The sequence below is a fragment of the Lissotriton vulgaris genome, chromosome 5 (assembly GCF_964263255.1).
Source record: "Lissotriton vulgaris chromosome 5, aLisVul1.2, whole genome shotgun sequence".
NCBI classification, from domain to species: domain Eukaryota; kingdom Metazoa; phylum Chordata; class Amphibia; order Caudata; family Salamandridae; genus Lissotriton; species Lissotriton vulgaris.
The window spans coordinates 1,316,191,026-1,316,263,114 of record NC_141693.1 but is presented as its reverse complement, the minus strand read 5'-3'; positions in this window follow the sequence as shown (position 1 = coordinate 1,316,263,114).

Here is a 72,089-nt window from a genome sequence, read left to right as displayed (position 1 = left end):
TTCGCGAACCGGGTAGCGAATCGGGACGCGAAACGGGAATTCGCCATTTTGTGTTTCGTTTTAATTAAATTACAAGATGGAGGAAAAACAATTTGAGAAATGGGTATAAGGGGGTACGGGAGACGTATCCTGACCCCCTATGTTTTCTGAGGGTGGCTGAGGATGCTCATATATGTTGATACTTGTCTTCCAGCGGCTGCGCGTGAGCGTTTTTTTTTTTTTTTGCTGCGTGACGTCTGTTAACTTTTTTCCAATGCCACACTTTTGTCGTGCACGGCAGCCATTTTAGATGCCTTGACCAGACCCACTCTCTGCACGACGCCGATCGTGACGTCTGTTAACGTTCGATTCTTAGGAAATCAGGAAGTGTTGACCGCCATTTTTACACTGCGAGTAAATATATTGTTACAAATTATTATTATGAATTAATCCGTATTGATAAACATTGTCTGCGCCATATTGCTTTTTTTCTAATGCCACACTTTTGTCGTGCACGGCAGCCATTTTAGATGCCTTGACCAGACCCCCTCTCTGCACGCCGCCGATCCTCAGCATGGCTCCCCACCCTCGCAAGCATCTCCCCCACGCACTGGTCACCCCCGCTCTCTCTCTTATGCATGGGCCATAAACCTCCCCCCATCTGTGCTGCTCTTCCCTGAGAATCACACCCTGTGCCCGCCCGACACCACCCTTCCACCCTATTCACTACCGCACCCTCTGACACTCCTCTTCCTCTGTGTCCGATTGTCCAGGCCGGTCCCAGGCTATCACCTAGCCCTGCGGATGTGGTTTATGGACTCAACTGTGAAGAATCACCACTCTTCAAAGGAGTTACAGTAGATCAAGGCCCCCCACCCCATGAGATCCGTCACACCACATGCGTTCCTACTATCTGATAACGATCCTGTATTGTGATTGGGGAGGGGATTCCCACTATGAGGGTGTGTGGGACCGAGCCTGAAAAGGAAGATTCCAGGGATGCCTTTTTGTACATCAAAGTCTTCACAATTATGTGTCACATTAAAAATATATAGCACTCCAACAAAGTAGTAGGATTATAACACTTTAATAACTTATAAATATATACAAAGCACAAAAAACAGTAAACACGTAAAAAAAAAAATTTAACACAGCAACAATGGTCAGTAGCGGTCTGTTGTGCGAATAGTCCGAAGGCAGCACAACGCGCCGAGATCTGGACGGCACCCCCTTGCCATTCAGCGGTTTTCAGCCCGCTTTTCCTGCACTGTTTTTTGTCAGTAGCGGTCTGTTGTGCGAATAGTCCCAAGGTAGCACAGCGCGCCGAGATCTGGACGGCACCCAGGTGATGTCCTTTACTTGCCCAACTGGTTTTGGCATCCTACAATGCTGCACCGAAAAACGGCGCGGGGTGCCCCGGGGGGGGGGGGGGGGGTATGGCGGGGGGGAGGCGGCGTGAACGGGCCTCCCCAGGTGGATGTTCGTCTCCTGTAGTGGGGCGCCCTTTTACCGTTTCAGTCACCAATCAGCAGTTTTTCGCCCGCTTTTGCTGCACTGTGCCTCATCCGCCATTTAGGTGTTTACCGCCCGCTCTTGCGGCTTCAGCGTCTCGCTCACCATGTAGTTGGATTGCATCCACTCTTGCGGTGCAGCGATAGGCGGCTGCCACAGGACTCTTAAAATGGCGGCCAGCTCTTCGGATTTGGGCCTGGTCCACTAAAATGGCCCTGGGACACCTTGGAACTCGGACGCTTGTCTGCTAGGGCTTGGGCTCCATTCTCGAAAGCGTCCCCTCAGCCTTGAAGATTCTTCAAAAGTCTTGGGGGCCCCCGACTCCCGCAGGCTTCCGGTGGGGAGCGGCTGCCATGATTGCTTGCGGAAGGGCCACGACGGAGCTACGAGATGGTGGTGCTCTCATGCTGACGCCAGCTTCAGTCTGAAACATCCAGAAACACTGTAGACTATCAATTCGATGACTTCCGGTGGAGTTTCAACGTGACCCGGTAGGGAAGAACTTGCCCTTCCCTCTTTTGACTGATGGTTCTTGTTGCCTGTCCCCTCTGTTGTCATCTAACGGAACCTTTTTGGATTGCCGAGTGAGAAAAAAAAAGGTGGGGCTTTCATCGTTTGGGAAAAAAAAATGTTTCAAGCCAATGAAAATTGTTATTTTTAGGTCATATGATCAAGCATTTCATCATTAGGAAACCAAAAGTAAAATTAACCAATGAAAAGTTTTATAAACAAGTCACATGACCTGTTATGCAGCTTTGGGCTATAAAAAGCCTACAAAATCCGTTGGCCTGTGAGGGGGCGTCAGTAGCGGACTGATGTGCAAATAGGCCGAAGGCAGCACAACGCGTCGAGATCCGGATGGCACCGAGGTGGTGTCCAGCAAGTTGCCGCACTGGTGTGGCCATCCTACAATGCTGCGCCGAAAGACGGCGTGTCCAGCTGAGTTGCGGTTACTTTTGCTGCTACAGTACGCCGAAGGCAGCACAACGCGCCGAGATCCGGATGGCACCGAGGTGGTGTCCAGCAAGTTGCCGCACTGGTGTGGCTATCCTACAATGCTGTGCCGAAATACGGCGTGGGGTGCCCAGGGAGGGGGGGGAGGCAGCGCAAACGGCCCTCTCCCGCCTCCCCAGGTGGAGGCACCTCATGTGCAGTGCGGCGCCCTTTGCCGTTTCACTCGCCGTTCAGCAGAGTTGCGGCCGCACTTCCGGTACAGTGACTCACCCGCCATCCAGCTGTTTTCCTCCCACTCTTGCGGTACAGCGACTCACCCGCCATCCAGCTGAGTTTCAGCCACTCTTGCGGTACAGTGACTCACCCGCCATCCAGCTGAGTTCCGCCCGCTCTTGCTGTACAGCGACTCACCCGCCATCCAGCTGTTTTCCTCCCACTCTTGCGGTACAGCGACTCGAACGCGCAGAGATCCGGATGGCACCGAGGTGGTGTCCAGCAAGTTGCCGCACTGGTGTGGCTATCCTACAATGCTGCGCCGAAAGACGGCGTGGGGTGCCCAGGGGGGGGGGGCCGCAAACGGCCCTCTCCGGCCTCCCCAGGTGGAGGTACCTCATCTGCAGTGGGGCGCCCCTTAGCATTTCACTCGCCTTCCAGCTGCATTGCGCCCGCTCTTGCGGCACAGTGCCTCACCCCCCATCCAGCTGAGTTGCGTTTACTTTTGCGGTGCAGCGAAAGGCGGCTGCAACAAGACTTTCAAAATGGCGGCCGGCCCTTTGGATTTGGGCCTGGTCCACTAAAATGGCCCTGGGACACCTTGGAACTCGGACGCTTGCCTGCTAGGGCATGGGCCCCATTCACAAAAGCGTCCCCTCTTTTGACTGATTGTTCTTGTTGCCTATCTCTTCTGTTGTCATTCAACGGAACCTTTTTGGACTGCCGAAAGGGGTTCTGGTCCGACCGCTGGTTGGTGGAGACATTTTGACTATATCCTGGACCTGCCCGGCCTCGCCCAAAATGGCGCCGGTATAAATGGGACTCGTAACTCCTTGTTGTGTACTGGTTGCCCAACCTTGATATCACGAGATACATATGCAGTTTTGAAGCACATGGCGGGCGGGGACGAGTACTGATTGAACATTTGGACATCCCTATTGATATTAAGTTCTGATGTGTTATTGATTACTGTACTATTGAAAGTTCGAATTAACGTCACCCATAGTACTTGCCCGCAAATGTATATCTAGATAATTTTATTGTAACTGGCCCTGTCGTACTTTAATTATAAAATGTACGTCCATCGATTCTGCAACTGTTTGACACCTTACTTCTTGCAACTTAATGGCCCGCCCGTTACGTTCTTCTACAGTGTAAATGTCCCCTCATCAGATACGATTCCAGTTTGCTCCGTGGCCGGCCCACGTGGTTATAGGCCCGTATTTGTATACTGACATTTTCACAATAAAGGTTTTTAAAACAAAACATGGTAGTAGTACCTTTTTTGGTAAAGTTTTGAATAATAGCCACTGTTTTCGAATCAATAAAAGGCAAGTAAAATAAAGCAGCCCGATTACATGACGGTTAAAAGGTATAATACGCAGGAACGCAGTAAAGATAAATGGTCAAGGGCTGTTGTGTTTTCCACTCCTGCAACATAAAGTGATCAATAAGAATCCGATATTCATGCCTATCAGCGACTAAGACAGCAGGCCGAGCCTCTTTTGCTCAACGGCTCCCTCATGGGACGAAGAAACGCCCTTTTTCTCGAAATAGGAATATTTTACTTGCAGGACAGTTGTAAATTTCCAAGGAAAATACATTAGCCTGGAACATTGTTAGTGATAAACTGTAAATGCATCTGGGTCCTTTGCTTTACAAGTCAGAGCGAGAAAAAAAAAGGTGGGGCTTTCATCATTTGGGAAAAAAAAATGTTCGAAAGCAATGAAAAGCGTTATTTTTAGGTCATATAATCAAGCCTTTCATCATTAGAATAACAAAAGTAAAATGAACCAATGAAAAGTTTTATTAACAAGTCACATGACCTGTTATGCTTACGTTACGCGCTACGCGCCGCGCTCTGGATCGTTTCCGGGAAGCTGCGCCTCGCGCACCGGAGCACTTCCGGGTGCGCTAACGCTGCGCGTCATATGACGCATTACGTAGTAACGCGATACGTTGCGATTACGCGACGCGTCACGATGTGGCTTTCTAACGCGGTACTTGCACTAACGGAACGTTTACCGGTTCGTGTACCAGCAGCAAAACAATAAAAAATAATTTTAATTATATTATAAATTAAATTAAAAAAATATAATACAAAAATATATAAAATATATTTTTGAATTAGAATAAGAATACATTTTACAGCTTTTGATATTCGCTATTAAAAACCATTGAAATTCACTGAAAAAACCATAGGTTATAGACCATACATAGTTAGGGATTAGCATTTACAAAACCTTGAAAATTCACTGAAAAAACCATAGGTTATAGACCATATATAGTTAGGGATTAGCATTTACAAAACCTTAATTTACTCGCACAAAACCATTGAAATTCGCATGTATAGTTAGTTGCACTAACTATATATCGCGCACCCGCAATCCACTGCTGATGATGTCACATATTACATCATTCATGACATGGTCAGTGACATCACTGATGACATCACTGATGACATTATCCAGTGACTGTATGTTTCTGTAAAGTTAAAATATGTCTTACATATTAAAGAATGAGTGGATGTAAAAGTGTCTGGATGAAGCATTTAGTAGGTGCATGACTGACTGTATGAGAGAGTGATTAAATGAGTCTCACTGAGTGCATGGGTTAGTGACTAAACTGTCTTAATTTGTGCATCATTATATCTGTTGTTCTGTAAACTGCTGCATGTGTTGATCAGTAGCTATATGAGTAACTATATGGGTTATTGATTGGTTGCCCAAGTATTTGTATGGGAGAGTGAGTGTGTGTGTGTGGGTGGCTGGGAGGTGTGTGACTCTGTGCATAGATGTGTCAACAGTTGATTCACTAGATGTATGGATTCAAAACTGCATGTGGAAACAACTGTGTGGGTTGTTGACTGTGTGCATGGGTGTATTGGTGAGTGAATGTATATCTCAGTGCTACATGTCAAAGTAAGTACATATGTAAAACTCAGTACATGTGAGAGTTGTCATATATAAATTACTGTGCATAAGAGCCAGTGAATGTGTGAGTGGCTGTAAGGATCATTGTAAAGTTGTATCAGGGATTGTATAAGAGAGTAAATATGTGTTAAAATATGTTTGAATAAGTAAGGTATGTATAACTGTATAGTTGAGGAAATGGAGGTGTGATTGATTCTTTGCATGACTGTCTAAGTGTATGAGTAACTCCATGGATGAGTGACAATCTGTGAGTGTCTGTTTACACTGAGTGTATCTAAGGTTATATTAGAGTCTGAAGAGGTTCATCGTATTATCACATGAATTATGTCATCTGTGAAGTTGTCAGTGATGTCATTTGAGTTGTCATCAGTGATGTCACTGACCATGTCATGAATGATGTAATATGTGACATCATCAGCAGTGGATTGCGGGTGCGCGATATATAGTTAGTGCAACTAACTATATATGCGAATTTCAATGGTTTTGTGCGAGTAAATGAAGGTTTTGTAAATGCTAATCCCTAACTATATATGGTCTATAACCTATGTTTTTTTCAGTGAATATATATATATATATATATATATATATATATATATATCTATATATATATATATATATATATATACAGATGTCTAAAGTAATCAAACAAAGTTCTAGCATTCCCCTACATGAAGGTATATCCAAAAGCCATTAGAACCGACACCGTTGCATTCAGGGCACGGTAATTGTTTAGACCCTGTGAGAGTACCAGCAGTACTGTGCAATGAAGAGCGTTACTGACGAGTAACCAATGTCAACAAAGTACTGTGGCAAACCATGGAGGAAAGCAGTCAATAACCAGGAACAGCCAGGGAAACTATCATGTGAGTGGCAAAGCCGTCAAGACCTCCTCTCCTCCGCACGAGCACAGTCCGTGCTCACCAACCAAAGATGGGGCAAGAGGACGAACAAAATAACTGAAGGAACCGCGGTGCAGAGCACTCTTACTGGACCTCTCTGGAATCATGAAACATGAACACACTCGTGCTGGCCGATGAGAATTTTGGACGCGTTGCCTGATTGTACTTCCGCCTTTATGGAAGTCTCGGCAACATGACCTACGCGCCAGGATTCTGAGTAATGTAGTTTTTGCGGACCGCTAGCGTTGAGCTGAGATTTAGGCATCCAGCTACAGCAGCACGCTCGAAGCAGGTGCATATAACAGAGCGAGAGTTGTGCATGCCCACAGCATGTGCAGAGGTTCTGCATCTATCAGTCTACATCTTGGGCACTTGGCATCTTGTTGATCTTGGCTGAGGTCATATACACTCTTTGGAGAATATAATATTGTAGTAAATGGAACAGGGCATTCCTTGGGATGCGCATGGGTCCTTCTAGGATAACCGTAACACTTGGTACACTACCTCTGCAGGTCTGCCTCCCATCGCTGCCTGAGCAAAATTAGTGGTTGTGTCGAGTGCATTCACATGGACTTAGCGAACCATTTAGTGAGATACCTGGCAGAGATACGTGGAGATATTGGATGGTGAGGTGTGTCATGGCTTCTTGAGTCATGTCTCCCGACAAGACTCGCAATGTCAGTAAGGCGTATAGGAGAAATTGGCCTTGCAGTAGGCCACTGTCTTCAGCTAACGTGTTGAATGGCACTAATTGCTGGTCCTGCTACAGGTCTTCCAGGGTCAGTAACCCTGCAGCCTCCCAGGCGGTGAGCCCTGCAGTGGAGACCACCTGGCGCAGTCCTGGCATGCCAAGTATGGGCAGGGAGGGAGCATATGGAGTAGTCCCTTTCGTGAGTTTTAGGAAGCGGCAACAGCACTTATGAGCAACCGACGCCAGGAGCTGAACCGAAGTTGCCCCCCTCCTACTGGGGTGAAACAGGACTGCGATTTGGGGTTGTGGGTAGCCGGTTCGCTGCTTGGCAGTGTCCACTAAATGTGCGTCACTTATCCAGCGTATCACCAATTGTAGCTGCGCAGCTAAAGAATAGTTTTCCATGTTGGGGGACTGCTAGTCCACCCCTGTTGATGGGCAGATAGAGTATAGCTAGCGCTACCCTGTTGCTTGTAATGCAAAATGAACTGCCTCAGGTACCGTTCAAGCGTGTAGAAAAACATGGGTCCAAAATATAGTGGTAGGTTTATGAAATGGTAGAGCAGCCGCAGAAGCACCACCATTTTCAGAAGTGCAATGTGGCCCATAGTTTCCAGCGGGAGGGTGCGTCAAAAAGTAATCTGTGTCTCACCACTGTCACGGCCGGCATGAGGTTGCCCTCTAAAAGATCTTCCGATTGGCTGTAAATGTGGATGCCCAGATAGCGAAATGCTGACCGCTGCCATGGCACTGGTATACCACCCAGCACTAATTCCGCATCAGGATTCGCCTCGGCGAACAGGTATAGGCACGACTTCCCCCAATTGACCCAGAGCCCTGAAAAGAAGGCAAACTCCAGCAGTGCTCTCTCGACCGCTGTACATGGCTGACGCACATCTCGGAGACGGCAAGAAAAAACAGCAGCGGCGAGAGCGGACACCCCTGTCTTGTGCCACGTTTGATTGGGATGGCCTTGGGAAACATAGGGACCCATCTTAATTTTGGCAGTGAGTAGTGTGCACAATAACTTAACCAGACCCAGGAACTTTTCACCCAGCCCGTATTTGTTAAGGGCGGTGAATAAAAAGTCCCACTCTAGAGTGTGGAACACTTTCTCCAAATCGAGAACTAGGCAACTTGAGTGTATCCAGCCCTCGCTAGAGCACTAGGCCACTCGGAAGAAACAACGTATGTTTAGCAATGTGCAGCGGGCAGGTACAAAGCCATTTTGATCTGTGTACACTAATTGTGGTACCAATGGATCTATTCTACACACAGATATCTTAGCCAACACTGTGTAATCAGTGTTTAACAGTGCCAATGGCCTGTAGGAGACTAACAGCTTCGGGTTCCTGTCTGGATTAGGGATTGACACCAGTAGGTAATCGCGGAGCGACTCCGGGAGGACAGAGAACTCTTGTGCGCTATGGCACACCGACAACAGGCGCAGGCCTGGATTGCTTGTTATGTTTTGTAGTACTCATCTGTAAAGCTTTCAGGGCCGGGCACCTGGCCAGTTGCCAGTACCTATATGGCTGCTTGTACCTCCGAAAGCGTGTTCGGCTCCTCTAGTTCGCCCTCTGTTCTGCTGACACTGTTGGCATCGGCAGCGGGAGCAGATACAATTCCAGGGCTTGGGGCTCCACCCAAAGAACTGAATTGTATACTTTAGCATTGTGAGATGTGAACTCTTGATGTATGTCATGTTGGCGAGTCAGCAGGTGCCCTGACGAGGATTGCAGCGAGAGAACCAGCTGAAGTGAGAGAACCAGCTGATGTGAGTGATCCTGTCTGATCAGTCTCGCTGGTAGAAATACCAGCTCTGTCTGCTACTGCATGAGTGGGCGCTGATTGCGCAGCATAGTTAGGCATCGTAGCCTTTCCATTACTTTAGCATGGTCGTGTTTTAGTTTGTCTAGAGCACGCTGGTTGCCAGTTGTATTTGCCACTGATGATTCTAGTTGAATGGGGGCATCCTCAATGCACGTTGCTTCTTGGTCTAATTGCCAGAGCACTCTCCAACTAAGTCCAAGACATTGACCCCAGACCACCGCCTTACTGGCATCCCACATGATGCCCGAGTCTAGGGCTAAGTCGGTGTTAATTTCATTGTAATTTTTTATAGTAGTGGATAGTGAGGCTCTGAAAGGGGGCTCCTCGAGAGCTGCAGGCTGCAGCCTCCACACACAGGTAATTTGTGCAGTGTGTTCGTCGTGCATCTGTATTATGTAAGGATTGTGGCCAGAATGAGTTTGGCCTAAATAGTCTGCGCGGTTGCATTCAGCATCGGGCTTCCTACGAATCATTCAATGCACACGTGCAGTGTTTGTGGGTGGGAGTAGTGCGGGTGTAGTGCCCTCCATATATCCAGATTAGGTCCCAGTTGCACATCCACTCCCTTAAGGCCTTGGTATTAGATGTGGCAGCGGTGAGCTGTAGTGGGGGGAAGGACCTGTCTAAGCTTGTGTCTAGCACTGCGTTAAAATCTCCCCCCAACATCCAGGGGATGTCACACCAGCGGGACAGTATGCCGGAAAGGGTGTGACAGAATGCTGCTTGATCCGTGTTTGGGCAGTAAATGGATCCTAGAATAATCTGCCTCCCATTCAGTCTGCCCCGTGATAGTATAAAGCAGCCATAAGCATCTATTTCAGTCTCTTCAGGCATGTATGGGACGCCTGGGCGGATCCAAATGAGGGCGCCTCTAGCATAGGAGGAATAGCCCCCGGCCAATATTTGACCTTTCCATCTATGTTGCAGTCTACGAATTTCCGGCTGCACTAAGTGTGTTTCCTGCAATAGTGCTGCATGTGTGTGGGCAGCACGATGCTTGATGTATGCGTATGTTTTGTATCTGCTCGCTGGCGTAGGCATACCTTTAACGTTCCAGGTAAGTATAGTGGTAGACGGTATTGAATGTTAATGTAGAGTGGAAGTGAGTGCGGGGAGCGCAGTGCATGGGGGGGGCAAAACCATTGATAGCGTATATGTATCTCGGGCAGGAGACGCATCTGTGGTGGTTTCTGGTGTACAGTAACAGTGTATGAGGCAATTAACAGGGGGTAAGCATTTCTGATTGTAACTTAAAACAAGCAGAGGGACAACGTGTGTCTGTCCAAACTGTGAACTGTGCAAAGTGGCAAGTGTCAGGTGTGTTCGCCGCTCTTCCTATCAGGGGCAGATTGAATCAGCCAGGGGAGGCAAGGCCTGCAGGTGTCTACACCCTGGCTCAATGTGTAAGTGTATCTGCTTCGTGGCATGCATCTTTCAGCATATTGCATATATTTGGAATGTGACCTAGACCCATGGTTGAAGCTCAGAAGGGGCAGAGGCATAGGTGGGTTCGCGTTGTGTGCCAGTTTATATGCATTTGCCTATGGTGTGCATGCTGATAAAACCAAACAGGGAATATTGCAAGAGCCACTGACAGTCATCACATTAAGTCATCAGCAGTTTGAGGGGTCACTATTGGGGGCTTCTGAGAGTCGTCACCTGGCGGCCAACTGCGGATGAGTTTCCCTCACTGAGGGAGCACTCTGATGAGGCATCCATGTCTCCGGCAGCCCTGTGGCACCGCATCGATGCCGCCGTCTGTAGGGCCACACGTCTGTCCTGTATCATTTGCTCCAGATCTGGAACTGGATTGCGCCTTGTGGGCAACCATTAGCCCTCCTGTGGTTCCATCTCTGGTTGCCTCGGGTGCTCTGAGTGGCCTTGCAGGTGACATAGCGCCTGCCTGGTGATGTGTGGCACCCTGCCATTTCCAGCCAGTTCCTGGCCACTTCAGATGTGTTAAAGAAATGGGTGGAATCTTCTGCAACCAGACGTAGGCGTGCAGGGTAGAGAAGGGAGTCTTAGATATCAAGGTCTCGCATTCATCTCTTCACTGCCAGAAACTCCATTTTGCATATCTCCCTGAGCACTATGTCTCAATCTTTAAAACTGAACAGGCGGAACAGGAAGGGCCGTGGTCCGGCGCTCGGTAGTGGGCGATCCCAGGGCACCCTATGGGCCCTTTCCACTGTAAAGAAAGCGGAGAACGTATCTGCCGGCATCAGGGATCTCAGTCTTTGCTCCGTTTACACCACTGCGTCGTGGCCCTCTGCTCCCTTCCGGTAGGCCTACTACACGGACATTTTTGCGACGAGAGCAGCCCTCAGCATCGTTCATTCTGCGCTCCAGAGTGCTCAGTTGCTCTGTGAGTTCTCGCACCTCGACAGATGTGTTTTAAGGGTTGGGAGGGCCTCCGCCAGTGCTACCTCCATTTGGGTAACCCTCCCTGCTAGCTTGCAGTGGTCTGCATGCAGTAACGTAAAGTCTGATGCGATTTTATATATTCGGCCCTCCAGGGATGTGCGGGTCTGTGACAACGAGGCTTCAACCTGTTCTACTGCCTTGAGTAAAGTGTCAATTTTAGATTCCAGTGTGGTAGACCCAACGGTCTCCATCCCCTCCCAATCATGGCCTGATTGCTTGTCTTCCATGGCTAGCTGCATATCTGTCGTGCCTGTTTCTATGAACTGTCTGCTCATCTTGCAGCTTGCCTGTGAGGTACTATCCTGCGAGAGCTGGGACCCGTTATGCCAATTTACTTGGAGTCAAGGGAGCGGTCCTATGACTCCGTTTACCACCCCTGTGGGGGCTCATGCAATAACTCCAGCTGTCGACACTGGTTGTGCTTGAGCTAAGTGGGACTGCGGCTTTAGAACACTGCGCCTGTTGAGTTTGTTCGTGTGGTGAGACATTATGGGTGTATACGCAGGGACCTCAGCGGTTTACTGGTTTCATGGGAGGCCCCAGGTCCCTCATAAGGTGCTATGCGAGTTTGTCATGCCTGCATCCTACTCAGGCAACGCTTCAAGCCATCCACCCACCGACAGTGCGCTCCTCCTTCATGCACGCCTAGACTCTGTTTAGTCCCCGGGCCGCCCCCCAGCATTAAGTACATACAGGATGTGCGATTCCCGACTTGGAACAGCTTAGACTGCAAGGCTAGAGTGTGCTGTGAGTCTTTAGAAGGCCCCTGCTCACCAGAAATGCCAGGTTGGGAGCACATACTGCCGCAGTGAAGTCCACAAGGTCTTGCGTCAGTGCCGTGAGATTTTTGGCCAGCCTCTCCTCTGCCTCACAGGTACCCACCACAGGATATCAGCCCACGCCAGCTCACGGGTCCCGTGCTCTTGAGGTGTAGCCCACGCACCCTACGCATTCAGGCCTAAGCTCGAGACAGCCCCAGTGGGTGTCCACTCACTGCAGCCAATTTGGGTGCGGGCCCGCATCCCCATGTCCACTCCTGGGGTACCCCTGTCTCTACGACATGCCCTTGGGGGCGATCAACTGTTGCGTGGGCTCAGGCCCTGAAAGCCTGTGTTGAGCGGCCATCTGCCGCTTCCCCTAAATATCAGCTAGGCCTCCAACTGGATGGCGCCGGTGCACACCAGGTCAGGCAGCGATGCGCCTCCGGACCTTCTGTCTCTGGGTACTCCAGTCACCCACTGGACATATCCCCTCTCTTGCCTGCTCGCGGTAGCACACTCTAGCTGGGAGCGCCTGAGCTCGACAAAGCCCACAAGGCCCGCTCGAGATGCTGTGGCCAGTATGCAATGTGAGCGCCGGAGGGAGCCGGTGTTGTGAGCTTCCCTCCCCACTCCTTGCGTCCTGGCCTTTGATTGATTTCAGCCGCACTCCAGTTTTGCTGCTCCACGCCTCCTCTGCATGCGCTTGTTGATGCTTCCCAACAACGCTGGGATTCAATCCAAGAACCACCATGTCGACGGATTACTAGGAGCAGGGGCATTAGCCTAACAAAAAAAAATGTTTTATTTCTGAAGAACTATATTTTCACATTTTGGATATTGAAATTATTTGGAAACTACAATCATTTACTTCATAAAGCTAAACTAGCCTTGAGAAAGCCCCGGCGCAAATCCCCAAGAGGGGGCGAAACACGTGTCGGCTGTCCTTGTCCTATGAACAATAATAAAGACATTTCACTGCAATTAAAAATAGTTCTGTCCTTTATACTACGATCTGGAAAGAATGGATACTAAACCTGAAAAACTGATGTGAATTTCTGTGGAGTACACACTTACCTTTTCTCAAAACTGTCTCTTTACTTGAAGCCCAAGAGGTCCAGAGCTTCGAGTGTGTCTCCGCTCACTCACCAACACAACTTATTCAAGCGTTGTTCAAGCCTTGAAATCCTTGGACCTTTTTGCTACCCCATTTACACTTTTAGATTAACACAGATATCCTGCATTATTATATATTGCATAGGAGAGCCACATGGTATTACTTGTAATCATTAGGTAATTCTGCATCCCAGAATTAGCAATCTTACTGCATCACAATTACTAATGCTGATGTAATGTGGGCTTAAATCTGATAAAATAAACGTATGTGATAGTCGTAATCGCACTCGGGTGTGTTGCTGATAAACTAGGTTCATGCTTGTGGGTGATGCTGTCGAAGTATAGCCCACTGTGCTCTGGGCTGGCTATAATCCCAAGAAGCGGCACTTCCCTCAGTAGTGACGTCCCTTCGAAGCACTCATATGAAACTGTTCATCTCATTTGTTCAATAAAGTTCATTCCACAATTGTAATCGATGCTTCAATTCTGTTTATTTCTAATGTTCTTTTGATGCGTGTTATTCATTCATAAAACGTTTCAAAAAGTTTCATTACGATTATGCCCAATGCATTTCGGGCATGTGCCCTTCATCAGGGGACTTAAGAGTCCTGTGAAATAATACAAGAGAACTATGGATGCATTTGACAAGCGTTGCATTAAGAATCAAAAAAGCGTATTCTTTTGTCATGCACGTGGTACTTTAAAAATAGCGTGAGGGGAGTCTGATGGAACTTTAAACACCCGAGTGCCTCGCTCCGTGCGAGGGACTCGTTGTGCAGACGTTTCTCCACTGTTGACGACTCCCCTGGGTGGCATTGCGACTCTTCGAAGCCGCTCCATCCTGTTGGTCACCCCTGTGATTGCCTTTATCTAGTGGCGGAGCGGCAATGACATCCCCCGTGCGGCGCTCCAGGGCCGTGTGCTGTGTCCACGACGGCGACCCGGATTGCGGTTACTTGATACCGCGCTTGCCCCCTTCTCCATGTACGCATCCCGGGGAGGACGCAATGGCGGCTGCCTGCCCCGAGATGGCGAGGACTATCCTGCGCTGCAACTATGCCACCCGGCCCAATGGCGAACTGGAGGCTACACTTAGTACACCATCCCCTGCTGTGGAGCTGGAGTACCTGCAATCGAAGCCGACGTACGGGACCGTTCTGGCCGCACTTGCTGAGCTCCGCCGTGACTGGCGTGCCTTCTTTGGTGAGATGGGTGAGCGACTCGACGATGTCCTTCTCTCGGGTCGGGGGAGACCGACCAACTATCAGGACTGTATTGGCTTGCCTCTGTCAGTCTCTGTGGGGGACACCAGGATGCAGAGTGCGTGCGGGGAGGTGTTGCCTTTCCCTATCTGCCGTGATGCTTTTAAACGGCAGTCCAACAGCTTCAGTGGCGCTACAATGTTTCCCCTTTTGTCGGGAACTGAAACTTTGTCTACGGAGAGGTTAGTGCTTCAAACTTTGCCTTTGCTGACATCGGTCCCCTTTGAACCTGCAGCCTCGCAGGAATTTTTTTCCAGGCGGTGGATTGGATATCGATTTCTGTGTTTTGGGGTGCTTCTCCTATTTCCCTGCAGCTCGGCAAGTGACTGGAGGCGCCCATTTTGTCTCTGCCTCCTTCTTCTTCACCAGTGGTGGCCATTTTGTCCTCCTGCTTTGTTTGGACCGGACCTCCCTCGGTGGCCATGTTTGAAGAGACGGTCAAGATCTGGCCAGGGCGGAGGGGATCTTTATCAGTTCTTTTTATACACTGGCTGGTGGGGACTCGACTCGGACTGTTTTTCTGCTACATCCATTGGAACTGCATGTGCCTGATGCGCCAAATTGCCTGAGTCGTACTGGTTCTCTCTCCTCTTGTTTATGTTCCCCTGAACTGCCTACTTTTGTGCTGACTTTCTCTACTTGGCTGGCGGAGACCTGAACTGGGACGCTTTCCTGGCGACTCTGTATGCGCTAATTGCAACGGTCCTTATCCATTTCAGGCTGCAATTTATGTGTCCGATTTTTTGGTCCTGTTTAACGGGGTGGATGTTTTTGCGGGCTGGGGGTCCGGGGGTAAGTGTTGCTGATGGTGGTCTCGGACTTTGTGCCTGATCGGCTGGCGGGGACGATGTATCTGATTTTTGTCCCTTCCTAACGAGGTGGATGTATTTGCGGGCTGGGGGTCCGGGGATAACAGTTACCGGTGGTGGTCTCGAATTTGTTTCTGTTCGGCTGGGGGGGACTCGGGTTGGGACACTATCTGGATATACGCAGGGGCTCTATTTGGGACCTCATTAGAGGCAATGACTTTTGTATTCGCTCTGACATAGTTGATGTGTTGTAGATCTTGTGCGGGTAGTGGAATCCGGGACTCGGAAATAATGGCCCTCCTCCGGGGTTAGGTATTTCGTGGGAGTTTTAGATTAGATTTCTCTTTTCTTGCTCCCTATATCTAAGGTGTCATTATATCTTTTTCTTTCTTCTTTCTCTTACTCCCTATTCTATATTTCGGGTTTATGGGGCGACAGACGCGCTGCTGGGGGGGGTAGGCCGTAGCCTTCGCATGCGTGTAGGGTGGGGGTTGAGGGATGGGTTTTCGTTTCTTTTCTGTTCCTATGGTGCCTTGTTTTTTCTTTTTAAGTTATTTCTTCCTTCTTCTATCTTGGGTCCGTGTCGATGTTACTGGCGGGCGGGTGGCGGTAAATAACTGTTAGGACCTTGGGTCTAATATCCTTGTTGCATACTTTCTGGCCGCCATGCCGCCTGGGGGGGGGTTTGTCATTTGAGTTGCTGGGCTGTGTATGCCTCTGTCGATATTGCTATCTCACGTCTACATGGACCCTGTTCTTTTCTTTTGTTTATATTTCTATTTTTTATTAAAACGAAATAGTTGGACTTTACTAGTTGCTATGAAAACTTTAAAATTAACCTTCATTACTCCTGAGGCGCGATAGCACGAGATCTACAGTGTAACTGCTGACTGCTTGCTAATTGATATTGCTGTGATGTTGCGTCACCGTATTGCATGCACCTGTGCTCAACAGTATTTGTGGCCGGCCTGAGGGTTGTAGGCCACTATTTGTACTTTTCGGATGCACTAATAAAGGTTTTCAAAAATTTCAACAAAAAAAATAAAATAGCGTGAGGAGGATTTGGAAAGACGGCATTATTAATGTTCTTAGTTTCGTTACCCGTTAGTTTTACTGACTATGATGAGATGGTGAACGAATAAGATGGTGCACAGATTAAAATGGGTTGTCTCGATTGTGAGGTCGTGATAAACGTAACCCGGATACAGTGGTTCTAAGTGCCGGTCATGTGCCGTGTATCGTATGTGAATTAACGATGTTGATAGGAAAGTGGCGTCGTGCAACATGCAAGGATTGCAGATTAATAGAATGGTTCTGACCTGTGACATGCGGGGTCTCCTTACGCGGTGTAATGCTGTACAGGGAAAAGGAGCGAGTATGAATAAAACGTTCTGCATTACAGGTTGGTGAGCTGTCTAGATGGTGACTGTCATTTACTCAAGGCTTACCGTTTGTGTCGGGAAGGCTAGCGTGTGTCCGGAACTCAATCGGAGTAGGAAGTGAAAACAGTGTATGAGTTCTTATGTATCAGTGATCGTGATTGGTGCCATAGGGGTCACGTGGTTACTAAGGGCCTTAACAGTGAACGTGATTGGTGTCGTGAGAGTCACGTGGTGAAAGTGTTGGCGGTGATAGGTGGTAACTTAGCAACGTCGATGCTATGTGTTTGTGCTATTGTCGATACCACGTTTATAAACGAAAGTTAATGTGTGCATATGCTGTGTAATAGTATATGTAACAACATGTGCTGAGAATTAAACCTGCAAAACATTCATGAATGGGTAAAAAATTCTGAAACAAAGAGCAAATTAGGTCCAATACTTTAAATAGTGCGATATGTTGTAATAAGATGATAAAACAGTCTCAAAATAATGTCATTTGACGTGTGATAGTCATTCTAAAGGTAACAACTGTATTCTAAACGTTCATTGAGTCCCTTTAGTTGTACCGTAGATAAATGGTCTATCCAGTGTAGTTCACGTCTAAGTAGATGTTGGGTATTGTCTCTGCCAGGTAATGAGGTCACTATCTCTAAGATGCAAAATCTGAGTTGACTGGGATTGTGGTTCTGTTCATTGAAGTGCGTAGCCACTGTTGATTTGATTGTTTTTGTGCGTATATTGCTTTTGTGCTCGGTGAGTCTGGCTTTAATTTTTCTTGACGTTTGACCCACGTAAGCAAGGCCGCAAGGACATTTCAACATATAAACGAGATTCGCACTGTCACATGTCCCATTCACTCTGAGTTTGATTTTTGTTTCTCTTGTTGGATGGTTGATTTCATTGCCTTTGATAATTGCGTTGCAATTTCCACAATTATGGCATGGTAGTGTGCCTTTGAATTCCTTTGTTGATGGTAATGTCTTTTATTTCAGCAGTTCTTTAATGTTTTTTGTCCTTTCATATGCAAAAATTGGTTGATTTGTAAAAAGATCCTTGAAATCCTCTTCCATGTCAAGTAAAAGCCAATGTTTTAAGATTACTCTTTTGATTTGGTGGCTTTTGGTGGAGTATTTTGAAATGAATACTGTCCTTCTTTTGTCCTCCTTGGCTATAGGTTTTAACAGTTGTTCTCTGTTTAAGGCCTGTACTCTGTCAGCCGCCTGTATCAATGTGTTCTCAGGGTATCCTCGATTTTTGAATCATCAAAGTGCAACCCAATTATCATTCCTGGATGTTTGGGTGATTAACGAACAAGGCAACATACAAACTACCGTATATCAGAAACCCACAGACAGAAACAATCTTCTTCATTTCCAAAGTTTCCATCAACCTTTCTTAAAAAGACATCTATCGTTCTCACAGTTGCTTCGAATCAAATGCATAGCATCATCAGAAACAACATATCATGAACAAAAAACTTTAACCTTGATCAAATTTAAAAATTGAGGATACCCTGAGAACACATTGATACAGGCGGCTGACAGAGTACAGAATACTTCACTTGACTCTCTTGTTGTGGCTACAGAGAAAAGATTTTGTGACAATAGTCTGGGCTTATTCTTGCCATTATTGATACTAAACATTGGAGTTACTCACTGAAGATTGTGTGGTCACAACTTTGATTACTGTCCACAAATTATCCCGTGAAAGAAAGTGGAAGACAGGACTGCTTTTTGATGAAAAAAAGAGTTTGTCAGACATCTTCACATATCTTCAGACTATCTAGCATTATTGTAAATGATATGATCAGTTACGTGATTCAATAAACCAATTCATGGAATCTATTTTTAAAGAATTGAGGATCTGAGATTATGAAGCTGGAAATGATAACCCATGACATCATCATTAGAGGTGCTGTCTTTCTTTCCACAACAGACTGTTGTCCTGGGCTGTACATGATTTGTACTTTCTCGCTTTGTCTTCCGTTGCTATTTGCCCTGGCATAACAAATGATATTAGACCTTCATTTCAATGGCTTTTTGGATTGTATGTAGATAAGCATATACTAAAAATCAGACCTAGAAGCTTGCAGGCACAGGCTTTCCTAACATCCATTACAAGGGCTATGGAAATTGTAAACAGATTTGTATACCCTTCTAGAAGGGGCATCTACAAGAGCGGTGGCAGCAGCAGCCAGCAATAGTCAACCTCTGCAAAGGAGTGCCTTCAAAGCAGTGACTCCATCATTCTCATTATGCTGACGATCACCCTGGTGGCAGACAGCATTTTATTTCTTGCTAACAACTAAGGATAAGCAGTTACTAGATATTGTTCAGAATATGTACAAAATCAGGTTTTTGAGTACCTCATATGAGATTCATCTGAAAGAGTTAAATCCTGCTATGTTGTAAGGGTGGAAAAAAGAGATCACGCTAGATGAATAAGTGATAGATCCAGTCCCAGAACATAGAAAGAGTTTATCCTTTGTTTCTGGTTAGTCCACAAAAATGTGAAACTGGAATATTGGCCCATTCTAGATCTCAAAAAAGAAATAAGTGGGTCAAAAGAGAAATATTCAGGATGCTGGTGTTACATCAGATTTTTCAAGATTTACAACAAGGTGACTGGTTGTGTTCCTTAGACCTCTATATAATAAGTATTTTCATGTTCCAACATGTGCTGAATATCATTTTGAAGTGGGAAAGAAACACTTGGAAATCATTTTGGCCTGAGGAAGGCTCCAAAGCTATTTCCTAAATGCATGGGTGTGGAGGCAGCTCTTCCAAATTATTTAGAAGATAGGTTTGTCAAGGCTTTCTTACCTCAACGACTGTTGCAAGATCTACTATTGTCAACTCAGTGTCAGAAAATGAACTCTGAATCCAACCCAATGTGTCCTATATTGATGTGGACACAGCAAATGAGAATGTGTCTCTTTTAAAGTAGAGGTTTATTTTCATTCAGTAGAAATGTCAGCTTCATTTGCACAAGTAGTTTCATTCAGTCAGACAAGTCTTTTCTCTTCTGGGTCCTAAGGCAAGACATATCACTCCTTTTCGGTACGCCAGGAGACACCTGATACCTCTTCAAGAGTGCCTAGAGGATCTAGTGCGTCTGAGCACAAGGAAATAGCACAGGATGATTTTGATATCTCCCAAAGCTGTAGAATCTCTTGAATGTGGTGTTAAAGAAATAACCTGCTCAAATTTATTTTCAAAATTCTTGGTTTAGGCAAAGATGTTTCTGTTGAAGGCTGGGGAAACCATATGGATGTATTCATAGTTCAGGGACTGTGGTGTCTGAAGGAAAGACACTTTTGCATCAATATGCTGGAATTGAGGGAAGGACACCTTGTCTTGACACTCTTGCTACTGGCAATCACACCAAGAAATGTTCTCTTACAAATGGAGAGCACAACTATCACTACACACACAAAGAAGTGTGAGACACAATATAATCTCCCAGGAAGTTCCTTCCTCAAGATCAGAGTTTGGTACTAGAAAGGGATGGTGTAACACTATTATGTCACCTCTAGAAAATTATGTGGTATTAGATTGACAAAAGGTAATTAATAATATTAAAAATAGGGGGGGGGAGGAGCCAAGATGGCGACAGGAGCAGACGTGTGAGCTCCCGGCTCCGCCAGCCCTTGGCCCTTTGTTCTAATCCTGTCTGCCATCCTGCTCATTTTACCGGCTGCTAGACCGGGGACTGCGCGCTGACTTCACCCATGTTCCTCCGACACCTCAGCCCGGTCGGACTGCGGAGATAGATCGTTGCCTGGCCCTACGCCATGACTCCGGTGTGCATCGCCGCCGGATGCCGGACTTAGACGGAGCGGAGACGGCCGGCCTGCCTGCAGGACACCCACAGTCTGTGCGGAGCTGCTTCTTCTCGATCGCGGCCCGCGTCACATTGCCTGTTGTGAACTGCTGGACGCTGAGACCACTTGGCTTGGAAGGCGGACAATACTACACGACCGGCTCCTTTGTTGCGGACTGGGTGAGGGCTGCCTAGGCTCCATTGCGGGATGTCCCCTGACTCGGTGGACCGCCCGTTTGCCCTGATTGCCTGTTCAGGCCGGCGGGGGCCCCTTGCTGGCGACGCTGGGCTACTACTGGTCGCAATGGAAGAAGGGGCAACTGCTGACTCCTGTTGCACCCCCCCACGTTCTGGCGACCGGCTTGGGGGAGCTTTGGATGTTCCCGTTGACCCACGGGATGGAGAGGACTGCCCACCCTCGCCCCGTGCCTGCGGCACCTTGGCCGGGCCAGGGTCTGCACTGACTACACCCACATCTGTCCCAGCCGCAGACGGACCGCAGCCTGCCCTGTCCTACGGCGTTCTCCTGTCTGCCCTTGGCGAACTGAGATCAGCGCTGCTTCACAACTCCCACAGGCTGAGCAAGAAACTTGACGGCGTAGCCTTGGATCTGGAGCTGATGCGGAGAGACTGCTCCCAGCAACAGTTGTACTTTCCCCTGTCGGTGCCTGAGGCTGCTACTGTGTTGCCGAGCGATTTCAGCGGTGGAGAGACCCGTGATGCCTGGACTGGTGCCTGTGGAAGACCCCTTACAGACTCTGCCAGTGTTACATTGTCTCCACACTCGGGGACTGATTCTTTGTATTCGTCTTCACTATTGACGATGAGGCTGCCATCTAGGCGGCTTCAGGCTCCCTTCAAGACTCTCTCGTTGAAGCCTCCGTTTTTTCCCCTGATGTCCTGGTGCTATCGTAGCAACTTGGAGACGCTTTTGGCTGTGCTTACTGCACTGTTGGGTATTTGGCACCGACCATTTTGTATTTACGAATCTCCTCTTCCTTCCTTGCGCCCATTTTGTTTCTCTGCTGTGGAGAGGGGTGGCATTCATCGAGGGCTGGGTTCGGGGGGGCGCCCGAGATCAGGACAGGGTTAGGCGGGTTCCTGTTTGTATTGCTTTCTTGCCTGGCGGGGATTGTGTTTAGAACGCTGTATGTAGTGGCTGCACGGATCACACGTATAGTGTAGATGGTTTTCCCCCGTCTGTCTCTGTTACTGCTAGTGATTGCTATGTTTACATTCAAGGCATCCTTCGTGATATTGCGACCTTTGTCAATGGCATAGTCGGCACCATACACTGGCTATCCTGATAAATTGTGAGCTATCGGCTCCGCCACATTCTCTTTGGTGCCTGTCTGCTTGTCTTGGAAGTTTATTGTGACAGGGGGACTATTTGTTTAGGGTAGCGTCCATTTTGCTCTCCTTTGTCTATGTGTTACTTAAGGTGGCCATCTTGTTCCTTTGTTCCGGCTGGGGCGGGCTTCTGTCGGGCATCATGGTGTAGTGGTCGCTTGCGACCTGATTAGAGCTGGAGGTCTCCGGGGGCTAACTCTTGTTGGACTGGCTGGTGCGATTTCGGATTGTGCTGCCTTTCTGGCGAATGTTGTAGTCGTAGCTCCCCACATTTGTTCTGCTACTGATGTTTATCCAGGTACTCTCGCACGAGGGGTGGAGTTGTGCATATCCTGCTGTTTACCCTTATAGACGGGGTGGTCATTCATGTACTGACTCGGGGACCTGGGTGCACCTGATTTAACTCCCCTTCTGGTATTGTGCTTCTCGATATTATTGTTTCGCTTGGTGTAGGGGCTGTACATGGCTGGGGGACCGAGAGTTCTGTTATTGTTAGGGCTCCTCCCCGTCTCCTTCTTCTTTTTGGGAGTGGTGGAATAGCTTGTTCTTTTCTTCCTCCCTATATTTCAAGAGTGAAAAATCTTTATTTTCTTATTGTTTCTTTCTCTTCTCTTCTATTCTTGGTCTGTATTTTGGGTTCTTTAATGGGCGACAGGCACTTTGCCGGGGGGGGGGTAGGCCGTAGCCTCCGGATTGATGTAGGGTGGGGGGGTAGATTTAGTTTTCCTTATTTAGTTTCTATGGGCCTTATTTTTCTAAATTTCTGCGCTTTCTTGTTCTGTTTTCTGTTCTGGGTCTGAGATAGGGGTTAGTAGGGAGTGGGTGGCGCTGTGGGTGGTACGTAAATGCGGACTGAAGCTCCTGTTGTTTTGCATTGTACTGCCATATTGACGGGGTGTTCATCACTACTGTTGTTCTTATTGATGCTGCCTGTTCATGTTGTGAAGCTAATGTATGGACTCAGTTCTCCTTGATTCTATTCTTCACTGATTTATATTTAGATCAAAAATTTAAAAATTTAACCTTCAATGCTCCTTCTCCTTGGCGACATGATTCCATTCAGTGTAACTGCTATTAATTGTTGCTATCTTGCCTGATGCCGCTAGGGAACCGCATTGCTTGCACCTGTGCTTAAAGTATCGTGGCCGGCCTGACGGTTGTAGGCCCGTATTTGTTCTCTTTTTCATGCACAATAAAGGTTTAAAAAAAATAAAATAATAATAATATTAAAAATAGGGCAAGCTGAGATGGATAAATACCCCCAAACTCTTTCCAATTTCACTGGCTTCACTGACTTATTGTTGGAGGGAGGTGTAGGAAAGTAGGATATGCTTTCATGGTTACCCCCACGTTTTGCTTGATGTAATGCTGATTATGACTAGTCTGTCTGGGCTCTTGCTAATCAGGACCCCAGTCTCTGTGCTTTCTCCCCTAAACTGGTTTGCTAGTACTTAGGTACATCTCAGATTGGACACTGGTGTACACTTAGCTGTCCCTAGTGTATGGTACCAAGGTACCCATGACATGGGTACACCAGGGGTTTCCCATGGGCTGAAGCCTGCATTATGCCACCCATGGGAGACCTCTCAATTTGTAACTACACACCTGCCATTGCAGCCTGTGTAAGCTGGTACTAGCACCACTTACTAAAGACATGGGTTTACCTCTATCTAGGGTCACTACACTTAAAACATAAAAGCCACCCCTAAGGCAGGCCTTACAATCCTGAAGGCTTGGTTCTAAGCAGGAGGGTGCCCCTGTTATGAGCAGAACACCCCTACAGCCCATGGCCCATGGAGCCATATTACATATAGAGGGGCACTGCATCATTACGCAGTGACCATCTTGAAACTGGCTGTAACAAATCCTATCATGTTTGGTAACAAACATGTTGGAATCATACCCACACACTATAAACAGTGTGAGGGTATGATTCCATGCATTGCAAAGCTCCTCAGTGAGGCCCTAATTGCTCCCGGTACCAGTCTTCCAGACCCACACAGCAAACTAGGGATGCTGCCGGCCAGAGACATGTTTCTGCCCTCCTGCCGCTGAGCCATGCTCGGGCAGGGGAAGGCAGAACAATACCACCTCCCAGACAGGATTTAGTATATTGGGGCAGGGCGGGAGCGCTTGCCAGCACCACACAGTCTGCGTGCAGGGCACACTTGGTGCCCTCCATGCATAGTCCAAGTCAAACCAGTTCAGGGAGCCGTTGACTCCTGCTCTGGCACAAACCTGGACAAAGGACAGGGGAGTATTCTCCCCCTTGTCCAGCCTCTCCTTAGGGAGGGACCCCTGTATGGTCTCAACCCTTTTCTTAGGGTACTTAAGGGTTTACCTAAGGGCGGGTCCCTAAATTTGTTGTGGGACAAGGTACAATTCCGACACCAATTCTTCTACTGTCTGGGCACTCTGAACTTCGCTCTGGGCATCAAGGCTGCAACTGGGAAGACTCCTGCTGCTCCTGATCTCTTTGCCCTGCTTGTCTGCTGCAGCGTCAATGCCTGTGCACCATGCAGGGAACTTCTAAGGTCTGCGGGCTTGCAAGACACCTGAAGGAATGCCCCTTGAAGTGAAGGAGTCACTTCCCTGTATCTGTGGGCACCGCAACTAAACTGACAGCTCTGCTGATCCTGAGCTGCCAGGGACTCCAAAAGGCTCAGCAACACAGGTAATGGGTCTTCACATCGCTTGAGGACTGCCCTGTCCTCTCACCAAGTTTGAGGCCAGTATCTCTTGTTGGAGCCGCAGGAACCAAACCCCTGTGCACCGCGTCAACTTGTAGTTGCAAAGGCTTGGCTTACTTCCATCAAGATCTTCGGGCTCCAAGTAGCCCCTACCTCAAGCATCTCCTGTGACCAAGATCTTCATCCTCACCGGCTCTTCTTGCTTCGTGGGCTTGCATCTTTGGTGAGCTGCTCGAGGTCCTCTTGCGACTTCAGTGCCTCTGGCCTGTGGGTCCTCTTGAGGGTCATCTTCATATTCTTTGGCTCCGCTGATTGCTCGGGCCTGTCCTGACTCCCCTGCTTGTGGTGAGTCACCTGGACCTTGCTTGTCCCGACGCTGCACCTTCTTTGCTTTTCCCATTGTTTACAGTTGTTTGTTGGTGCTCCCACCGGACACCGACCTCTCAACTCTCGACATCGGACGTGGGACAGCTCATGAATCTGGTCTTTCACAGCATCGCCTGGTCCTCACAGCTGCAGCTCCAAGGTTATCATCAACCTTTACTTGGCGCCTTCCCCCTAATGCCCTCCGGGACTCTGTTTTCTGTGCGGACATCCAGACCACGATCACTATTTATTTTGATCTCAATGCGGGCTCCATGGACTCTGCTTCCACTCTGCGCAAGGTCAGACTCTTCTACACCAGCCCCTCGGCACGTCTCCGCGTCAACGGCCAAGTCTCGGACCCTATCCCTATCACCCGAGGCACACGTCAGGGGTGTACCCTATCGCCTATGCTTTTTGCTATAGCAATGAAGCTCCTGGCCGCCAGATTGTGGCAGTACCACACTCAGAGGGGTATTGGTTTCTCGTCCCGTTCCCTGATAGTTTCAATGTATGAGGACGACGTCACGTTGTATGTCCGCCATCCCCAAGAGAACCTTAGCCCTCTGGTCAGGGAGATCATTCGCTTTGGCGGGCTATCGGGCATCCAGGTAAACTGGAGCAAGTCAGTTCTTTTCCCTTTGACTGATGCCACTGTGCCATTCTCACCTGATTTTCCTTTTGTGTGGGCCTCTGGCCCCACGCGCTATTTGGGCGTCTGGCTGAGTAGGGATCTGGATGAACTGTGGATGAACTGTGGATGAACTGTGGAGATCAAACTTTGGGTGGAGCCGGCTTCCGCTGTCCTTGGCGGGCCGCATCACAATCGCTAAAATGGTTGTACTTCCTAAATTTCTTTATTTGTTTTTAAATATCCCTATCCCCCTCACCTCTCATTTCTTTCGCAAACTACACTCCTGATCATTTTGCTAGTCTGGGTGGGTAAACAGCCAAGAGTAGCTTATGACATCCTTACCCTACCCATATCTGACGGCGGGATGGGCGCGCCTGACTTCAGGCTTTATGCCCTGTATGCTCAGGCCAGCTTCCTGCACTTCTGGATCCACTCCTCCCCTTATCAGCCTCATGTTGCAGAGGAAACAGATGTGGCGTCTCCCTGGCCCCTGTCCACAGCTTTGTTTGCACCCGTGGTGCGCCCTCGGGCCGAGATTGACACGGTCGAGGCGCTGTGATGGGCCTTGTCTGGCCTGCGCCGGTTGTCTGGCGTTCCCCTGCTCTCTGCCAACTCCGTGCCCATAGTGAACCACCCGGATTTTCCCTCACTTCAGGCCTCTAGTATGTCCAGGAGTGTGACGCACCTGGGCCTGATGACGGTCGCAGATCTCTACCCGGAGAACACCTTCTATACGCTCCCTGATGCCTCAGGGCCACTTAACACGCTTTTATTCTACCAGCTGCGTGCCACGTGCCGGACGCTGCACCCCACCTTCCCTCAGCACCCACCCACCATGCCAACTTTGGATTTCATATACACCTCCTCGACCCTCACAAATTAGTCACCAAATTATATGCTCTCACTCTAGTGTCTGCCCCCATCTCCTCTGATCATGCTCGGGAGGCATGAGGAGCTGATCTTGGTACCGGCATCTCGCCGGCAGACTGGTTTTTCTGTTGTATTCCGGCAAAGAGGTTGTTACCGAACTACCGCCTCTGGTTGATCCATTTCAAGTACTTGCATAGGCTGTACTGCACCCCGGTGCAGCTCCACAGGCTCAGGCTTACTCCTGGTGATAATTGTGTGCGTTGGGCTGCTCCTGCGGCAGATTTTGCTCATCTTGCTTGGCTTTGTCCTAGGGTCTCGGAGTTCTGGCAAGCGGTGTGTTACGCCATTTCTGACATTACCGGCGCAGCAGTGCGCCCGGATTCACATCTGTGCCTTCTCGGTTTCGTCAAATTCTGCCCTGATGTCTCTCGCCGTCTGATCGCGATGCTGCTGGTCCTTGCTAGGCATAGGGTGGCCATGTGTTGGGGTCGCCGCCCTTCTCCCAAGGTTGAGAGTTGGCTGGTGGACACCTCTCGGTGCCAGTTCTGGGATTTAAAGCCTGCTAGGTCCCGACCTGTTGACATCTGGGGCCCTCTGGTCACCTACCTTCTTTCCCGTTCCTGCTCCAATGGCGCTGCCTCTCCCGCGCTCCTCGCCGGTCCTGGGTCTGCGGCGGCCGGCGTCGCTGGTCAGTGACTGCCTCCCCTCTCCATGTGCGCTCCCAACCTCCTTTCCTTAGCCCCTCACTGCTGTTATTGTTCCGTGTTGTTTCCCCACGAGGAAGGGATCTCGGCGAGGTGGAGCTCTGATATTATCCTTGTGATTGCTTAAAAGTGCCGACAGTTGACACCTATTTGTAATTCAACGATTGAGCTGCTCTTTGTTTTTGTATATTTGCATTGCGATATTGCACGATGTACTGTGCCTGCCTTGATTTTTCTCAATAAAGGTATTTGAAAAAAAAAAGTGCAATGGTCTGCTGGAAAGCCTTATGCTGCACAAGAATCATATATAAATAAAAATACATTTGTTATGTTTTGAGAAAAAAAAGGTTGTCTAAGACCACTAAAATCACCATAAGGGTTGTCTGGATTGGTGCAGGGTACCCACTTACATAAGTGTTCATCATATACCAAGCCAGCTTCTCACAGGAGGGGACACAACCTGGGACATGGTGCCTCAATGATTCCCTCTTCCGAGCCACAGTGGTGGCGACCGTGATCCAGGAGATGATTACAGCTTAGCCAACTCTCTACAACACAGGGGAATAGACAAGTGTGCAGTATGGGATGCCCTCAAGGCAGTTATCAGAGACCACTTTATTCAGGAGGTGCCCTCCTCCTTATTGATATAATCAGGGAGAAAGAGAGGACAGATGTCCGCCTGTCATGAGACACTATGAAGTAGTTCAGCAGGATTTCCCCAGGGAAAACTGTTTGAATTCCTCAAGTGATTTTTCCAGGGTGACAAGATATGAGGGTGGATATCCACACTTTACTGCAACCCCGGGGCAAAGGTTAAGGTCAACGGTCAATACTCAGCCCTCGTCCATTTGTAGAGCCACCCAACTTATCTGCTCTCCTGTTTGACCTCTTAAAACTGCCCCTCTCTCAGAAAATTATAAATAAGTCGCAGATTAATGGTATCTCTATTTGGACACTTCTAAAATATCTGCTTTTGCTGACAATACCTTATTTACTCTCACAGCGCCTCATCACTCACCACACATGGATCCCCTTCCTTGAGGTGTTTCAAGCAGTTGCCAGCCTATGGATAATTGAGACCTAATAAGAAGGCCTAAACCTGGTAGGAGGAATCCAGTGGTGTACTCCTTAGCTGGGACAATGCCATTTCGATGGATAGCAAACTCTAAAAATCACTTGAGCATCCACTTGACACCCACCCTTTCCACCTGCACTAAACTCAACTTTGAAATCCTCCTAAATGAAGCTAAGTCCTTCGTGTCGCCCTGGAGAAATCACTCAGTCTTGTGGGAATTGTGCATTGAGGCCCTTAAAATTGCTTTTTCCCCCCAACTTTTTTTTAGAGTTTTACATAGCGCGAACTAGACCCGAGGCATCTGGTATCAGAGCGCTTTACATGAGCACCAGTGTCTTACAGATGAACACATTAATTTTTTTTTGTTAGGCTCAGCTTTACTTCTCCACATCTTGTACTTATTCCAGGCAATGCACCTACACATCCACACCGAGGATATTGCTCGCCTTCAAGACTTTCGTATGACCTATGTCTAGGAAGGAAAACGCTGAAGACTGCCTTACAAATTTGCACAAAACTCCCAAGAGAGAGAGAGTGGACTGTCATTTACTACATTACAATCAGGCACATCAACTGCGATACATGTTTAAATAGCTTAGGGGGTAAACTGATAAATAATGGTGCTTTATGTTCAAAATAATTTATTGAATTTTGTTTATAGACAACTAATAAAGACAATACATAAAATATTATTATTTAGCAAAAATACCTAAATAACAATTAATAAATTAACCAAAATGATTAAAAATTACAATAGGTAGTGAGATATTACATATTCAAAAGATACATAAAGGGGAGAAGGAAGGAGGGGGAGGGAGGGGATAAATATAACAACTAATGCATTAGATGTACTCAGAGCTACTATAGTTTATATTAAGAATAGTCTACAGGTAACCAAAAAGATTGATAAGAGAATGAATTGTGAGTAATCCCATTCATGGATAATTGAGCACCTCTTCTAGTAAAGAGAACCCACGACCACCGAGCATGAACAGATAATATAGAAACATCTTTCCAACAAAAAGAAGTGATGGATTTTAAAGCTGCTGAGATTAGGAAATTATAAAGTTTGCTTTCTAAATCATGTACGTTTTGTGATATAATAGCAGATTTACATAATATTAATTGATAGGTAACATCCATATGAATTTTTAAAATCTTTTTTATAATATCCCTAACTTCAGACCAAAATTTAAAAACCAAAGGACAATCAAAAAGCATATGTTGTAATGTACCTGGATGTACTTTACAATGCCAACAATCTGCAGAGGGAAGAAATTTAGCTTGGAAAACACATGATGGAGTCCATAAACAATTGTATAAGATATAAGAATTGGTTTGGTAGATTGAAACAGGTAGCCAACCAAATATACTACTAAGCCAACTTTCCTTCCACATGTCAATAGATAAAGAAAGTGAAAGTTCATTGTTCCAAAAAGTTGAAATCATCTCATAGTGCTACCTAGAGTATCTGATAATTTTTTATATAGAATGGAAACCCCATGAGACGGTTTAGAGACTGTTTGAATATAAATTGATAAATCAGCTGTAACAATAGAAGGAATAGTATTGGGGAAGGAATCTGAGATTGAATTGCACAAATATTGATCCTTAATAAGGTCAGATTTATTTCAACCAAATCTTGCTTGCAACTTTTCAAAAGAAAAACAGGTATTATTGGAATAAACATCTTTGAGATAAAAAATACCAGCCTTAATCCATGAAAAACAGAAACTAATATTTCTGTTCAATGTAATAACATTACTATACCATAGTGATAACTCATCAGTATTATTCATGGGAAAAAGAAAAATTAAGTCAAGACCAATAAATAACATTTTAGTAGCTTTAATAATAACCGACTTTTAAAAAAATGTAGCATTGTTATACATGGACTCCAAAGTAGGTAACGGAAATGGACTTACTATTGATTTCTCAATACAGAGCCATGCAGGAGGATTATTTTAAAAGGAGTGATTAAACCATAATGAACTTTGTTTTAAAATAAAAGCTTTATGATAAAGAAAAAAGTCTGGGATACCAAATCGAGCATTACGTTTAGGTACTTTTAATTTTTTATAACTAATACAAGGAGATTTGTTGTTCCATAAAAACTTTGATAAACATTTATCAATGTTCTTTATAGAACTTTAATGGAAATTGAGTAGGGATCATGGCAAGGGTATGAAAGATGTTGGGAGCTATAGTCATTTTGATAGAATCCCTTTTACCCCACCATGAAAGATGTAAGGTTGACCCTTTAGACGTTTTGTTTTTAATATAATTTAGAATGAAATCACAATTTAAATTTATTGTCGATTTTATGAATGAGGAAAATAAAATTCCAAGATATTTTAACTTATTTTTTTGCCAAATAATTTCATGCATGGGAAGCATATCAGGAGTGCAATAAACATTTAAGGGAAAAAATCAGTTTTGTTGGCATTTAAAGTGTATCCAGAAACTGTAGAGTAATTTGTTATATTATCCATTAATGAGGGGAACGAAGACATAGGGTCACTAACAAATAAAAGCACATCATCCTCATAAGCAAGAGTTTTAACAATAACATCCTTAATAATGATTCCTTTAATATTATCACAATTTCCTATAGAGGTAAGAAAAGGTTCAATGACAATTAAAAATAAGAGAAGAGAAAGAGGACATCCTTGTCTTGTACCTCTAAAACGCGAAAATTAAGTTGAGACTTGGCCATTAATAAATATACGAGCAGTAGTGGCTAAATATAGAGCTGAAATCATGCGTATAAAAGTGTCTCCAAAATTAAATGAGGATAACGTATGAAATAAAAATTGCCAATGGATTTTATCAAATGCCTTTTCAGCATCTAAGGCTAAAATTCCAGATGGCAACGTTTAAAGTAGGACTTTGTTCAATAATATGTAGCAAAGTTCCTGTGTTATTAGCAGAATATCTATTCTTCATAAAACCAGATTGGTCAGGGTGTATAATAGAACCTAATATGGGGCCCAATCTAGTAGCAAGTATTTTAGCATATAATTTACAATCTTGATTAATTAAGGATATGGGACGATAATTAGACACAGGAGTGGGAACTTTATCTGGTTTCAGAAGTACTATAATTAAAGCTTCTGTAAAAGAACCAGAGGTAGTTCCAGTGGATCCAAAAAACGTAAATAGTTGGTGTAAAAAAGGTAAAAGGTGTGACTGAAATTCTTGTAGAATTCCGCTGGAATCCCATCAGGACCAGGAGATTTTTTTTATAGCTGATAAGATTTCATCTTAGTAATAGGTGCATCAAGTCAATTTTATCTGTTTGTGAAATCTTGGGTAACTTACAGGAATTTAAAAAGGAATCGATCAAGGAAACATCCTGAAAATCGGGTTTATTATATAATGCAGAATTGAAATAAAAAAATTCATTAACAATTTCATTGTGAGAGAGAGCAATTTTACTATGTGAACCATGAATTGAATTGATTTGAGTTTTATTTTTTTTTATGCGTAAATAATTCGTTAATAGTCTACCTGATCTATTGGCATTAAAGCTAAATCTGGCTTTAGTATTAGAGTAATTGAATACCTGCTCTTTTACTAAGGATTGAATTAAATTCATAACACAATTTTTGTAGTTTAAATTTATATTGGGGATTGTTGGATGTAATAAAACGTTGTTCACATTTCGCAATCTGTTTTGTAGGTTTTTAGCATTTGCATGATAGGTTTTCTTTTTGTGGGCCATAATCGATATTGTTACACCCCTAATATAAGCTTTGAACACATCCCATCTGTTAATCATAGAAGTAGAACCTTCAGGATTGAGTATAAAATATTCTTGAATGGCGGTTAAAAGTTTAGGCTTGTTATACTCATTTGAAATTATACCAGTGTTCATTCGCCATCTAGATTGTTAAATAAAAATGTATTCCAAATTAAAAACCAAAGAAATCATAGCATGATCTGAGATGTCAATGTTACCAATAATAGGATTAGTTATTGAACTAATTAGTTGTCTGGAAACCAATAAACAATCAATTCTAGAATGGGAATTATGAGGATTTGAGAAGAATGTAAAACTGTTTTCTGTATGAAAATGTAATCTCCAAATATCAACTAACTTGGAGGCTTGAATAAATGATTTGAAAGCAAAATAAACTTTAGAAGGGTGAAACTTAGTAAGAGATAATCTATCTAATAAAGGGTCAAATATAACATTAAAATCACCTCCAACAATTAAAGGGCATTACCGACCTTTAGAACCTCTGTTGTAAGATTAGTCCAAAAAACTGGGTCATCTGCTATAGGACCATAAACATTTAATAAAAATAGAAATGAGTCATGAACTTTAATTTTAATGAGTATATATCTACCATCCTTATCAGAGGTGTTACTCAAAATTTGACAGTCTAATTTATTGGCAAAAAAAATAGCTACACCATTTTTTTTACTATTAGCAGGAGAAGAGACAATTGCATCTACCCATTTCTTCTTCATATAATCTAAATCTCTTGTAGAAAACAAACATCAGCTTTGCAACTACTTAGATAATCTAGATTTTTTGTACATTTAACTGGATGGCGCAATCCTTTAACCCCTTCAGTGCTGCAAACCTCCAACGGTCGTCGCGTGCACTACCTCCCCAGTGCTGCGCACGACCATTGGACGTCCATTCAGCACTAGTTCCAATGGACAGCGCAGCAGTGGGGAGGGATATTTGCGCCGCATCAGAGGGGTTAACATTTATTGAAACTACTTTAATATTATGTTTATTAGCCATAATAGAAGAAAGGAGAAAAGAGTTCAAGAAGAGGAAGATCAAGAGAATGAGAAAAAGGTAGCTCCAGATAAGGAAGAAGGAAAAGAAAAATGAAAAAACATGGAAAAAACGACAAACAAGACATAAATGTGAAATGTGAAACGCACACACGCTTTACAAGCATGACCGGAACCGCTGGAGCCCATTATAAAGAAATTTCAGTACTGTGTCAGAAAAGACATAACTGGCAAAAATCAAGTAGCAGAGTCATTGGTATCCATTGAGTACTGTGACTGATGATCCAAAACATTTCTCAAATCTTCGGGACCTTAAAAATATTTAGAGAAATTACCCTTCGAAATGCGTATCGTTGATGAGTCAAAGAGACCATATTTGTAGCCTAGACTTCGTAGTTGAGGACGAAGAGCAGTGAATTCTTTGCAAATTGAGACAGTTTCTTTGGGAAATCTTGATGAATAAATATTTTATTCCCATTTACCATCAATTAAGGTATTTCTCTCGCTGCTTTTCTGATTAAAACCAAAGGGTGGTGTCGAAGAACTTTAAAAATCATTTGTCGCGGTTTTGTGTGTTGAGGGTTCCTATGTGAGGGAATCCTATGAGCCTTATAAATTTCAAACTTTTCTGAAAATGTAATTTGTAAAAGACCAGGTAATAAATTCTCCATATATAATCTACAGTTATTTCCCTCAACATCTTAGGGCAAATTAAATATGCGTAATTATATTGTCTGTAACGATTTTCCATGTCCAATAATGTTGAGCACATTGGTGAAATTTTTGCTACAAGTGGTGTAAATGTGTCAATTTTGACCTTATTATCCTGTATTTTGATGGAATTCTCCGATATTTTCATTGACAGGCTGGCCATTTCTTTGCGCACATTTTTTACTTCAGATGCAATAGTGTCTGTATTGACACGAAGTGCCTGAATTTCCTCCAATATTAAAGATAGTGAGGGTTCATAAGACTCCGCCACTTTAGATTTAGCAGGAGGAGGAGAAACTTGCTGCCTGCTTTTATTATTAATAAAACTTTTATTTTCCATTTCCAAATAAAAAGAGACAGAATTATTATTGCAAAAGCAAAATAATGTATGAAAAAGTGAAAGCTGTGGAAATAGCTGTTAAACCTTAGGTCGCAGCATCAACACTATCAGCGCCATCTTGCCCTCTTTTCGAGCCCATTCATGCGCGTAAGCAGCAGCCATTTTGAGTACCATGGCCTCTCTGCCCATCGTTGATAGCCAGTGCGTCTCTCTCTCGCTCCCCTGACCTCGCAAAGCATCCCCCCCCCGCACGCTGACAGCCCCCGCTCTCACATGCCTTGGATCGTAAACCCCTCTCCCACGCAGCTCTGCCTCGGAACCTCATCCTGTTCCCAGCGCGACACCTCCCTCCATTCCTTTCATGATCCCGGATCCTTTGATAAAACCCCCATTCCTCTGTACCCGTTTGTCTTCCTCGTTCCCAGGCCGCCACCTGGCCCTGCGGATACTGTTATTGCCCCCCTCTCCTGTACAGTAGGAAGTTTCCCCCATCAAAGGATCCAAGAGTTGATCAAAGCCCCCACCCCATGAGATCCGATCAACCTCACACATTCCGTGAATCGGCGGAATGTCCAGCTGCGCGACAATCATCACCTGTTGTGACCGGGGTGGGGACTTCAACTGTAAATGTGTGTGGGAACGGGCCTGAAGCGGGGATTCCGAGGATGTCTTTCCTTACATCAAAGTAAATGACAGATGTGTTTAACGTAATAAAACAATAAACTTGTGTATAAGAGGCCAGGCCTCAGAGATGCGGTTAGAGCACCTCGAGAAGATACCCTGTTGTCTGATTTGATGTGTTCTGCTCCGTCGGAATAAAACTTCTGTTTCCTGCCTTCCAGTCTCCAGCGCCTGCCTCTTTGTTTGGTAACTTGAGTGGGTATAGAGGCGGCTAACGCCGGGCAACTTCGGAAAAGGTCTTCTGCCTGTACCTTTTTCTACAATTGGCGTCCCAAACGTGGGGCCCATCAGCGACCAGTGGATCCAGTGGGAGAGGTCCTGACGACAGAGTGAACGACTGCAACGATCGGAAGTGCACCTGTCCGATAGACCCTCGTCTGACAGCCGATCATCCGAACTTCACTGGTTCCGAACAGACCTCTCTCGAGTGATCTACGGTCCTGACTGGGAACCATCAGGAGTGCCACGAGGATCACGAAGAATAGAGGACGATCGGGCGCTGGATTCGGAAGACAAGAAACTGTCCATGCGGTCTGGGTAAGGTCGTGTAAACACGACGAATTGCGAAATGATTGTTTGATTGTTTAGAAAATACTAGTATTACTCTTTGTTGATTTGTTTGGAGATTCGCTGTCTGCAAACGGAGGAACAACAGGCTCTCTCTTTGCAAGCAGTGAAGGATAGGTAACGCAGACTTTTGTCCCCATTGTAATCCGTCGTGCCTATCTTTCTCCCCCACTGATTGATTGTTTGAACCCGAACTACTGTTCGTGGATTGTTCTCTGGAGATTGTTTTTCCCCCACTGATTAATTGTTTGAACCCGAACTACTGGTCGCGGATTGTTTTCTGGAGATTCTCTGTCTGCAAACAGGAAAGAACAGGTTCCCTCTCTGCAGATAGTGAAAGGGTAGGTAACGCAGACCTTTGCGTGCCTACTTATTCTCCCCACTGATTGTTTGATTGACCGAACATTGACTGTTCGATATTGGTTCTTGAGGTATTCACCGCCTGCAAACAACGTAGAATAGAAATATTCTGTCTAGTCTTTGCACGCAGTGATAAGATAGGTAGTGCTGACTTTTGTCCCCATTGTAATCCGTCATGCCTGTCTTCTCCCCACTGATTGGTAGCCTGTTTAGCCCGGACCGCTTATTAGAGATGAACCATCCGGCTCCACTGGAAGGCACCCCTAATAAGGACATGTTCATGAAGCATGGATTGATCGCTATAGCTTATAGCAAGCTGTGGCATAAATATACAAAAAAGGATCGAGAAAGTCAGTGGCCACTGATAGGATCCTTCGACGATGATAAAATGAGCGCGCTAGAAACAGCCCTTGGGAAACATAAGACAACGCCCACTATGCTTGATAGTTTCGGCATGTGGCGCAAAGAAACCGAACAGCGTAAGAAGAGAAACGAGAGTAGGTTGGGAAAAGAGCTGCGAAAGGCAGCCCACCTAGCTGCTAAGAAATTAGAAGAAGAGATTAAGGAAAGAGAGGAAGCTAACCAGAAACCAGAGATAGAAACATCAAACCAGCGTCCGGTTAGAACGCCCCCTACGCTCTATCCTGAATGGCCCTCGAAGCAACGAGCTAACGATGATCTTTTGTTAGGACCTCCGATCATCTATATGCCCCCTCCATACGCCCCTTCCCAACCCTTAGCACAGCACCCACCATCCCCAGGCACAAACGAGAGTAGCGCCACAGCTTCGGCCCCCATGGCCTCTGTACCGGCCGAACTCCTTGTATTAGATCCTACACAAACGACAACGTTAGGCGACCCTGAGACCCGAAGGGCTGGTTCTGCAAGAACAAACAGATTAAGCAAAGATGAGCGAGCAGGGATTGACAAGATAGCAAGGACACTGGTAGGAAGAAAGGAAGATGAAGAGTATATCACAGATATGTTTAACTCGTATACAGGAAGTCACAGACGACATTTTACCGTTCGACTGTGCTACCATGTCTTAAACGCATACGAGGACCGATATCGAGACAAAGGTCCCGAGAGCCTAACGACTCTGTACCGGAAGGTCGATATCGGGGATGAGGGCGAGTGTGATGTGACGGACCTCCTTATGCATACGCTTGAGGTTTTCCGCCACCTCACTGAACAAGAATCGGGAACTAAAACCACGACATCCATAGTGACCGAACCACAAACTGAGCAATCTAACGCCATGATGCCGATACGAGAGGCTGCCCCTTACTGGGTTCCTCCACGAGGTGAAGGGACTAACGATGATGCAAACCACAAAGATGCAAAAGGAAGGGTAGTGTACAACTGGGTCTACCAGCTGTGGGACCGGCAAGAGATTCTGACATTCCGGAAATCTCTGCCTGATCTACGTAAAAACCCTACTGCCTTCTATACTGAGTTAGCTACAGCCCTAGGTTCAACGATTATGACCCTGGCTGACATCGACTTGTTCTTTGGGTTATGTCTACCAGCTGATGTGTGGAAGCAAATCCGGAAAGTCGACCACCTTGAGCTGTTTGGACATACCTGGTCACAACTCGATGGCATTGATAAACAACGAGAACCTGGACAAAAGCCTTTGAAATCCATTTTAGACCTCCCAGATAAAATCGTACAGAAATTAAAAACCCTGATTCCAGAAAAGAAAGTGGACTGGTCGATAGTAACGGCCTGTCGCCAGAAACCCCAGGAGGATGTATCGGACTACTTCTCCCGGTTCGAAACGGTGTTCTCCGATTACAGCGGCCAGGACATGACCACTGCAACCGGACACCATCTGTTTGTCCAGAATTATGTTAAGGGTTTGTCACCAGAGGTCTCCCAGAAACTGCAGGCCAGCGAGAGCAGTTGGGCAGCCTCCAAACCTGCGGCTATCCTCCAAATGGCCCAATATTACGAACATCAGAAAAATGAAAACGATAGAGCAACAGAGAAAAAGAAGAAAGACTTGAAAGAGAGGGTGATGATTGCACAACTGCAAGGGGTGACTATAGGACGTGACCAATATAGGGGAAACTATCAGACGAACGTCCCTAAGACTGCACCTCCCAAGGACCGCACTTCGACTCCCCACATTGGACGTACAGACATTAGAGAGGACCAGTGTGCTTTCTGTAAAGGAACTGGCCATTGGAAATCCCAGTGCCCGGTTCTTTTGGAAATGATCAGAAATAAAGACCCCAAGGACATAGCAAGTGGCCCGAGAAATAGAGGACAGCTGCGAGGGCCCACAAATGACACGACTAACGATAGATTAAGCAAACCAAATACATTCGATCGACCCAGACAGAACCAGTGCCAGCAATCTGACTACGACGACGCCCACGACTTTGCATAGGACTGCCAAGGGCAAGGGAGGGATCCAGTCGAGCTCTATGTTGACCAGCAAGGCCCTTATGTCACTGCTAAGGTTTTGGGTACAAAGTCTCCATTTCTGGTAGACACTGGCGCAACACGTAGTGCGTTATCTAAACGACTGATTCCAAGGGCACCCTTGTCTGGCTCACTCATAACATCGACAGGTTTCGATGGAACGCCCTCCACTAACCCTTTGTCCGCTCCGATCCTCTTCGACTTAGAAAACAACACCACTGACACCACGTTTTTGCTTTCCTCCAATAGCCCTGATGCCATTATGGGACTCGACTTATTGAAACACTTCCGAGCGACAATCAGATGTTCTCAAGACGGAGTTCGAGTTTTCCTTTACGACAACCCCGTTCTGCTTAGACATTGCCCTCCCCGACGCATGTTTTCCATCACTGACGTCGACACATCCCTGCTTGACACTCTGCCTCCGTATCTGTGGGCCAAGACAGATTCGGACGTAGGGCGCATGATGATTGATCCAGTACACATTACTGTCCGACCGGACGCGATACTCCCAAAACTTCCACAGTATCGGATATCGCCCGAGGGCGAGAAGGCATTGGTAAAGATCATTCAGTCTCTGATAGACGCAGGAGTGGTAGAGGAAGTGGTTAGCAACGTTTGCAACAGTCCTATCTTGCCCATCATCAAGAAACAAGGAGAGGGAGATGAGAAAGCATACCGCTTTATCATTGACCTTCGTGAGATCAACAAAGTGGTTGTACCCCAGTACCCCGTGGTCTCAGACATCACCACCATCCTGACTTTGATTCCTTCTACTGCCACCACCTTCACTGTCATTGACCTCAAAAATGCATTTTTCTCTATCCCCATCCACCCGGACAGCCGATATCTCTTCGGCTTCACCCTAAAAGCCCGCTCATATAGGTTCTGCCGAGCACCCCAGGGCTACACAGAAAGCCCTAGCATCTATAGCCAGGCCCTCAAGAGACAGCTGGATCAAGTCCAGTTACCTGATGGAGTGGTGTTAGTGCAATACGTCGATGACATCCTTTTGGCAGCCGACACCACTCCATTTGCGGTCACAGCAACCATTCAACTTCTGCACTTCCTTGCGGAAAATGGCCACAAGGTCTCCAAGAAGAAGTTGCAATTCTGCCAACCCCAGGTCACTTACTTAGGGCACCTTTTGTCCAAAGACGGAAGGAAACTCACTCCCAACCGGATCCAAACCATTCTCGAAACTCCTGTCCCTAAGACTCAGAAACAGGTTTGCTCCCTACTAGGCCTCACCTCCTTCTGTCGACAGTGGTTGCCAAACTTCAGTCTCATTGTAAAACCACTGCTTTCTCTGTTAGCCAAAGATGTCCCTTCCCCCCTTTCTTGGATTGCCGAATGCCAATCCTCCTTCACGGAATTGCGAGATGCCCTTTGTTCGGCCCCTGTCCTAGGCACCCCTGATTACACAAAGCCCTTCTCCCTTTACACTCACGAAAGGGAGGGGTGCGCTTTATCTGTCCTGACCCAGTCCATTGGCCCAAAGCAACGACCATGCGCTTACTTCTCTGCCACTCTTGACCATGTAGCCAGAGCCTTACCTGCCTGCCTTCGAGCTGTAGCTGCCGCTGCTATCTCTATCCGACAGAGTGAGGGGATCGTACTCTCGAATTCCCTCACGGTACTAGTACCCCATGCAGTTGACACCCTTCTGAACCAGACCAAGACCCAACACCTGACGAGCGCACGACTGACCGGATACGAGTTGACTCTGCTTGCCCCCCATATCACCCTGAAACGATGCACCACCCTGAACCCAGCAACTCTGTTACCCCTACCAGAGAACGACCCCGATGCTTCCCCTGTGCATGACTGTGTAACCCTTACGGACAAACAGACTAGAAGTAGAATTGACCTCAGAGACACAGCTTTTCCTGACCCCGGCGGAGAGCTGTGGGTGGACGGCTCGTGCATCAAACTCCCCGATGGCACCACTTCAGCTGCTTATGCAGTCACCACGGCTCAAACTGTAGTCGAGACAGCCCGTATCACGCAACGATCTGCCCAGGCAGCGGAACTGATTGCCCTGACACGAGCCTGCATTCTAGCAGCAGGAACCACAGCGAACATTTACACCGACAGCCAGTACGCCTTCGGGGTGGTTCACCATTTTGGGCTCCTTTGGAGGGAAAGGGGATTCTTGACCTCACACGGCACCCCCATCTTGCATGGAGATCTAGTCTCCGCCTTGATCGAAGCTGTCCTTCTCCCCAAGAGGCTTGCGGTCATCAAATGCCAGGCACACAAGAAAGTGACAGACATCATTGGACAGGGAAATGCACTAGCCAACATCACTGCTCGAACGACAGCTGAAAATAGGACGACAACACGTATGTACGTGACCAGGTCACAAGCAGAAAAATGGACCGACGCTAGGGACACTATTAGAGACATTCAAATGGCTAGCACACAACACGAATTGACTGAATGGACACGGGTGGGATTAAAGGACGATGAAGGCTGCTGGCGGACAAAAGACACAAACAAATGGTTGCTACCTGACTCATACCCGATTCCCATACTGACTATGGCACACTCCCCTGCCCACATAGGATCAACCCCCATGATTGAACTTGTCTCCAGAGTTTGGCACAATGATAAAATCACAGACTCCGCCAAACGTCTGGTCCAACAATGCTTGATATGCCAGCAACACAACCCCGGGAAAGGAACTGTAGTACCCCGGGGAAGGTTTGGGGTCCCAAATCACCCGTTTGAAGTCCTGCAGATGGACTACATCCAGCTAGACAGATGCCAAGGCCTGAAATATGTACTTGTAGTGGTATGCGCATTTAGCAAGTGGGTGGAAGCATACCCAACCCGTGACAACACTGCTATGGCCACTGCAAAAGTACTGTTAAAGGAATTTTTCCCTCGCTACGGCCTTTGTCGAATTTTATGGAGCGACAATGGCCCCCACTTCATAGCCGAAGTCATCCAGCTCATCATAAAGGGGCTGGGCATCAAGCAGAAGTTCCACGCAGTTTTCCACCCCCAGTCTGCGGGACTTGTTGAGCGACACAATGCCACCCTAAAGCTTAAACTGGCCAAGATAGTGGCTACCACGGGTCGGAAATGGCCAGACGCCCTCCCACTGGCATTGCTATCGATGCGTTCCACCCCCACCAAACATCACTTGACACCTTACGAGGTTGTTTTCGGTCGACCCATGAGTGTCTGGTCTGCACCGAAACCAACTTCCATTCATGACGTCCCGGACGTTCTAATGTCTGATTATCTGTATAAATTGACTGAAACTCTGTCTGTCATTCATCAGCAGGTGCAGCAGGCCATCCCCGATGCTTCCAGGGGTCCGGGTCACGCCATCCAACCTGGAGATTTCGTGCTGATCCGAAATTTTCAGCGAGCGAAAAGTCTGGAACCCCGGTGGACGGGCCCCTGGCAAGTACTGCTCACCACCCGGACGGCTCTTCGTGTGGAGGGGAAACGGCACTGGCTGCACGCACACCACTGCAAGAAGGTCTCCTCGACCTTGACCACAACAGAAAGCATCGACAACCAAGAAGAGCTCCTGAACAAGGACCGACCGTCACTAGCCTGCTATCCTGATACCGAAGCCCTTGAACTTGCAAAATTCTCTGATCCTACTGTGCCATCCAGAGAAGGGTATTTCCTGCGACGAAAGGAGGGAGCTTCGGCTAAGTAGACCACGGACTAAGTTAAATCTCAGAACGGTGACCTAAACACCACCAATGGTCACCCGGAGAGAAGCTAAACGAAGTCTGTGGTTCTGCCCGCTACCGAGCACCTTGAAGATGATGGAAGCGCCAGATAAGAAGATGATGGAAGCGCCAGATAAGAAGATGATGGAAGCGCCAAATAAGAAGATGATGGAAGCAACAGGAAATACCCACTACAGAAACCCAAGAACAGACAGACTCCACAGCTCAAAGACAATTGCACTTTTCATCACGATCCTTTTCTGCTTTCTCCTCATGACCACGCTCTGGATTGTGGAAGAAAATGCACCTGCTCAGCCTACCACCATGAAGGAACATTATCTGATTTCGCTCTCTCCTCAACTCAGAGAGAGGCGAAAGGAATTTTGGAATAACTCCTTTGTACAGTTGCTGCACCAGCACAATCTTGCCACCAACGCCACCAACTGTTGGATCTGTGGGTTGCTACCCCACGCCACTGGACATTCAATACCTTTCATCCCTTCACCCTTCTCAATTCACGGCTCCTGCCTTGCTTGGCTGATCCTCCTGCAAGAAAGCTATAAGGACAATGCCACCTCCAGCAAAACCATCACGCATTTCTTCCACGAGGTCTGGCGAAACAAAACCAAGACTCACTTCTGTCCGCAGACCTCCAACGACTCTATCCACATGGACATCCCTGCTAAAGAACGAATTGAAATGCAGGTGTTCAACAATCCAACCAGACCCACCTTCTCCTACCTGCGGAAACGAACGGCTGCCACTCTGACTGTGGCCCTGTCAGTCATCAACGTCACAGGCCACATGTGTATAGAAGGGCTCGGGACACAGCTGGTAGGCCGCAGTGCTTGCCGTTTTACCAGAACTTTGGACTCCTCTGATCCACCTTCCTTTGTGTCGTCCCCAAACATGTACTTCGTCTGCGGCACAAAGGCTTACACCTGGCTCCCCAAAGGCTGGGGGGGCACTTGTTTCATCTCCTTCATCCTTCCTCCGACTTATGTGGCTCCAGCGAATCATCATAGACAAAAACGAGCCAAGGACATTGAACAAGCCGACTCAACAGGAGCACAGTTCCTCGATGCTATGAAGGGACTTGTTCCGCTCTGGGGCCCGATGGCAAACAGCCGTGCCATCCGACATCTGACTCAGGCAGTTGAGACAACAATGAACATCACAGCTGGTATCCTTGCTAACAACACCGCCGAACTTCAAGCGGTCCGCTTGGTGGCACTCCAGAACCGCCTTGTCCTAGATGTGGTTCTTGCGGACCGTGGTGGAGCATGCCGAATTATTGGGTCCAGCTGCTGTACATTCATACCGGACAATTCACTCTCAGTGTACAAAGCCATCGAACATCTCCACAGACTCTCTTCAGAAGTCCACCAGGAACAGGAAGAATGGTCGCTTGGTGGATGGTTCTGGAGTACTGTTAAGAACTGGGGCTGGAGACTGTTTACCATTATCCTGATTCCTGTAGTTGTGATATGTGGTCTATGCTTAGGAATTCAATGTCTGCCACCTCTGTGTTCACTATGCACAAATTGTATTTGCCCTAAGACTGTGGACTTTAGAAATGAACGCATGGGAGCATTGTATGATGCCGAGGTCAGGGATTTAATGAAGATCGATATCGAGTAGGCAAGCTGGCTAGATATGTTGAAAAGGGAGGACTGTTAAACCTTGGTCGCAGCATCAACATTATCGGCGCCATCTTGCCGCCTTTTCGAGCCCATTCATGCGCGTAAGCGGCATCCATTTTGAGTACCATGGCCTCTCTGCCCATCGTTGATAGCCAGCGCGTCTCTCTCTCTCCCCTGACCTTGCAAAGCATCCCCCCCGCACGCTGACAGCCCCCGCTCTCACATGCCTTGGATCGTAAACCCCTCTCCCACGCAGCTCTGCCTCGGAACCTCATCCTGTTCCCAGCGCGACACCTCCCACCATTCCTTTCATGATCCCGGATCCTTTGATAAAACCCCCTTTCCTCTGTACCCGTTTGTCTTCCTCGTTCCCAGGCCGCCACCTGGCCCTGCGGATGCTGTTATTGCCCCCCTCTCCTGTACAGTAGGAAGTTTCCCCCATCAAAGGATCCAAGAGTTGATCAAAGCCCCCACCCCATGAGATCCGATCAACCTCACACATTCCGTGAATCGGCGGAATGTCCAGCTGCGCGACAATCATCACCTGTTGTGACAGGGGTGGGGACTTCAACTGTAAATGTGTGTGGGAACGGGCCTGAAGCGGGGATTCCGAGGATGTCTTTCCTTACATCAAAGTAAATGACAGAGATGTGTTTAACGTAATAAAACAATAAACTTGTGTATAAGAGGCCAGGCCTCAGAGATGCGGTTAGAGCACCTCGAGAAGATACCCTGTTGTCTGATTTGATGTGTTCTGCTCCGTCGGAATAAAACTTCTGTTTCCTGCCTTCCAGTCTCCAGCGCCTGCCTCTTTGTTTGGTAACTTGAGTGGGTATAGAGGCGGCTAACGCCGGGCAACTTCGGAAAAGGTCTTCTGCCTGTACCTTTTTCTACATAGCCCAAAAAATTACTGGTGGAGCAGCTACAAATGGGCTGGGGGAGTGGCTAGGCCCAAGCCAGGCCCTTTCCTAAAAGTTCACTCCGCCCCTTGACAGAAAGCCTGGCTGTACCTGAATGCTGTGCAGGGAGCAGGAACCAGGAGGTGAAAAAACCCACTTCCGCTGTGCAGAATCCACTGAAATTGTTCCACAACAAAGGTAAGTCCTTTATAGATGCAGCAACCTCCTCCAGGGTAATTTCCTGACAAAGTTAATAGTTTTTAATCGAGAAGCGGGCGTAAAACGTGCAAAGACGCTCACACGGCGGCCATCTTGAATTGCGCCCTCACACATCTAAATAATGGTGCTTTAATGACCAGAACCTTGCAGCCAGACCACTGAGGGAGGCCCCGAGGGTCCCCAGGACTATGAGAGGCAGACTTATGTATGTTTCCCCAGTTACTAGAGCCACTCTAGCAGATTGGGGCTCTGTTTCCGCTAAACATGGTCTCACCTTTTTCTCTCCCCTCTTACACCCATCATGGATAACACTGGGTTCATTGGCGGCCTGGAGACACAGGCCTTTCAGATCTGAGGAAAGAGAGATTGTTTCCGCATTCGCCACTTCTACACGGATGGCCAGGTGAAACCTTTAAGGAGGTCAAACATGGTCTGCTCACAAGTTGTGGTCAACCAATCTGTAGACATTGATTTCGCAGTCTCTTCCTTAAGTTCTGACCTCAAGGTCCTTCTTGATGACATAATACCTTTAAAAGAGAATAAGAGTAGATGGACTTTTACTTCTGATCCTTGATATTCTTCTACGTTTAAAGCAGAAAAATTGAAGTGCAAAACAGAGAGGAAATGACAACACAATTTTCAGAAAGAAGATGAATTCAGGCATAAACTTGCCCTCAAACAGTTGAGGAAAAATATATTTTTTAAAGCCAAAGCCTGTCCTTACTAAATAAATTAACAAGAAAAGCACCTCAAACATTTTTTTAGATTGTTAACTCTCTGTTAAACCAGTCTCTACAAAATCAATCTACGCGTTGCCATCACAAGAGTTTGCCGATAGCCTATCAGAATTTTTCCATAACAAAGTGCTCAACATTTACTCCAAATTCACAAATACTAAAGAAACTTTGTCGGTGACACACCTACCTGTTACCCAAATGTGGAATTCCCGACTCTCTTCCTTCTAGAAGCTCTCTATGAAGGATTCAGAAAGTTTGACCTTAAGAGCCCACTCAGACTCTGCTTTGGACCTATGCCCACCACATATCTTCAAAAGGGCATCTCAGTCCTTGAACCCACATTTCAACGCCCTCTTTAACCTTCCCCTTGAATATGGCTCAGTGCCACGATGTTGGTCCTTCCTCTTTTTAAAAACAAAACCCAACCTGGGCTCCAAGTTTCCATACAACTATAGACCCATCTCTCTTCTCCCTCTTTATGAAAAGATGCTGGAATCCCTGGTTAATCAACAGCTTACAAATTTAATTGGGGAGACTAACATTTTCCATTCTTTGCAATCCTGCGTATGGGCAGATTTCAGTACAGAGAAAGAACTTTTGAAGTGACAGATTTTATAAAAACCTGTCTCAACGGGGACAAATACCATTGTGATTCTGCTTGACATATCAGCCACTTTTGACAGGTGTCCCATGACATTCTACTGAAATGGCTGGGGAATGCAGGAATTGTCACCACTGTGTGGAAATGGTTAAAATCCTTCCTTTCCAACCAAAAAGAAGCAGTTCATCTCCCTCTCCTCAAACACTTGGTCTCTAGCATTTACAGGCCCCTCAATACACAGACATCAAGAATCATCTTTACAGCCACCCAGGGAGAAAGATCTTAACATTAACCTGGATACCAAGCAGTGGCAAGAGGTGTTCCCCCACACCCATAACTTTGCCTGTAATGCTCAGGGCAGAGAGATGCTCCTTAAAATATTTTGTTGGTACCTTCCCTCACATTGCCTCTGTGTTATCAATCCCATCGACTCTGAGGCCTGCTGGCGAGGATGCAGCCATGCTGGCACCCTCATGCATATCTCATGGTCATGTCCCCATCTGGGAGCCTCCTGGGGTCCTGGTGTCCCAGTGATCTCCCAGATCCAGGGCCAAGACCTTGACCAGCTCCCTGAATTTGCTCTCCTAGACACTAGACCCTCTGAAGTATTCCATCCACTCCCCTCTGCAGCAGGCAAAAGAATATCCCATATCTTCCTTGCCGCTAAACACACTATTCTCTCCCTGTGGGGTGAGCCACTACCCCTACATTTGAACCTTAGTTCCACAAGCTTTGGATTTGGTGGGAGGTGAACAAATTGCGAACAGCCTAGTGGACATCCCAGCTCTTTCACAAACGATGGAGCCCTGTTCTTTCATACCTGGTCTTGGAATTCTGGGGTGAGATACGGCGCAGGCGCTGCGTAAGTCGGGCCTGCCTGGCCCTGCATGTGGCCTCACTGTGGACCCAGTACGGCTCTTGGTACCGACGAGTAAAGCATGAGGAGCAGAGCAATTACTGATTTTCAGGAGGTGAACCTTTGTCGAGAGTTGCACAGCAAGCGAGAAATGATGGGTTGGATAGGTACCCAGAGCGACTGCAAGCGATTTAACCTATTTGTACGTCCCCCTTCCTGCGCCACTTTTTGGCGGTTTGATGCCAGAGCACTGGTGCCACTGACTGCACCATGCTCGCAGGCACCAACTTTGGAGCCAACTCCTACCTCTAAAACGCAGTTTATTTTGGTTTACGCAAGGGGAAATAAAGTGAGAGCCTCTTCAGGGGACAGTCCTTGTGCGAACATGTGCTGCATGCTGAATAGTTGCCCATGTTGGACGCCATCTTCGGCTCAGAGTCTGATACCTGGAGTTGGCCGAATGGCTAGGGCGCTCGACCTCGGACCTGGGTATCTTGGTTCGAGTCTCGGTAACGACGCCAAAACATCCTGTGATTCTGGGCAAATCACTTAATCTCCCCGTGCCTAAAATGAATGTGTGTCCTCATGTAACGTAACTGGTGCTATGTAAAGTGCTCTGATACCCGATTTGGTTCGGGTCTAGTTCGCGCTACATAAAACTCTGCAAAAAAATATATATACCTTCCAAGTGTGTCTCATAACGGACTGCAGTAGTGAAACGTGTGGTCTACTTCCCCCTCCAGAGAATATTGCTTCTAAGAGGACTTTCAAAATGTTAGTGGGCTTTAGCCCCCCGTGCTTGTCAGAGTTGCCCTTCCAGCACTTCTGTGGAGCAGACTTCTTTGAAAGTCTGCTCCTAAAAAATAAAACTATAATAAAACAAATTTAAAATATCGTTTTCTTTGAGGGTCGTGGCAAGGGGTGCAGTGCTCCTCCACCCAAACGGAGGGGCCGCCGCTGATTGTAGTTTGCATTAATGGTGCACGTTATTTTCTATCCAGTTACATGAATGTGAAAGGTAAATAAAATAGTTACAGTAAATGTAGGTCTTTTTAGCCATGTATTTGATACAGCCCCACCCTCACAGACCACGCCCTCATTCCACGGAGGATCACAGTTCCCATACTTTTTTTATGCACTTCCGCCACTGACCATGTTCTATTGTGGATGTGAGGTGCTTTTGTTGAGCTCTTCAAAAACTTTATATTGCCTATATGTTTACTTGACTCTGAATAAAAGGCAAAATACCGGCGAAGCCGTATTTGGAAAGTCTCTAACAATATAGAGCCAGACCTGGATTCCTTGCACTACCTGCGGAAATGTTTTTTTGCCCACACATTTAAATAAAAACAAAAAAATTCAAGCATTTGCAATGCAATAGGTCTCGCATTACTTATAGTTTGAGGTATTGGCATTGAAAATAATAATGCAACACCAATAGCTCATATTTTCAGTATTGCGAGACCCAGTGCATTACAAACGCGTGCGTTATGAACCAGGAACTCTAATTGTATTTCTCAGTGCAGTCCCGCAAGATGTTCCAAGAGATCCCTAGTGAGCTAGGCACTAGCACTGCATGTCTAGGTGCAGTACCACAAGCTGATCTTAGATGTTCGTAGTGAGCAAGGCACCAGCCCTGCTTGTCTAGGTGAAGTACCGCAAGCTGCTCCTAGCGGTCTCTAGTGAGCAAGGCACAAGCACTGCATGTCTAGTTGCTGTATTGAAAGTTGCTCCTAGGGGTCCCTAGTGAGCAAGGCACCAGCACTGCTTATCTAGGTGAAGTACTGCAAGCTGCTCCTAGAGGTCCCTAGTGAGCAAGGCACCAGCACTGCATGTCTAGGTGCAGTACAGCAAGCTGCTCCTAGAGGTCCCTAGTGAGCAAGTCACCAGCACAGCTTGTCTAGGTGCAGTACTGCAAGCTGCTCCTAGAGGTCCCTAGTGAGCATCATTAACTTTTGGTCACATATAGGACTTCACCCTGCAGAAGATATCGTAAATCCACCCTACCCATAATGCATTGCATGTAATACAGTACGACAAGTACATTTAAATAACTATGTCCATATATACAATTAGTAGCTTTGAAATGCGACAAAAGAATTATTATATTCATTTCGGATTAGGTTGTACTCCATGTTGAGCTGATGAAGGGAAATTTATAGAAGGTCTAATCTAAAGGTGAGATGTGCTAGCGAGTAAAGTAACCACTGTCAACCTAGTTTAGGACCAAACCAGTGTCCTGTCTGAAGGCCTTTAAGAAAATAGTGCCTTGAGACTGTAATTAAAACCTAGCATGTAACAACACATGTAACAGGGCGTGTCCTCATGGGAGGATACAAGAAGAGACAAGGCAGAAGTAAGGTGGGACTAGTAAGACTAATGACCAATGAAAAGCCACCATTTACAAAGGACAGGGACAAGAGCCAATTAAAGAGATGGTCGGAAAGTAGGCAGAGCTTTATGCACATATCCCACCATCACTCACTCCGAGAATAAGACGGATGCGGCGATTCATGCAGCACCACAAGCATGGCTGACTAACGCGGCTGGCTAGAACGCTGAGGTGCCTTTAAACAACTTCTTCCAACTCGGCTGCGCTACAGGCACGTTCCATACAGTGTGAAACCCACAGCGAGCCTCATCTGGCTCATTCCAGCGACCTGATCCCCGGTGATCTCCTGGTTTTTCAAGTTACACCCATCCGTATACAAGTACTCCAATTGACAAGGATTACTTAAGCACTATTCAATTCAGACAACCAGTCCTGATGATGATCCGAAATGGTCCGGATCGAAACGCCGTTGACCCAACAGCCTAATTAATAGGCGCACTTCTTCTTAGTGGCTCTAAATCTATTTAATTAATTGTGCCCACTGTGATATCCCTATGTCACATGCGCCGTCTTTAGCCACTCACTGTAGATAACTTGCACTCTACACACAGTGCGCCGACCACGCTGTTCTCACTCCTTTCACTTGCGTCGCCACTTGCACTATTTATCCACGTTTGTTGCACCAAGTTTCGTGTGGTTGTCAATATATTTTATGCAGTGCTGTTCTTAACTGTGTACTTCCAACCATGAAATGAATGCTATAACATAAAAATGAATAACTATTTTTTGATTCTAAAAAATAAGTAATCTCCTTCTTATCCATTGCAGCAATGCTATGTGCATGCTACTTATAACTGTCTACTGACTTTTACCTTGTAGGACATTGTGTGATAATTATACCTTCCTACCCAGTCCTGACCTGGTCTATGGGTTATACTCCTGCCTTAATTACAACATATCCTTAATACAGCATGTCTCGAAGAGACAGCGCAATCGTTGCCTAGGCAAAATCTAAAAAATAGAGTGTGCTCTTCAGGAAACTACGGCCTGGCTTCCTCATTCCACTAGAAAATTCAATCCAGAGTTGTGGTGGCAGAGGAGGTCTGGGTATAAACAGTTTATCAAATAGACCACGACTAACATATCGGCACCAGGTAGGTAGGAAAGAGAAACTTTGCGCACAGAAGCACTCATAATGTGCTGAATATGGAGACAGTGGCCAGCCTGCATTAGAATAAAATAAAATGGGGAAGCACCTGGACTTGGCACTTTGAGCATTGCACTTCTCGGCCTATTTCGCGGTAATTATACAATTCGAAAAAACGTGATATGGTGACATGTCTGGAATAGAGACAAACCTATTAAGCTAAATCCAGGAGGGGGAATGCTAGAGGGTTGTCCTTCAAATGAATAGAAAAGGTAGTGATTGTCCGAAGAGGGAGGAGAGATTTGACACTGGCCCTGTGGCTTGATATGCCCACATAAAACCTGATGTGCATACTTTGAAGGTGTTATGGATAGGCGCAGATAGACATTACAAAGCAGGAACACATTACACTGTATAAATGTACAGACAACTAAATCTCTCAGAATCCTCTAGTGAGGAGACAGGCCATGTGACCTGTCTACATAAGCCCCTCCTACACTATGCTCGCTGCTTATCACTCGAGTTTTCCTGAAGGAAAGAAGAGAGAGCGCTGCAGTTACAGGCTTGCTATGCCCTTCTGAAAATTAAGACTTGGATCCTTTTTTGTCACTGCCATCGGTTCCGTGGAGGAAGCAGGAATTCGAAGCACCCGATGTGAGATATCAACCGCGATGGGCGGTAATTGACCTTGATCCCTGGCAGGTTTCTAATAGCTGGGTAATTGTTTACTGATAGCGTTATAAGTACCTCAACTATATACAAAAGCAAGACTAATATTTATATTCTTTTTGTTTATTTATGATTCTATTTTTGTGACATTTTACGTTGAGTGATGTGCAGTTGCATGTTATGTAAGTACTACCACACATAGGGGTACTTGTGGTGGGGTTGTTGAGAATAATTCTTCTTATGTGTGTATTGTGTCTCACTTACAGGGCCAGTGGGGTGGATTGTAGGAGAGTGAGGTACATCATCACTGAAGACATCCCTTATCTGAACCTAGCAGCTGCAACTTTATTGTTTCTTTGTCCCTTTTTTCCCTTTCCCCGGTATTGGTGTTATCCGTGTAGTGATACATATATACTCATGGGTAGTACCATGTAGGGGAAGGGATTAATTAGCATCTCATCGTTCCCGCTGTATCCGGATACAAGGTTATTGATAACCATCCTCTGTGCATGACAGAACCCCTTAGTGTGTCTGCCATTATTGGCAAGATGCATCTGCTGTGCTGCACAGAATCACGAGGTCCAGTAGACCCCTGCGACAGGCAAAGCTTTCAGCCTGCTGAATTCCTACAAGGGACATCCAAATGAAGTATTGCAAGAGACCAGGATTGATAGACAATGCATTTTCTGTTCCTGTACTGAATCACAGAGTGACTGGCCTAGGTGCAATAGAGGGGTGCGGAGGAACTTAAATTTAATCTAAGCCCACTGTTAGTCTGACAACTTGGTGACACAGGCTTCTTGATCCAAGAGAACCCCAACACACGCCCTTCTTCTCCTCAAAACGCCTTTATGCTCTAGGTAAAATATCTTCTCTTCAAGGAGCCTGTTCTTGTGGTCCACCAGTGCCATGTGCTTACTTCCAGTATAAGAATTGGCTTGGTAGTTTGGTCTGCCCTGTTCCCATGATGCACTGGGCCAGGGTCAGACTAATTTGCATATAGCCAAGTTCTGAGCTGGGATGGTGCAGTGAGCTAAAAAAACGGTGATTGATCAAGCCCTGATCTTTGGACCTGGTAAGAGTGGTCTGCTTAATTCAGACACTCTGTTCATCACCACCCCCTTTTCTGAATCATGTGCTTGCTGGTGCATTACTATCACAGACTCTAGATGTTACCAACTAAACCATTTTCAATTCTCCTCAACTATATGTGTGATTCCTCCTCAAAGTTGGCCAAATGTGGCCTTGATGCGGCCAGGCATATTTTGAGATCTCCTCTCAATATGGCCAACTCTGTGGCTAGATCTATGCCATGAAAGGGCATGACTGGGCGCATTCAACAGACTTCTCCAGTGATGTTCATGATAATGGCCCCATGCTTTTTAGTGAGACAACTGATTAATTGCTGGAGTGCTTCAAAAATAGATGCCATAGCATGTTTGCTAGGCTTAGCCTCTCTGGCATGCCAATATCACATACTGTATAGGACATTCTGAGGGATGTGGGAGGTCAGCTCTTTCATCAAGGGCAGCGTGCGCAACCTGTTCAGCAACTACAGCAGTTTCTTTGCAGTCTCATTAGCCACAGTGGTGCCAGCTTTAAGCACCATCAGCAACAGCATTCATCTTCTTTCTCCCGCGCCGAGGCCTCAACCCTTTTTAATTCTTCATCTGGCAAATAAGCAGGCTAATATGTCAGACTCCTGGGTCCTCTTGATTGTGTAGGATATTATGCCCTCATGTATTTGCTGAAGCACCTTTTCGCATTACCTTGGTTTTCTCTGCCACAGTTGTATGAATGAACCACAAATGCCATTACCATGCATGCCTTAACAATGCAGTAGTTGGACAGGTCATCCTTAGAGTGGTCTTCTCCAAACTTTTTGCCTGTATCTTTTAGTTGGCCTTAAGACTCTGATCACTTTACCACTGCTTTCCAGTGCTAAAGTGCATGTGCTTTTCCCCTAAACATGTTGGGATTGGTGTGTACCCTATTGGAATATTTAGTTACCTGTAAGTCCATTATAAAGTGGTATACCAAGTACCCAGGACCTATAATGTAAATGCTACCACATCCACACAAGGAAGAGGACATCAGTATGTAATGAAAGACTATCAGAGTGGGTTTGTGGGCCTTCAGCGCTGGTTGTGCCACCCACACAATTAGCCTTCCTAACCTGTCTCAGGCCTGCCATTGCAGGGCCTTTGTGTGCAGTCTGTTTAAAACCACTTGCCAAGCCTTAAACTTCCCTTTTATTACACATAAGTCACCCCTAAGGTAGGAAATAAGTGACCATGTGGGCAGGGAGGTGTGTAACTAAAAGGCCGAACATGTACTTTTAAGTTTTACTTGTCCTGGCAGTGACAAACAGCTACATTTGTTTTTCACTGCTGTGAGGCATACTCCTTCAATAGGCTAGTATTGGGGATTCCTTCAAAATATTTTATGTTGTAATTACTGATTGGAAAAGAGTAGCTGGTGGTGATAAATCCTCTTTAATGGTAACACTGTAGTTGACATTACCATTGTAGAAGTTTCCCTTTAAGAAAGTTCTAACTTTACTCTGTGTGCCTACATCCTGTCTCCAATACACGTCTCGGCTGGGTGGCAGCTACACTTGGTGCTTTCCCTCCAGACAGCCACAACCCAGGAAAGACTAGATGTGACCGGATATTCTTCTGCAAACTGATAGCCTTACGGGTTGAGAGAGGGGTGGTGGCTAACACACATGAATATGTTGTTTCCTGCCCTCACACAAAGGGCTAATTTACCCCCTATTGGTAGTCCTGAGCCAGGGCTGGGCTGAAAGGGATTCTTGGGCACTTCAGAGAGTTCCTTTGAAGACACCCCCTACATCAAAGGCACTTTTGGGTATAGGAACAAGGGCTCTGGCAATACCAAATCAGTACACTACTGGGCCTGGGAAGTATTCTGCTGGAGTAAAGGCTGCTGTGCTGAAGGATGGCCACACTGCTGTGACTGGCTGTCCGGAGGAACTGCTTCTCTGCTTTGCTGAGCTGCCCTGTGGATCTCTGTCCTGCTGAAGCCAATAACAGAACCTAGAGTGACTCCAAGGGCTTGCTAGCTTGCCTCCTGTTTTCTGAAGTCTCAGGGGAGCAAAACAATTCCTACATTTCTGCTGGAGCTGCTGGACTCTGTCTTCTTTGAGTTCAACCCTTGCTTGAGGTGCCCCCTCCAAGCTTTGGGCCTCTGAAGTGGGTTATGTAGCTGCTTTTATCATCTACAGCTCCTGGGCCCTTTAAATCAAGTTTTTGGGCTTTTCGCGACCAGGGTTGCTCGCTCTGGAACCGTGTCGCTAGCTCAAAAGATCAGCGTGAGCAGGCACACGCCTGTCACTTCGCACAGCAGCATCACCGCTCAGGTCTGTGAGACCCCAGCCTTTCTGACCGAGAGGCCCGGCATCCCTTTACGCCCCACGGACCACAGCCAGCGATGCTCACCATTCTCCTGGCAAACTCTTTCCCCACGTTTGGGACTCTCAGCTCAACTTGAGAAGGTAAACTTCAGGGAGCCTATTTGAACTGTATCCGACCCAAGCTGCATCGCGGTCGGCTTGACTGTTCAGATTTCCCTCGGTCTAGCGCGATCTCAAGAAACCTTTAGCGCTATTGACTTCTCAGCTTTGTTTTGGCATTTATTCTTCAAAAATTCATATCCTAATTTCTACTGATTTTTGTCGTTTTGGTCTTGTTTTTCTCAGATAAATATTCTCTATTTTTCTAAACATGTGTGGAGTCTTTTTGTGCTGTTTCCTTTGAGTGGTTGTATCTTAACTGTGGCACAAATACTTTACACATTGCCTCTTAAGTAAAGCTTGACTGCTCTGTGTCCAGGTATCAGAGGGTGAACACAGGTTAATTTAGGGTGTGTATCTGGTCTACTATGATTAGGACGGTGTTCCCTACTTAGAGAGGGTTCAACCTCTGCCAACTAGAGACCCCATTTCTAACAGCAGTCTTTACAATGAACAATTTTACCATGCATATGCTTTACCACTTATGCCTTTACAGCGCAAATGTAAGTATTTTGCAGGTAAGTATAAAGCCTATATATGTACATATTTATATACACGTGTATAAATTGTTTTCCACATATATGGAAAAAATACATATAGATATGTATCCCCTTATCATTCCCTGAACCCTAACCACACTAAACCCTAAAATACCCTTGCCACCCAAAATCCCTTACCAACACTAAACCCTGAAAATATCCTTGCCACCCAAATACCCCTACTCACCCTAAACATATGCTTGCCACCCAAATATTCTTACCCACTGTAAACCTTAAAAATGCCCTTGCCACCCAAATTCCCCTACCCACCACGAACTCTAAAAATACTCTTTCCACCCAAATACCCTTACTCTCCTTTAACCCTAATAAAAAAACCTTTGCCACCCAAATACGCCTACCTACCCTGAACCCTAAGATACCCTGACCACCCAAATCCCCCTACCCACCCTAAACCCAAGAAATACCATTGCCACTCAAAATCCCTTATCCACCCACCCTAAAAATACCACCCTAAACCCGGAAAATTCACTTGCCACCCAAATACCCCTACACACCCTAAAAATACACTCGCCATCCAAATACTCTTACCCACTTTAAACCCTAACAATCTCCTTGCCACCCAAATACCTCAACCCCTCCTATACCCTTAAAATATATTTACCTCTCGAATACACCTACCCACCCTAAACCCTAAAAATACCCTTGCCACCCATATACCCTCACCCTCCCTAAACTTACTCTAGCCACCCAATACCCTCACCGACCCCTATACCCTAAAAAGAAGTATACAATTAACTGCAAAATACTTGCATTTTTCATTGTAAAGGCATGTGTGGTAAAATGTGTGTGTTAAAGACATATGCGTTGTAATGGATTCATGGTAAAAGTAATGTGTGGAAATGACTGTGTTGTAAATGCGGTTTCCCCTCTGCCACATCAACGATCATGTTCCAATGCTTCTGCAGGATAGAACATTCATCCTGGGCAGTGAGCTGGTTTCTGTAGTGGATATGGGCTGAGGATGTTATTCTTGCTACATCAGCCCACTGTATTTCAACCAATAGACCTGAACCTCCCTTCTCTGCATGGAGAGTTGATGGTCTATCCTTCTGAGGTCCTGCTGGCCTTTCAGTCTAAGGATTGTATGGCGTCAGTTGATCTGCAGGATACATATTCTTTTATAAATGTCCTGCAGGCCCACATGAGATATCTGTGGTTTGTGAAGAGTTCCACTCCCTACCAGTTGTCTTCAGCCTTACATTAGCCCCTCATCTGTTTATGGAGGTCTCCTCGGTGGTTGTGACTCATCTATGTAGGCTCTGTAATTACATCATTTCTCAAGTGAACAGCCCCAAAGATCTTACCCTTGAGGAAAATGCAAAGTCTGTTAGACCTTGTACACATACTCCAGCAATGGCTTTCATTTCCCATCGAATTTCAGAGACCACCAGTACCATTGCTAAGTAAGCGTTCTATAGCTAAAATTTCCCAGAGCTTCTGGTGCCATTGAGTCAACACAAGCAGTTCTTCCTTTTTTCAAGAAAATGTGATCACTAATTTTGGTGCCCCCAGACTTTGCCAAACCAATTAACAGTCTGCTTTTGAAGTGCACTTTATAACTGGGTGGTCTAAGCCCTGGGTTCAAATGACAGAGAGTAAGTTTCATATATTTGCATGTTTGTGATGAATACTTACAACAGCAGAATCCTCACCTTTAGAATGCTCTTAGGCACCAAACTGGATCCAGAGAATTCTTCAGCGATGCTCCAGTGAGCCGGTAGGTAGCACCATGTGACTACGCAGAGACTCTGTACAGCCCCAGAATCCACTGGGCAGAACTGCATATAAGTATGAACCTTGTACCCTGACATCAGCTCCTTTTTTTCTGCCCCCTTCTACTTGGATCTGGAGTTGTGGTCCCAATTTTGTTGGTTTGCCGACAACTCCTAAAACGTTTTACAATGTGCTAGGGAATGATGCCCCAGAGAAAATAACAAGCTTCAAGCCATGCTGAGATTGCAGGGTAAAGATGTCTGTTATAGACCTACACGAGGTATGTCTGTGATCTGTGGGCTCCAGCCATGACTAAGTTATGTTTCAAATGTGCCCTCATGCACTCCAAAGCAATTTGGGGCCATGAAGCAAAACACTACTTCACCGAATATAAGAAGAGGTTTCAGTCAAAGCATAAGTCCCTAGTCTAGTCATGGTCCCGATCTTGAGGCCTGTCCCACCAAAAATCCAATTATTGGTCAAAGTCTTATAGTAAGTCCAAGTCCATGCACAAGCACAAGGAAGCCAAGTGGGACTCAAGCCCAATCCACCACTTGAACTCTAGAAAGAAGGTGCAAGGGTATGAAGACAAAAAAAGTCTTTGTCCTCCAATATGTCCTGAATCCAAACCAATCTCGCAATTGGAGCCAGAGTGCCATGAATTTATTGGGCTGTCATCCACCTGCAGCAAACAGTGGCCTTCAATGTGGCCATGCAACAGATTTTTGCTGCAATTCTGGCTCCATCTGCTGTGCCTGTGAGCCTCACACAGCCACAGGGATCTCCAATCAGTGTTATGCAGGGGAGTCTGGCTACTACCCAACTCTTACTGGCTCCAGCGCTGCCTTCTACCCCAACACAAAGGTCCATGTCACTTCCTTCTGTGTCGGCGCCAATAAATGACTCAATCCCAATGCTGATCTTTGACCCCACACCTATGTCAGAGTGAGCCAGGCCTAGGTCGTGTTTTAAAATTACAGAGGTGCAAAAGATTGTTATGCATCAAGCCTCCAATACAATACATCGGTCCTGACACCTGGGTGTGAGTGTTTGATTGATTCAGGTGCTCCGTCCATCACCAACCCCTTTTGTACCGCTTTTCGCCGCCATAAGTGTGGCAGGGTATGCTCAGGCGTGAGTCCCTTGCTCACTTTGCCACTGGATTCAAGCAAGCCTGGCTGAAGACGGCTGGAATGCCAGAAACCGGTCCTCGGAAGCTTGTTTCCGGTCCACGGAAGACATGGCTTGGCAGTTCGGGCTGGACTGTTCCCAAGAGGCACAGGGTCAGACTGATTTGCATATAGCCATGTCTGAACTGGGGTGGCAGAGTGGGCTGAAGAAAGGTGATGGATTAAACCCAGATCTTTTGACTGGGTGTGAGTGTTTGATTGATTCAAATGCTCCGTCCATCACCACCCCCTTTTGTACCGCAGACACCTGTACCAGCAGAGAATTAGTGATATGTTTGGTTCTAATCAGATCCAGTGCAAGAAACACCAAATGCTCCTCAAGGTTCTGATGATGAAGAAAGGAGCAGGTTGCTCCCCTTTCATTATACTGAGCGTTCATTGTATGTAGACTTACTAAATGCCAGTGGTCTAGACATATCTCCAGAAACAGAGCTAGACTCATCACCTGGCCCACAAACACAAGAAAGCGATTTATTTGCAGTGGTAGTTTGGAGGCCAGCTGAAGCAAAAGAATTGCAGTTGCCCAATACAGAGGTGAACATTAATATAATGACTGAGATTCTTCAACCAGGGCTAGCTTTCTGTTAACCATTATTGCCATTTAATGATACCCTTAGAAATGCCTTTGTGCCTACATGGTCTAAGCCATGATCAGGTCTACCAGGCAGTTGACCCATGGCTTGGTCTTGGTGACCTAGACCATTCCATGATGACCCAGACTTAATCGCTAAGCACCCTACTTCAGCGTGACTGATTGTTCAAGCTTCAACAAGTAAGGTTAATTCAAAATCCTTTCAGAGCAGCCGTTTCGATGGGAAATAAAAAGAAAAGTGATGCTTTCAGAGTGAGAATATCTAGCACTGAGATCTATTTATGCAGTTCTGGGGAGGTCCATCTATGCACTATTGACACTGCCAGTAACAATTTGCTCACTGTCCCGAAAGATCTTGGTGCCTCACTAATAATAGGCTCTGAGCTGTCATGGACATTAAAAACAGGATCAGTAGAGCTATTGAAACCATTGTTGAGCTCAAAAGGCAGGAGGAAATCAACCACGTTTTCTGGAACTGTGCAAGCATCCCTAATGAACATGACATTGGACAGTTCCAGGATGTTTTGATAAAACGTTGATTCATTATTAGAGCAAGAATAGTAATGTTACACCACTATCTGTAGGGCTATTGACACCAGTTATGCAATTTCTCCACCCAATACAGAACATTTAGGCGGGCTAGCTTACAGATCACACCAGATCTCTTAACCTGTATCACAATAATCAACCAAGGCCTTTCGAGGCTGCGGACATGGCATCAACAAAAAATGTTCAATCCAGCAGGGACAGCAGTTCTCCAATTCTTCCTCCCCTGCCGCAGCAGTTCCAAGCAGTTTTAGTTTGCCGTCTAAGAGTCATGCATGGTCGATAGGAGGCAAAATAGAGCATTTTGTCTCTAGGTGGATATCCATCTTTTCAGATAGGAGGGTCTTAAAAATCACCCTTTGTTTTCTCTCTCACCCCATCTTTCTCCCACACTGCATCAAACATTATAGGAGTACGCTGCAATTCTGATGCAGGAAGTCAAACTTCTGTTCTCCAAGGGTGCCATCGAACAAGTGCCTAATTCGGAGAAGGGAAGAGGATGTTACACTTGTTACTTCTTTGTCCTGAAGGAAGAGACCTCAGGCCTATTTTAGACCTCCATCCATCCTCTGAATGCCTTTCTGGACAGGTTGAAAATGCTCACTCTGCTCAGATCCTATCAGTGCTAAATGTGGGAGAACGAATGGCGTCCTTTGAGTTGCAAGATGTGTATTGCTATAATACCCGTCTTGCAGCGCCACCAGCATTACCTCTGGTTCAAGATGGGCCATAAACACTTTCAATTCAGTGTGTGCTTCCCTTCAGCCTTACCTCAGCCCCTCGGGTGTTCACTGAAGTTATGACAGTGGTTGCTGACCATCTTCAGAGGTCCCGATTACACATTTTCCCTTAACTCGACAGCTGGCTGCTAAAAGTGGGGTCGCAGCAGTCAGTCGTAGTCCATGTTTGGATGATGGATGAACTCCTGACATCGTTTGGCTTCACCATTAATGAACCCAAGTCCCACCTTAGTTTCGTGTGGAGACTTCCATTAATTAGGGGAGGTCTAGACACAGTGGTGTTCATGACTTTCTCTCCGTCACAGCAATTACGGATCATTCAGTATATGATCCTGCTGTTTCAGCATTAGTCCATGGTTTCAGTGAGGATAGCTCTATGGCCTCTAGGTCTCCTGGCCTTGTTTAACTTCCTCATTCCAAATGCCAAGTGGCACATGGAGGCCCTACAGTGGAATCTGGGATTCCAGTGGGGCCAGAATCAGGGATGTCTCTTCGACTCCATTTAGATCTCGAGGGAGATGGTGCAGGATCAACAGTGGTGGCTGATGGATGCCAATCCAACCTTGTTGTATAGCGTTTTAGGACCCTAGTGTAATTTTCTCGATGTATGCCCTTATATAGGTATAATTCACATTACCCTTATATAGGCATAGAAATCATAACCATACTTAGACATAACCCATCCAGTCCAAATACGGCATGGCTACTTCCACTAGTTCCAAAAACCAAAAACGATTTCTTGGAAAACTCGGCTTCAGCAGTCAGGGACATCCCCTTTCTTGAATATTTATTTATCCTAGAAATCATGGCGTTTTCAAAGAACTACCATTCCCTTGGGGTTCTTTGGTGACGTTATTATGTCCGACCTTACGTCAATCCAGGCACCTTCAAGGTATAAATATGCCTACACTTGCCCTAGAAAACACACAGTGGTTTGGAGCAGTTCGACTATCTACTTGCCCGACGCAGCTCGCTACAGCAAGTGCCGAAGGAAGCCGACCCTCCAGCTGACGCACTGACAGAGAGGCTGCCTTTCTCTCATTAAGAATCCAGCTCCAGTGTTTCCAAGCTCCCCTTGCGGGGTGTTGGGAAATCGAGTCCTGAGACAGAGATAACAGACCTCCATCATTCGAAACCAAGGTACGGAGCTGATTAGACCCTATGAGAAATCTTGGATAGATTCTTGGCAAAGAAACTAAACCTATGCACTTACTTCTTCCCTTGTACTAGACTTAGTTAGGTACATTGGGGCAGTCATATTTTAGAAGCACCAGTTGAGTACTTTTAGTCTTTGTTATTTATGTATGTATTTTATGGCTTTGAAACCATACCATGCTTTTATAGTATTATTTCATAATACTCTTCTTGCTGTACGCATTATACTTTACAGCCAGTATTTCGATTGTAGCAGTTCATTTCTTCTGCATGAGAAAGAAGACTGTTCAATAAATACGTTTATTGAAAACACCTGTCTCTCTATTTTCTCTGCACCTCTGATGAAACGAAGCATGCACGATTGACCGAGTATCTATCTATTGTTTTCACGACTCTGAAGATACGTTTTATCTTGGGGAAAAAGTTGTCATATTTATGCGGTTGTCAGAAACTAATCCCTTCTTGTGTATTCGTGAAAGTTTCTAGTGACCTCTGAGCTAGCTGGCACTCACAATTAAGTCTAATATATTCGATAGAGACCTAGTCGACCTAAGTCCTACGTCTCATCTATAGTATATATACTATTCCAATGCGCAGAGCCTATTGGGAATATAGGCACTACACTACATGGCGCCCAACATTTGGTAAGGCACTAATTTAACGCTAGATACTAGAGTAACTCAGTCGTGCTTTTCACAGAGACCATTTTTGTCCTGTAAAATACTCCAATAGACGTCTGGAGTGGGTTAAAGGATAAAATATCCGCCATAACTGAGTAGGACGAAAATCCTATGTATTCGTTTTTGGTTTGATGCAACGTTGAAGGATACAGTGTTCCAAAATATTGTGCAACTTATCTTTGTTTCCTTGAAACTTGCTCTGCAAACTTTCAGTCAACAAAATGACTGAAAGCGAGCCCGGTGGAGCTGCAGCTGCAGCCAGACTGGGTTTAGACGTTACAGGTTTCCAACAAAATTACCCGGATGCTATAGTGATCCCGGAAAATTTAAGGAAAACCATCACTATAAAGCTAATAACAAATGGCCTATCATCAAGACGTCGTAGGGTAATTTTTGTCATAGAGGCACATGAATATCGGCAGACAGAGGTAGTCTATTCATGGATTGTCTTCCCTGAAGCAAATCTGGTAACCCATGTGTTCCACTTCTACAAAGCAGAGGACCCTCCAACGGAATACGTTCCTTTCGAGGACATTGAAATTCCACTATCTTACCAAGAGCATCAGCTCTGGTTTAAAGGCGCCCTACAACATCAAAATCACATTACCAGGCTCGGTCCACTAGGTAGACCAGGAGCAACATGGCCGGTACTAGCCAGCTATACACCACATCCTGACATTGAAGAAATGTCAAGTGAAGAACTATTAGTTCAACTAAAACAATTAATCAAAATACATAGAGAATTGGTTCAATATGTCATGCAGACTCTAACAGTCCAACCTGCTACCAGGATTCCACAGCAAACCCCTCATCAGGAGAACGCAAATAAAATTACACCACAGACCATACAAGCAGTCATTGGTAAATTACCCGCAAAACGGGAACAAATTCCATTCTGGTTAGCTCCAAAAGTTACTCAAATCGAGGCAGTATTTCCTGACAGTACACCTCATGAGAAACACAGAATTTTAACAATCTGTTTACCAATGGGGATCGGACCACATCTGGAAGACTGCAACACTTGGGGTACAGTCTTTGCTGCAATCTACACAAAAACTCATGGTGTTCCTCCTATGGCGGTAATACCAGACATCCTGAAACAGATTCAAAATGAATACGGGCCAGAGCCTGCTTTGAAATTACTTAAAGATTTCAAACAGGTCTCGGCTATATTATATTATAATATTAGCTAATATTAGCTAATATTAAAGGTGAAGCAGCATCCGTGGCGATCCGCCAAAAATTAAAATAACTTGATGTAACTGAGCAACCATATGAACTGGCAAGAATAATTGAAAAATCCTATGAAGAACTAGGTAGAGATAGTTTGGGTGAAAAACCAGTAAAGCCCCAACTAACAGAAAATCCTGAAAAGGTTTTTATTAAAAACACTCTCACAATATGCAGATGATGTGCTTCTATATTTCACCCCCCTCAGCAAATCCATCCTAGAGCTCCTGAACATATGCGAAAAATTTGGTAGAGTGTCAGGGTACACTATCAATTGGTCCAAATCCGTGCTGTAGGTGCTGAAAGGTCCGCCACCAGTGCTTCCCTTCGGATTGCCCATTACGAATTACTGACGAAGCCTTCAAATACTTAGGTATTTACGCATCACCTGACGCTACCGAGTTCTATGTTAAAAATCTAAAGCCTCCACTGGAACACTTTAAACGTGACGCCGCAGTCTGGCTTAACCTTCCTCTTTCGCTGCTGGGTAAGGCAGCACTTTACATAATGATGACACTTCCCCGTTTTTTATATGTCCTTGAAAACACTATGTTCTTAGTCCCACAGGCCTATTTCAAAACCATAGCAGCTGAAGTCTCCAGCTTACTATGGGGGAACAAACCAGCTAGAATCGCCCAGGACAAGTTGGTACATAGCTGGTACGATGGGGGGATAGCGCTTCCAAACGTGCAGCTGTATTATTGGGCGGCACATCTTAAAATCATTAACTACTGGATACATGCCCCGCAGTATGAACCTGTGTACCAAGCAGATAGGCAGGAATTGGAAAGGGGTGGACTGATGTCAGCCCTCTCTAACAACCGTAGGCCCCCCGGCTTATTTGGTCCAACGGTACACACAATCCATATATGGTACATAGTGCAGGCTCGGTTAAAATGTGCAGGACTTATCACACAAATGACATCACAGTGGGACTCACAAAAGCTTGGATGACTCCAGAACAGTAAAGTGTTCCAAAACTGGGGTAATATTGGTATTTCCACAGTTGGAGATCTCTGGAAGAGGGGTACAGTGGTTGAGTTCACGTATTTAGAAACCCAGTATGGCATGGCGCAGATAGAGAAGTTCAGATATCTCCAAATCCGACATGCACTTCAGGCGATCATACCGCCTGACACCACCATACCTGAGGCCACTCCATTGGAGGATAGAATCCTGACCCAACACATGACGAAAAGGGCGACATCCTTTATGTGCCGCAAATTAGTCAACAATTTGCCAGACCCGACGTCCAAGTTGCGGCAAAAATGGTCACGGGATGTTGGCGACTTTGACGAGTCAGAATGGCAAGAGGCACTATCATCACCACGTGAAACGGCCATACCCTCACGGCTCTGAATGGTCCAACTCTAATTATTACATTGCACATATTATACTAGAACGACACTCTATACAATAAAAAAGCCCAACACCAATACTGTTTACGGAACTATGGGGAGAAAGGTACATTCTTTCACATGATTTGGGACTGTCCCCGCATCGCAGCATACTGGGCCAAAGTAATGCGCACCATATCACAGGCAGTGGAAATCTAGTTATTGCCAGAACCTAGACGCTGTCTATTAAATGTGTGGGAACCGAATGACCTCACTCATCAGGAGCAGGATTGGGTGATGCTAGGTATGACTATTGCTAAACGCAACATTGCCATGAGGTGGGTGTTCAATGAAAGGCCTACGTTAAGAAACTGGTGTAAGGATATGGATGAGGCAATGGTGGCCGAAAAGGCGGTTTTTATCCATTGTTGTTGTCCCTGTAAATGGGAGAAGGTATGGGGTGCATGGAACAACTTCAGGGGATATATCTGCGACCAGCCAGACTTCATAACAGATGATGTGTCACTGTAACAGAACTGTAATGCCGGTTGGATCCGGAAGGGGGATCATTGTGTAGTTCATTTCAAATTGATGAAGCAAGACTCTTAAGCATTGATTTAATGTCTAGCCCTGGTTGCAGCCAAATGTGACTAATACATGAATGTAATTTTGCCCTGTTTTACAAATCAATAAAAATCTTTAAAAAAAAAAACACTCGCACTACTCCTAAAAAAGAAGTGGGAAAAATACTAGACAGACACTTCCTAAAGAGAAGCGTTCTCAATCCAGAGTAGGTCTCCTCAAAGGGAGCCCTCTGAAAAGAGGTATAATCTCAGGAATAGGGATAATTTGAGAAAATCTGATAGATATCAAGATACTGATACACGTTCCTCTCGTACCTTTCAGAGTTCCTCACAGAAATCAGAAAGAAGAGGACGGTCAGAACACAAGGAAGAACGCATGAAGTCCAAAGTTATGTTATGTTATGTTACGATTATTTATTGTGCGCACAGATACTCCAGCCAAGGAGCGTCCTGGCGCAAAGACGATCAACACGTTCCAAAAAATGAGAAAACCCAATTCACGAAAAAGAAGGTAGCCGGTCTAAAAATGAGACATGCCGAGGATCTTGAGGACACAACTCAAGAACGGGGAGTGGGCCCAGACAATGCTGGACAGCGCAGCAGAAGTCACCATAGCTCGCAAGATCCTGAAGAATCATCTGGAGACAGTGGAGTTGAATGAGTATATTCAAGTTGAAACTGCTGATACCAGGGTTAGTGTACCCCATACATTATATGAAGTAATACTCCGGATGGAGGGGGACATAACTAGGAAAATAAGGGCACTCTTTTGGGAGAAGCTCTCTAAGGGTTATGACATTCTTCTAGCTGAAAAAGACTGGCCACCAAAATTTGTCAGGGAGTGCCCACATGGCGAAGAGATCATTATGCCAGCCTTCGCCAATCCTATTCAGATTCATAAAAAATATACTTATGCCAGAAAATGGGCTGTAGCCCAGGTTCCAGCATTATATAAAAATCATGTAGGATGGGATGAGGATTCTCCTCACCATAAAATTCAGTTAAAAAATCAACCAACTGCTCAGAGGGAGTATCCAGTTAAACAAGAAGCTAAAAAACAGGTCAGGGAGATCTTAGATTAACTTGCATACCAAGGGGTTATTGAAACATGCACCTCGTCAATGAACAATCCTTTGTTTCCTGTCTCCAAACCAGACAATACATATCGTCTAGTTTTGGACTACAGACATTTAAACTCTTGTTGCAAAACATTTGCAGAGCAAAATGCACACAGTGCAGCACTGATGAATAACATTGTGCGCAAAAAGTATAAAACTACATTAGATATTTCAAACAGTTTCTTCTGTTAAAATATCGCCCCTGAAAGGGGACACAGCGTCACTTCTGTCATCTCCCCCAGGGATTCAAGAATAGTCCAGAGTTATTTTCAGCCAGAATAACAGAGTTACTACAAACGTATGATGATGAGGCATTATCTTAAGTCGATGACATCTATCTAACAGACGATGACTTGGACAGGCACTTGAACAGAGTGAACACCATAATACTTGGCTTCGCATCTGAAGGGTACAAATTCAACTTTAAAAAAATCAAGAATTGCCCACCTCAATGTCCTATTTCCAGGATACAAACTTTCAAGTGAAGGCAAAAGCCAGGCAGCCAACTTTTTAGAAAAGTGTTCACTGCTCCAACCTCCAAAAAACGCTGAAAAACGTAGTCAATTCTAGGTTTCCTGAATTTCGGAAGAACTTACATTCTAAATTACGCAGAAGGGGTTAAACCTCTCTACAAATTAATCAAACCTGATTTTAAAACAACTAATTGGACTCAAAAACACACAGAAATGTTGCGTTCAGTGCAAACAGACATGTTAGCAACAGCACATTTACAGACACGCGTAAACGTACGCAACCTTGTAATCCGAATAATCCCAGGAAGATGCGGATTCACATACTTAACCTTTAATGAAGGTGAAAAATTACCAATTGCGTACAAATCACAATTGTACACACAAGCTGAAATGAAATTCACTTCAACAGAAAAAATTCTGACAGCGGTTCAAACTGCAGTAGCAAAAGAGAGAGCCCTCGCCCAGGAAAAACGCATAATGGTTGTTAGACGGGGACCCGGAGGGTCGGCCGAGGACAGGGGAGAGGCCTCCGGTGAGGGCCGTCTCCAGCGATCGTACAGACGAGTAACTTCCCCCCCACAGATGGACACCACACAAGGATGAGGTTAACACTCTTTATATACGATTCTTGAAGCAAGGTTATCAGCGATACAGTGAGATCAGGACACCAGGGTCCTCTTAATTCTAGTCTCTGAAGGGGAAAGGGTAGCGGGACAGTCTTGGTACCGGTCTGGTACGGGGTGGCAAGATGGGTAGCTCACAATCCTCGAGCTCGGAGTTCTGGAAGGTCGGGCCACGGCAGCGCCAGCAGAATAGGATGATAAGTCTCACTTGAGAAATGCCGCGGCAGCGCCAGCAGGCAAAGGCGATGGTTCACACAAGGATGGGCCGCGGCAGCGCCAGCAGGTCCCGACGAAGGTGTAGGTTGCAGAGGGCCGCGGCAGCGCCAGCAGGCAGGGACGATGGTTCACAAGGATGGGCCGCGGCAGCGCCAGCAGGTCCCGACGAAGATGTAGGTTGCAAAGGGCCGCGGCAGCGCCAGCAGGCAGGAACGATGGTTCACAAGGATGGGCCGCGGCAGCGCCAGCAGGTCCCGACGACGGTGTAGGTTGCAGAGGGCTGCGGCAGCGCCAGCAGGCGGGAACGATGATTCACAAGGCAGGGCTGTGGCAGCGCCAGCAGTCCGTCAAGGATGAGTTCTTCTAGGTGTCTCTCGACTCCAGGATACAACTGCCTTCCTGCTCTGGAGCTGCCCCAGTTATAGGTCTGGCCTCCTTTGATGTCCGGACCCTCGCTCTTGGAGGTCGGGAGGTCCGGGATGAGGGAGTCCAGACACCCAGCAGGGGGGTGGAGCCAGCGCCCGGGAAGGCTGGGGGCGATCGGCACCTGGCGGGGGAGAGCCATCGACACTCCTCTCTCCCATTGACCTGCCAAGTGGTCCGTTCACCTCCTGGGTGGATGGTGGATAGTGGTGCCTCGATGTCGGGGCCTGGCCAGGCCCAGGGTTGGGATCGAGCTGAGGCCACGCGGCCTCGTGGTGCAGTGTCCAAGATGGCGGCTGGGCCGGGGCAATGCTGCTGATGGTGGGCCGGCCGATGTCGTGGTGTTCGGGAGCAGGCGTCCCGTTGGGGACGGGTTGCGGGTTGCTTCTGTGGGTTGCCGGGGTGGTTCTTCTGGTGACACTGACCGGTGTTCGGGTTTTATTATGCGGGGAGGGAGCTGCCCCTTCACGAGGCCTGTCCAACAATGGTCATTACTCCTGTACCTGCCTTAGAGGCAGTGACAAAGCAAGCATTCCGAATGCAAAGGCTTTACATCCGAGATGGATACAATGGGTTAACTCTCTTGCTGCAACAGACGTTGAATACGTTTTTGACCCTTACTTGAAAACACAAGAATTTTTACAATATGAAAAAGAGTGTCCTCTGCCGACTGAAATTCTTCCTCTGGAACAGTACGAATGTTTAATTTATACAGACGGATCAGCACAGCCCGCAATTGGGGGTAAACAAGCTTATAGTGCTGCGTGCAGGATTGTTAAAGGTCGCTGGCACGATGGTAAATTCAGACCTATGGTCACAAAAACACAATCTCTAGGAGACTGTACAGCTCAGGGAGTAGAACTACAGGCATTCAAGATGGCGCTGGAAAATACGGATCGCGAATTCCCCACACTCATAGTGTGCGATTCATATTACTGCATTCAATCTTACAATGACTACTTGCAGAACTGGGTTCAAATCGGTTTCAATGATGCAAAAGGTGGTGCAATTAAGCATAAGTTGATATGGGAACAAGTAGTTCAATTACAGAAAGAACTACAAAAGACTAACGTGATTCATACACTAAATCATCAGCGTCATGGCATTCACGTTGAAAGGAATTAATTGGCTGATAAAGCCGCGAAGGCAGGTGTGCAAACGGCTTCCGTAGCTGCAATCACTCGTTCAAAAACAAAAATAGACGGCGAAATAATGCTAGCTGTCAATGCCACAAGCAAAGGCAGCGGTGCAGCGTTACCTCTAAATTATCCACTTGAATATTCATACATAATTGATGCGAACTCCGTTCCTTTTGCTCGAATTCCTGGAGTGGGGGATAGGGTAATTCCAAAGAGGAGGCGAAGAGGTGCTTTGATTCAAGAAGCACATATGGGAGAGGGTCTGATACATCAAAGGATCTCTAAATCTATACTAGAATTTAAAGAGACATACTGGTGGCCAGGAAAGAATGTCCACATTCACGAATTTGCAAATTATTGCCCTAACTGCAACAGAGATCGCAGCAGAGAAAGCCGCCAGATACCTGACTACATTGTAGTCAGCTCATTACAGACACCATTGTTAGACAGCATTAGACTATCTACACGCAGACGTCGCTATGGACGAATGCGGTCCCACAACTATTAGGACAGATCCATTTGGATGTGGCCTCAGCGCTCGGCTGACGCTAGAACTGTTATAAAAGATTTGCGAGTCTTTATCGGCGCATACGCAATCGGCACGCTACATTCTGACCAGGGTCCTGCGTTTAGCTCTCGAGCTTACAAGGAGGCCATGGCCAGTCTGGGGGTTGCATTGAGGTCCTCAAGTCCAATCCATCCTGAGGGAAATACGGTTGTGGAAAGAAAAAACCGTGACATAAAGCAATCTATAACAGCTAGGGTTCTAGGCTCAGGTGACAGGTGGGTCAAACATCTAATAAGTGTTCAACGTAGTCTTAACAATCAGCTAAGAAATTCTCTGGGTGGAATCACTCCATATGAAATCCTTTTTGGTACTAGAATGATTGTCGAAGACCTTGATCGTCATACTTAAGTGGTAGAACAAAAACCCTTTGATATCAAAGACCGCTGTTTTACAGGACTTAAATGAAACAAGAAGTCTAAGCAACACATTACAGAAGCCAACGACCACTGAAGAAAAACCACCTGTCCCAGCAAAGCCTGTCTGGATTCCAAAGATTGGGGATCTAGTCAGAGAAAAGATCACGGATAAGAAGGAATTTGGACCTTCTTACAGAAAACCAGTACTTCTGCTAGCAATCCTCGGATCAAAAACTGTGTTACTGCCGCCCCCTGCTGGAAGAAAGGAGAATCGGTTTGTATCAATTGACCTGGTAAAACCACATCATGTGGCATGTGGTTGATATTAAGTAGTAGGCCGAAGGGACTCCAAAGATGTAGCAGACGACCAAACCTGGCTACTATCCAAGAGGTTCAAACTGAGAGACTCATCACCTTTGAAGAATCTGCAGTAAGAAAAGAAGGACTATGCAACAAAGCCATGGAACTTGTCCCTCTTGAACCCCAAATAACAGTTCGTCAAGACACTCCTGTCTACAAAGATATAGCATCTGACTATACTAATATGACAAGGGATCAAGTAGCTCCAGCGATTTCAAATAATCTGGATGCAATACCAACAATTGACAGAACTGTCTCTGGCTATTTCACAACTTTGATACGTTTTCTGAGGATCCCAGTGAGCCCGAAACAACGCCAGCAAATAAAACTTTCAAGGACCAAGTAACAGAACTTTTTCAGCAACTAGAAAAGACTTATCTGGTTTCACCATGGGTTGAATTTTGGATTGTGTTAGGCGTACTTTTTCTCCTACTTTGGCTCATTCTTGTATTAAGTTTGGGAAAACTGATAGATGGAAAATATAGTAAAATGGGCCCAGCAAGTAAGAACATCAACTTGCTCCTGAAGACACACAAATCATCTCATCGTGAACAAAGAGACTTGTCATCAGTGAACATCACAGCCGTTCCTATACCTGGTGGTATAGCATGGGACAGAACTGATTATGACATTTATGGTCCGGCCGAGCTGCTGAAGATTCTACATCAGTTCAAGGTTTCCCTGAGTGACTTTGTTTCACCCAGCACATTTTCTGATGATTGGGACTTTGAGACTGTTAATAACATGATCTCAGATTTAGAAATGTCTGAAAAATTTACAAAACATGAATACTTAGAAGGTTCATCTGATTATGCACAAATGTATTGTTATAATCATTTTGGTCATCATTACTTGCACAAATCTGCAAGCCCTAGAAATGTATATAGTTTCAATCAATGGGAACATTGTCCAACGCCACCAAAAGGTAGCTCAAAAACATTCTATAACAAATTTCTGTACTTCTCAGGTTTTAATACCACAAACCCGGAAACATTTTACTTTAAAAATGCTAATAGGACAGGAATGAAAAGTATGGTGACAAATACAAAGCAAATTTATTCTGCAGCCTTTTATGCCCAGTTGTCCTCATTAGGTTTCGACTTTTGGAGAGACAACATAGAAACAAAAACTGTCTGGGGTTCAAAAGACTGGCAAGTGCAGGGAATAGAAGCCTTATTCCGAGCCTGCATTATTCCTGAGCAAAACATTTTTTTAAATGACACTGTTCAACAAACATCATGTCTTGGCCTAGCCAAGATAAAAGATTTAAACAAACTGTCCATACCTGTACCTACAGCGGATAGTAAAAACACTTCAGAAGGAGGGGTCGACGTAAAAACTATTTTACTTAAAAACGGAACTGATCCTGATTGGAAAAAATGGTTAATCTGGCCCACAGACACGAATAACTGTCAAGATAGATTCCTGAACAAAACACAAGGGTTTACAGTAACCAGGCCAGATCTGGGAAATGTCCAGAGACAACATCCAGGGAAAGTAACAACTTGCAGTGTAGGAAAACTATTCCTCGAATGGCTACAACAATCTACACTTACAGAGGTTACACAGCACTTAACTTTACTTAAAGATGGCGTTGATTTGAGAGACTTTTTACTAGGGCCTCATAAACCATGTCATAAACGTTTCATATACGCTGGTATTTATACTGATTATAATGAAGCATAGAAAGTCACGCAAATGGAAACTGCAGAACGAATACGAGAAATTGCTTGTATTAATTTAGAGAAAGCTCTCTCTGTAGTTGATAATGGGTTAACACTGTCATTCAGAATGTATTCTTTGGACAGTATTGTATCCTCTGCCATAGACATAATGAAACAGGACTTGCTCATGTTACAACATGGACAGTCTCAATTGCGTTCTATAAATCTGCTAGGCTGGACATTACAAAATTTTCGTTCTGGCTTTGTGCCTTGGCGTCTAATCAACACCACATCATTGTTTACTGGATTTAACCTTACAGATAAACAAATCTCTTTGCACAAAGGCGAGCATACTATACAGTGCTGAGC